The sequence below is a fragment of the Chlamydotis macqueenii genome, chromosome 23 (assembly GCF_036417535.1).
Source record: "Chlamydotis macqueenii isolate bChlMac1 chromosome 23, bChlMac1.mat, whole genome shotgun sequence".
Taxonomy (NCBI): domain Eukaryota; kingdom Metazoa; phylum Chordata; class Aves; order Otidiformes; family Otididae; genus Chlamydotis; species Chlamydotis macqueenii.
In genome coordinates this window covers 1,471,897-1,541,437 of record NC_141578.1, presented here as the reverse complement: position 1 = coordinate 1,541,437, position 69,541 = coordinate 1,471,897, and the positions used below count along the sequence as shown (strand labels likewise).

The following is a 69,541-nucleotide window of genomic DNA, read 5'->3' as shown; positions in this document are numbered from 1 at the left end:
GGAGATGCTCAAACCCTTTTCCCATCCTCTTCCAGCCATCTGGCCGTGGTGTCCGCCTCCCTGAGGTCTTCTGCATCATCAGCTGCCTGGGCTGCTTTGGGCTCTTCTCCAAGGTAGGGATGTGGTGGCTCCGTCTGGCACAGTGGTGGCCCCGGGAGCCACCCCGTTGCCCACCGGCGTTTCACAGCTCGCTCTTTTTCTCACCCAGATCCTGGATGAGGTGGAGAAGAGGCGCCAGATCTCCATGGCAGTGATTTACCCCTTCATGCAGGGCCTTCGGGAATCGCTCTTCCCAGCTCCGGGGAAAACAGTCACCATTAAAAGCTTCATCCCAGAGTCAGGCACGGAGGTTGGTGGCGTCTCGGGGGCTCAGGGACATGGGGAGTCTGGGCTGCCTCTGGGAGCATCCTGCACACCTGCAGCACCCATAGGTGCTGGAGCAGTGGGTGGAGGGTCAGGCTGCCGGCGGCCTCACACCCTGGGAATATGGGTGCAGGAGGAGAGCAGCAAGCAGTGAGGACGAGGATGAGGATGAGGATGAGGATGAGGATGAGGATGAGGATGAGGATGAGGATGAGGATGAGGATGAGGATGGAACTCACCCACAGGTGATGCTGCCCCATCCTTGCAAAGCAGCATCTTCGCAGCTTCATCAGCCTGGAGCTGCAGCTGCCAGCACAAAACCTCCCCGGACGCCGTTTCTTAACACGTTGGCGCTTGCCCAGCCTTTACATCAGAGCGGCGCGTTACACCGGGGGCCGTGGAGCAGGGCCAGCCGCACCCAGCTCGTGAGCCCGCGTTCGCACCTCCAGGGCTGTTGGGGTGCGCAGCGGCGCTGGGGCCGTTGCGGGGTGTCGCGAGCTGCCATTTCCCCTCTGTGCCGTGGTGCTTGGCTCTCAGCCTCAACACCCGCCCCGGCTGAGCATCATGAGCAGGCAGGCAGCGTGGCGCAGGCGTGCGGCAAGCCCAACCTTTACCGGTGGAAAGGAGATCTGATGCGGGCACGGTGCCCGCGGGGCTCGTCTCGCCCACGCACAGCCCGAGCTTGCACAGGCAGAGCCTTTTACTTTGCTTTTTCTTTATCTTGTGGCAAGGCTGGGGTGGAAAAAGGGGGAGGATCTGCCCTGGCATCACGAAAAAGAACCTCAGCGCTGAGCATCCCAGGGATGTGTCCTGCCAGGGTGGGTGTGAGGGCAAGATCCCTGCTCTTCAGTGCAATTTAGCAGCTGGCTGTCAAATTGCAGGAGATTTCCTCATCCAGGAAGGCTTGTGCAAGGGCCGCGCGGGTTGCTCAACGCCCTGGCGCGGGTCAGGCTGCAGCGAGCGCGGCTGGGGGCGGCGGGGAGCGAGGATGCGCAAGGAGGTTCTTCGAAAGAGCCGCGCTTTGGGGGCCGCGGGCAGGGGCTGGAGCAAGCCGAAGAGATGAGCGAGAAAAAAGGGAAAGGGGTGAAAACAAATTCTGGGTGCTGCATGGGCGGGGATGGGGCAGGTTTTGTGCTGGAAGGAGGCTGCAGAGCCCAGCCAAGCCCCACGCTGCTGGCTGGGACGATGCTGCTTTGCTGGGAAGGTGCCTGGCAGATGGAGGAGGGGGATTTCCCCCCTGAAAAGCTGGGGAGAGGGGCCAGGACTGCTCAGGAGCTGCACGGTCCTGTTAACCCTTCAGTGCCCGCCGTCTCGGGGCTGCCCGCAGCCGGGAGAGGTATCAGTGGCTTTGGGAGATCCTTGCCTGGGGCAAAGCCAGCAGAATAGACAGGCCACCTCCAAACATCCATTAGATAATGCACTTTTGGGCCATCCTAGCTAGGACGAGGCAAGCTGGCCCTCCTGGATAGGCTTTTGAGGAAGTTTGTGTGGTTTTTATAGCAAAAGTCATGCCCTCATCCCTCCTCCCTTTCCTGGAAGCCGCTGCTCACAGAGGAGCTGTCAGATGCTGATACGGGGGCACGTCCCTGCGTCTCCTACCAGGGACTCATCAGCGCTGGAGAAAAGAGGCGTTTTGGTTAAAAATCCAGTGCCCCAGTAAATAAACCCCACAGCGTGCATCACCACGGGCTTCTCCTGCATCCTCAGCGCTGCACAGCCCAGATCTCCAGGCAGGGCAAGACGAGGTTTGTCCCTTGCAGAGGAACGTGATGGGGACGCTGCAAACTCCGAGTCGTTAATGGCTCCCAAATCACCTTCTTGAGGGGCCAGGGCGGGGCAGGGGGAGCTTGCACCCCCTAAGCTGGGGTTCGGTGGCTCTCCCTTGGCAGTTCATCGAGCTCACGCGGCCCGTGGATGCCCACCTGGAGCACGTGGAGTTTCAGGCTCTGCTCCAGCGGCTCAGCCCCCAGCTCATCCTGCACATCTTCGCCTCCGCTGTGTTGGAGCGACGGCTCATTTTCCTGGCAGAGGAGCTGAGGTAAGTCCTGGTCTGTTTATTTAAACTTCGAAAGAGCACAGGATGCAGCTCAGCTTGGGCTGGGATGTTCCCTCCAAGCCGTGACACCCTCTTGCCTCATGCAATGCCACCACGGTGGCTCCTTGTCCCGCAGCGTCCTGTCACAGTGCATCCACGCAGTGGCTGCTCTCCTCTACCCCTTCACCTGGGCTCACACCTACATCCCCGTGGTCCCCGAGTGCCTGCTCGACACCGTCTGCTGCCCCACACCCTTCATGGTCGGCATCCAGCTGCGGCACCTGGAGAAGGTCCTGGACCAGCCAATGGAGGAGGTATTTCATCTGGGTGGGGGAAAGCATCTGTATGGAGCCATTGGTCAGTTCGTGGTCCTGGGTTTGGGTTGGTTCTGGGGCTGAAGACTGCGGTTGTGCCCTTTTCCCATCCAGCAAGGCTGGAGGCGGGGTCTTCTTGCATGTCCCTTCCTGTTGGCACCTTGGCCAACACCTCCACGTCCCCTTGGATGCTGCCAGCCAGCCCAGGACCCGCAGCCCTCGCCCTGGGGGCTCGGGGAGCTGCTGTTGGCCGGGCCAACCGTTGGCATCATCCCAACCTTGCAGAAGTGGAGAAAAGCTGCACAGGGACAAGCCACCATGCCTGGGGCACACACTGTCCCTGGGGGGATGCCCAGGTCCCTCCAGCACAGGCGGACCAATCCTTTGCCTGCTGCCCTTGTGGGCTGTGGACACAGAGGTCCTAAAACGGGTGGGAGGAAGCCTGGCTGCCTTGGTAGGGCTAAACCTGGCCATTCTCTTCTCTCTTGCAGGCTCTGATAGTTGACCTCTGCAAAGGGAAGATCCTCCAGGCGGTAGGTCCCCCTGTGCAGGGCATGGGGCTGGGCTCAGCTGGCCTGGGTCACCCTGGGAAGGGCCCCTTCCGCCCTCGGTGCCAGCTACTTGGCAGCTTTCACATTTCGGGGCCAGAGACATCTCGGTGTCACCCATCCAGGGGCGGAATGTTCCGTGAAGGGTTGTCTGCATCTCCGTGCGTTGGACATCCCACTCCCTGCATCCCTGCAGCAGCCTGCAATGCGAATTAATTAATGAGCCCTGCAGAAAGCCCCACACTAATCACTGCCCGCGGTTATCCGAGCCGGGTTCCCACTGGAGCCGGGTGCTTCACGGCTCCGTTGCCTTCCAGGTCGGCGACGAGGAGGAGATCCTGCCCACCAAGCTGCAGAACGAGATGCTGGCGTCCCTGAACAGGCACAACAACAACAACAACGTACACAGTAAGGGCGTCACTACATACGGTAAAACACACGCAAGCGGCCTTGCGCAGGTGGCCGAGGCCTCAGCGAAATGATTTTCCTAAGGGGACGTGGAATGTCTGGGATGTTTCTGCCCCAGTTTGCAATAACATGCAGCCCCGGGAGAGAAATCCCTTGGCTCTCCCCTGTCCTGCGAGACAGGACAGCAGGATCAATTAATTCTGCTGAAAAAAAAGCAGGTTTTGCCAATATTTTCCCTGCAAAGATGCCATCACCCTGGAAAACAAACACAACCAGTGCTGCTTCAGCAAAATCAGTCTGATCTTGGTTTACTGGCAGAGGGAGGTTTTAAGCGAATACTTTCCCAGGACGCAGAGGATGTGAACCGGCCAGGTTAACGTAGACCCGGCCTTTCTGAGCTCAGAGGTCCCACCACACCTCTCGCGCTCTGTGTCCTCTTCCAGCACCCGAGCAGGTGAACGCCCTCGTCTCCGAAGCCTTCGTGCAGTTCTTTGTCCGGATGGTTGGTCACTACGCCTCGCACATCAAGTGGAGTAGAAATGGCTCGGGCATCTTCCAGGAGCGAGCTTTCTGCAAAGCCATCGCCTCCAAGACCAACCGCAAGTTTGTGAAGAAGTTTGTGAAGACGAACATGTTTTCCCTATTTATCGAGGAAGCGGAGAAGAGCAGGATCCCACAGGAAGGTAAACGGCTTCATTTCTCCTTCCCTCTCTGGCTGGGTGAGCTCTGCAAAGTCCTGGGCTACTTTTTTAAGGGAAAGAGATGCCCCGTGCCTGGAGAGGGATGCAGCTCGAGGCCGAGGATGCTCAGGGAAGTGAGCAGCAGCCGTTTGCTCTCAACAGCTGCATTTCTCTGTCTATCACGCAATCAAAAAAAATCCCTGGGCTCATTGTAGATCTTGTCGCTTGAGTGGGGATGAGGCCGGCTTGCTGAGAGCTCCGTGTTTAGGCAAACATGCCGGTAGCAGTGCAAATATTTGGCTTGGACGCAGGCAGCAGCTGGGAGTTGGCTCCTGCTGCGCTGCCTGCAAGCCCTGACTCATCTCTGCCACCGGCTCTGGCACGGACCCGTGGCGGCTGGGCTGGTCCTTTCCCCTTCCAGGGGATTTACAGGAGCCTCCAGGAGCCAGGAAGGAGGACAAACAGGAGCGACGGAGGTTGAGGAAACCTCTTGAAACATCTACTGGTGGCCAGAGCCATCCAGGCCTGGGACTCGCCACCCCCGAGGTCGTGCTGCACTCAGAGAGCGCAAGAGGCCGCAGCCGTTGTGATGTGCCAGCGGCTGCCGCGTCGCAGCACAGCAGACACCCCCTCGGACGGCCCCGTGCAGCGGACGGTGCCCGTGGCGGGCTGCCCGGGGCACTCGGGGCCCGGCCCTTTCTCTGCCCTTTTAGGTCAGAATTTACAGGGCAGGCGTGGGCCTGGGTCTGGCCAGGGCTGGGAGAGCGGGATGGCACAGTCCCAGCTTTCTCCTTATGTTCCCAGTCTATATCCCCTTTTTGGCTATGCACATTCCCACTTTCCTCTTCCTTGCTGGTTAGAGAGGAAACGCAAAAACCTGAACAGGAGTGAAGGCTCGGGTTAAAAATTTGAGCTAACCCAGCGTAATAAAGTCCATCTCGGGCAGGTGAGAGCGATGGGTGGAATTGCAGCAAGCCTGAATTCACCGGGGTCCTCACCTGGGTGCAGCTCTCCATAACCCAGCAGGTTTGGGTTTGGGTTTGGCTCTTGGGGTGCACACACACCCCCCGGGACTCGCGCCGTGCAGCCCCACACCCCCCCAGCCCCAGCGCTTGCCTTTCCCTGATGGCCTTTTCTCATCCACAGCGTATTTCCAGCAGAAAATAACAGAGTACCATGAGCAGAAGAAGCACCGGAGGGACTCCTGAAGCCCAGCCGGGGAACACGGGAGCAGGGCTGGGACCGAGCGGGTCCCCCGTTAGCACCCCACCGAGCCCCCTCCGAGGGCAGAGCGTGCCGGACCGCGCCGGATCCATCGCCCACGCCTGCCCGTCTGTGACTGATGAGATGCGTGGGCAGCACCCAACACCAGTTTCTACCCCTTACTTTTTTCCTCAGGGCGTCATTGCACTGGAAAACTCTTTCGCGCGGAGCTAGCGAGCAGGCTGGGATTTCTTTTCCGATCTTGGTAGCCGCGGGGACAAACGGCAACTCAGTGCCCGGCGCTGCGCGGTCTTTGGCCCCGTCAGGGCCTCGCGCAGCGAGGGAGGGAGGTCAGGGAGCTGGGTGCAGGACAGCAAAGGCTGTAGAGTAATTGTTAGAAAAAGAAAAAAAAAAAGGATGAGTAGGAAAGAGTGTTATTTCTAGTTAAAACAAACCTAGGTTTTGCAAATAATTAACATCCCATGGAATAAGTTTCCGGGGTTTCTATTACAAACGACTGTTTCGCTTGATGTTCTATCAAGACCGGCTCATTGTCCAACAGCAGCAGAACAGTCGCCGTGGATTCCAGCGGTTTTCTTTGCTTCGTCAGTACCACGTAGAGCCCCCTTTAGCTTTTTAAAGGAAGAAAAATATTCTTTCCCAACAGGTTATTTATTTGTGTTGCAAGCAAACTGTGAAGGCCACAGGGCCGTGTTTTGGGGCAGAGGGAAACGGCCGATGGAGAGCTTTGGGTGGGTAGGAAGTGTTTGTTAAATCCAGGAGTAAAACATGTCGACATCCTCCTCGTTTCTGGTTGTGATGCCAGCTCCTTTTAAAACTTTGCAGTTCATTGAAGCGCCGTCCCTGAAATGCGACGTCTGCAGCGGATTTAAGCTGAATTATGGTTCTCCCCCTTTCCTCATGCACTCATTCGGAGAATAAATATTTCAGCAGGGAAAGCTGGCGCTGGCTGTTCCTGCCCAGACAAACCAGGGCCAGACACTTCTCCCAGCAAGGGCTGGGGCGGAAGGCAGAGCTCCATCCTCCTCTCCGGGCTGTCACAGCCAAGCTGCTGCATCGCTCGGTACCCACTAGACCATTTTTGAGATGTTTTCAAAAATACAGTTTAACACAACTTTTGCAGTGGTATTGAACGGCACGGTGAGAGATTTTACATAAACACTAAAAAAAAAATGAGCAGGCTGCCTGCCAGACAGCTTTTGCATTCAGAGCCGTTGAACATTTAACAAAAATGAGACGGATGTCGAGGGCGTTTATTCTAGAGGTAACTGTTTGTGCAGTCGTGCACAACCGGGAGTGACAGAAACACGGCCGGGCAGAGGGCACAAACTGAACAGCAGTGAACCGCTCTGGCCCCGCTGAAAGAAAAACTGTGGATTTTTATTCAGGCCCCACGCGTGTTTGGAGGGGGGAATAAGAATTATTTGTTAGGAAAAAAAAAGAAAAAGGGGGGGGGGGATTTTTGGCACTGTGGCTCCGCAAGTTCCCCCTCACGGGTAGAGAGTGTTACAGGTTTAACTACAGGAAATTAAAGCTTAGGGGGTTGTCTTCTGTGGGTTTTTTTGCATTTAAAAAAGTTCACTTGCCAGCAGAAATTTGCGCGTGTGGAAAATCAAGGGTATCTATCAAGAACTGTCCCTTCTGAAAAGACCACCTGCCTCCCCCGTTCTCCCGCTTGTTCATTGCCAGCCTGGGAAGATGCCAGCCTTCTCAGCTGTGAGGCATAACGGTCTCACTGAAAAAAATGGGAAGTGGTTCGTGCTTTGGCGGTAGCTCTTTAGAAAAGAAGAATTAGAAATCACCTCAGGGACTGGAGTGTGTGGTTGCTTAATTCCTGCCAGAGAAGAATGTAACAGAAGGTTGCTCCTTAGCCGCTGCAAACGGATACATAAAAATTGATCCTTAAATTTAAAAACAAATGTACAAAGGCAGCCAACACTGCAGCTGTCAGCAAGGGTTAACTCCAGCCAGTTACCAGGGCTGGTGCTGCCTTGTGTGACTGCTGATCAAAGAACTGGCTGGAACAGGTTAAGCCCCTGAAAGCACTTTCCCTTTCAGTATTGTTGTGGAAAAAGGGACACAGACCCATTCCCGGTGACCCGCCCAGGAAAGCATCCCTTGGGACCCACATCTCGGTTGGCTACAGGAAGACAAAAGGGGCCAGCAGGAAGGGGTACGGAGGAACAGCAGCAGCCAGGCACTTTTCTGGCACTAACTTCTCTTCCCACCCTCCAGCAGCAGCTCCAGAGCAGTGGCAGTTGAAGATGCTGGAAAGAAAGAAGAAAACCCCAGATCTCCCCCCCCGCCTCCTCCCATCTTTTCCCTTCAGTACACTGTTACTCTTCCCGATGGCTCTGTTCTTGTTCCCTAAGCCTGCCTGACGTCATTCTGGATCAGCAGGTTTTAAGGGTTTCTTGAGTTGGATTGGCCTGAACATTGAACAGCAGCTTGATATCATGGTGCTTGCTCACCTGACTGGTGCAGTCTGGCAGGAGCTTTAATGGCCTGCCTTTAACGCCCAGAGGGTGGGCAGACTGCAGATCGCAAGCAGTATGCACATCCCTACGATCCATCGAGGCTGGCAAAGACAGACAACACCGCGCTGAAAGGGCAGATGCTGAATAAAATTCCCCATTTATTTCTTTGAACTCAGTCTGCCTCTCTTAACCCACCTGCTTGTAGGTGAGGGCACTGTTTGCTGCTGGAGACGCCGGGGTGAACCGGGCTGCTGCGTGCCAGGAGCGCAGACACAGCCAGCTGGGCTCCGCTCACATCGCAGCACATCAGCAAAAGTCGCGGCGTATTTTTAAATCCTTCTTCCTGCTCAAGACTTGCCTAACACTTGAGCTAAGTCTACAGCAGCAAATAAAACAGCGCCAAGACATGTTTTCCCTGAACTGGAAAGCGCTCATTTATTCTGCTAAATTGTTGACATAGTTCCCAGCACAGGATTAGCTAACTCGCACAAACAACTCCCAGGCATGGCTTGCGAGTCGGCACGGGAATCGCTCCCGATCTGCGGTTCAGTTCCTGCTACGCAGCTGCCCTGCTTGGAAGATAAGTTTCGCGTTGTGGTGCGTGTCACCCTCTGCCAGCTGGCCTGAGCGCCAGCAAACAGTCCTGGGCGTATTTAACTCCCAGAGTCAAGGCAGTGATGATTGCTAAGTGCTTTCAGATCACCCCAGAACAAAACCAGACACAGCTCCTCCCTCAGATCACTTCGCACCTGACCATAGCCTCTGAAAAATCACTGCAGTCTTCCTCTCCTACGCTCCGGGAATGATTACACTGCTCTGCAGCTCCGTTCCAAACGCAAAGATGGGGCCTAGCAGCACAGGACGTGCTTGGTGCATGCAGGGTAGGAAGGAAAGAACAGGAAAATAAGAGCGTGAAACAGAACTGACACTCGGAGGAAACAAACAGGCCCTGAGGTATCCTGACCTGTCTTTTTCCTGCTAAACTCCTTGCCAAATCAAGGGAACTCCTTTCTTACAAAGCAACACTCCAGCACCCAGTGGAAGTTTTCAGCTTGCCTTTACGGTTCTGTGGGAGAACTCACTTAACAGAGCGGCTGCGTTTGCTCTGAAGGGAGTATACTCGGACACGGGAGCGCCAGGAGGCTCGGCAGGCTGCTGTTGCAGTCGCTAAGCGTTTTCTGAATGCAGCAGCAGGTGAACGATCACGTTGTAAGATGGGGACAAGGCCCCAGAAACTCTGTTCTGCTCCTCTACTCAAGCAGAGCATAAACTGAATAACCTACGATCAGAAACAAGACAGTGCTGTCATGCGCAAGTGCCAGGGGTAAAGTTCATTTATGCCATTATTTATTACAGGAATTTCTATGATAGCTATGTCCATACCAGCACTTTATATGGCTTGGATTACCAGCAGTGCCCATTCCCCGATAACACAGATTTTATCAGGACAGGTTTTTTTCCGTCCTGATGGGATTTTTTTCTTGGCTGGCTGAACACAGAGGGCATTCAAACTTCCAGGTAGGAAAAAGCTCGGGAAGAGGTGCCCTGTTGCACTACCTGAACATCAACAGGGTTTAGCTTATACGTGTTTTGTAAGTGAGAGTTTGGCCCCAGACAACCCTTTAAAGACTTCAGTTCTTCACCAGTCTCAAGTATCGGTGACAAACTATTTGGAGCAGCTTCATCTTAAAACCCTGACGACTGTGAGCACGATTCTCCTTGTTTGCATCTCTAGAAAACCACTTACACTCCAGGTAGAGACTTTCCAAGCCACCAAGTTTTGCACCCACTTCACGCTGATGAAAAGAAACACATGGTTCATCAAAGGGAGACAGGCCCTCAGCACCTTAAAGTCCTTCCTGTCTTCTGCCTTGCTGAGCTTGTCTTGCTCCCCACTTGAAGGGCAGCAGGAGGCTGGACTATTGTCGTAGTTCAGCCCCAACGGGGACCAGACTACGCAGTCTCTCTCTCACTCCCCCGACTCTCCGAGAGAATAGGAGGAGATTTGACAAACAAAAGAAAACCAGGAAAAAAAAAAAAAAAACCAAACACGCGGGTTGAGATTGAACAAAAAGTAAATTTAACAGTAATGACAGAAGAAAACAAGACAGTGATGGAACACAAATACAGTACAATAGCTCACAACAGATCTCCACATCCAGTCTCTTCCAACTAGCAGGGGCCTCCCTTCAGCACCCTCCTCACTTATATACTGAGCATGATGTCAGATGGGATGGAATAGCCCTTTGGCTAATTTGGGTAAATTAACCCCAGCTGTTAGCTAATTAGTTAACTATCCCAGCCATAGGGGCTACCAGCTTCAGTTCTCCACCCAGCTCAGGTGAATATTAACTCTATCCTGGCCAGAACCAGGACAACTATCTAGACCAAACCCTCATCCAGCTGAATGCAGTTACAATTAATAAACTCATTATCTAAATGCCAGTTGTATCTCCAACTGTGACACTGAAGTGACAGCTACCACCTCACACACTGGAGATGCTCCCAGTATCAAGGCACTCAGACCGTAACACTTGCAGGACTCTTAAGAGTTGTGCCCCAGGTATGTGGTCAGCATGCAGGAACCAAACTCTCCCTCAGGCTTCAGCCTGGCAGGGACCCTTTGGGGACCCCAAATACAAACCCACAGGGCCAGGTCCCCCAAGGAGCCCTCAGCTGCGCTTGCCATAGAATAGCTGCTCACAAGCATGCAGCTGCCTGGGAGTTCACACAAAGTGAGGAAGCCTACATTAGTTTCCTCTTTGTCTGGAAGATGTTCCTCCTCTCCCAGCGCCCCAATCCCAAGGCAAAACCTCCAACTCACTTGTTGAAACAATATTGCTCCACACAAAGGAACCAAAACTCTTCCAGAGAAAACACAAGACAGAGCGCATCCACACACTAAATGCTCAGCTGGAGAAGTCAGCACCTCAGTTCCACTTCCTGCAACATCTCAAACAGGGGACAGCTCCAGTTCTTTCCTCACAAACACTTCAGCAACTAAACTGGAGCCACGCTCCTCCCATGCTCTCTCCAGCCCCAGCAGTCCTATGTGCCTGCAAGGACACAGCTTGGAAAAACCTGACCTCTCTGTCCATGACAGCCTGACACTGGGTGCTGTCCCAGGGAGGTGGAAGAAGGGGTTTAAGAGCTCCCCAGTCACTGAAGGAACTGAATTTTCTCTCCACTTCCTGAGCACGTTTTCTTACTGCTTGGGTGTCCTGGTTCTGGCCAGGATAGAGTTAATATTTACCTGAGCTGGGTGGAGAACTGAAGCTGGTAGCCCCTATGGCTGGGATAGTTAACTAATTAGCTAACAGCTGGGGTTAATTTACCCAAATTAGCCAAAGGGCTATTCCATCCCATCTGACATCATGCTCAGTATGTAAGTGAGGAGGGTGCTGAAGGGAGGCCCCTGCTAGTTGGAAGAGACTGGATGTGGAGTTCTGTTGTGAGTTATTGTACTGTATTTGTGTTCCATCACTCTATTGTTTTCTTGTCATTACTGTTAAATTTACTTTTTGTTTAATCTCAACCCGCGTGTTTGTTTTTTTTTTTTCCCTGGTTTTCTTTTGTTTGTCAAATCTCCTCCTATTCTCTCGGAGAGTGGGGGGAGTGAGAGAGAGACTGCGTAGTCTGGTCCCCGTTGGGGCTGAACTACGACATTGGGTATCACAGGAAATACATGCCACCACTTCCCGTGGCCAAGTGGGGCTTTGATTTATTCTTGTTTATCTTAAGTGAGCTGTGCTCAATTCCTTCAAAGAAGGGACACGTGCAGCTGTCCTCAGGTACTGCTGTGGCTCTGGGTTCCCAGCAGAGATGCATTTTCCCACCATCCTGAGATGCTCCATGGTCACAGGGCTGAGATTTCAGCCACCAGGTTCCTAGCACTCCCCACCAACCACGCCCCAAGCAGCTCCCACAGCCACAGCAGATCCTGCTCTGGAGACACTCCCTTTGCTCTCTGCCTCTGCCCAGGCACTCTGCTCAGGCTCTGACGTCCCCCTCAGTGCCAGGGCCTGGGGCACACATTGCACCGCTTCCCTATTGTGCGATTAAACCCTCCGTTCAATCTGACTTAGCCTCCCTGAGGCAGTTCACCACATTTAAAGTGGTATTAAAACAACAACAAAAACCACCACCCCCAACTTACCACGTTACGCAGCAGAGAAAGCGCTTGGAGATCCTGAAATGACAACGTCGTACACGTAAAAGCGTTAGAAACCAGCTTTCTAAATAGCAGGCAAGATCGTGCTTCGTAAGTCTAGGCAGGACAGAGCAACACACACATCCGACGACAACTGTTGCTCTCAGAATTCTTGTTTATTAAGAGCAGAAAGGAAATTTTGCTTAAGTTTTATACATAAAAAAAGTAAACAGTAAAATTTTCTTTTTATAGTCTTTCCACTGAAGAAAATTGAGGAAATAAGTTGTCTTTTTAGATAATGTTTATTTAAAAAAATAAAATTAATTGACAAAGATACCACACTATTTTGCATGCCAGTCATCCCTTCTGCTTGCAGAACTCAGTTCAGCGCATTATTCTTTAGCAAGGAACCGCTTTATCAGCCACGCGTAAGCAAAAGAACCACGCCAGTCTGGCCTCAGACCTTGACAGCTGCGTCAGCTACACAAGCTAGTGCGATATCTCTGTTTTACCAGCTCAGGTCTTTAGTAAATAAATTCCAAGTGGACACTAAACAAGTATTTCACTAAGAGATGATGAAATATTAAAATTAAAAGCAAGTCGTATTGCAGCTGTAATTATACTACATTAGAAACTTCAGTTGTTGGGGCTCCATTCACCATGTATAGATGATTTTGTAATCAAGGTACAGAGACAGAGCGTTACTCCCTGCATGCTTTCCCAGGCTTTGAACCCACGGAGCTGACTACATGTAGAGCTGACTAAGGTGTACTTGGAATTCACTCTCTCAGGCAGGAGACTAGTTAAGGAGTGTCAACAAAGAATAAAAGTTATACAACACTGATTATTATAAATTACTTTGTTCTTATCTGCTTTTTGCCTTAGTCTCCTACATATCCTCACATCTGTTCATGTAGAAAACCAACTCTTTCTGGTTTCTCCTTATGGTGACTCCCCGTTTACTAATGGTGATTAGAATGCGTGGAGAAGGATTTGATTCGGAACACGTGGATGTGCAGATGGGCAGCAATCTGATTGCACACACTAACACAGTATCGCAGCAAATCAAAGAGAGAAAAGATCTGCCAAGAGAAAAAAAATTACATGCATTTAGATCTATGTTTATTAAAACAGAGTACAGGAGTATAACACCACCTGCATACTGTTCAGCATAAATGCTGGGGTCTTCCTTTCAAGAACTACAGCTCCAGCTGTGCAGGAATAACCACTCAGTGAAGAAGAACATAGACAAGCTGGAATTTTTCCAGCTTTGTAAGAATGCAGACTCTTAATTCTAGAGTCACAGAGAGGAAACTGTTACAGTAGCTATCCAGATCCTGTGAAATGCCCCATTAGCTCTGAATGGTGGCAACCATAAAGCAAATATCAATTTTATTAAAAGGTCACCACTGCATTTTGGTAGACTGGTTGCTTGAGTGCTCGATAAGCGCAGATGAGTTTAACTTCAGATATTATTTCCCAATGGGTGCTGCCAGTAGTGACAGACACACATTCTTTCAAGAGCTTAAGGCATTCTGCGCTTGCACCGTGCATAATAGATTCCCTTTCTAACAAGACACCAACACACATCTTCAAAATATTCTATTCTAAGCTTTGAATATTTGCTACATTGCTTTAAAACTGTTTAAACTCTGCACCAAGAGATCCATGTTTACCCCTGTTTGCATGAGCTCTATTTAAAAATCAACTGGGTGAGGTAGGTTCCCAGTTCCATCACCCCCAGGTGAGCCAGCTGGGCTCAACCAACGCAAACAGGACTGGTGAAAAAGCCTTCAGATGCTCGCAGTGATTGCTGACAGGCAAAGTGAGCCCATACTCACCAGGGCAATCCAGAGTACAATGTACTCATCGATAAAGCTGTTAAAATACTGGTCCAGAAACAACAGCGCCGGGCCTATGAATGCTGTGTCGTGCAGGTGCATTTCGCTTTTCGTCATGTGTGCAACCTACATTAAAAAAAAAAAAAAAAAGGAAGTTTAAGAAACAAACATATGCCAGCCAAGGTAGAGTGATTTCAGAACACACAAAGTCAAAAAAGTTACAGCTGAAGTCACATTACTGTAAGATACACTGAGTACTCAAGTAGCAGCAGCAATTCTGTTCTAGCCATGAAAGTCTACAGCTACGAGATGCAAGATTTGCAGAGAAGTATCTTATTAGAAAAAAAGAACGTAGCTACAGGAAAAAACAGAACACATTTTCTAGCCCACACACTTTTCCTCTTGCCAGAAACAAAACAGCAAAATAGAAGTAGATGGGTAAACTTAAGCCTGGAAACAAAAATTCACAGCTGCTGGATCTTAAAAGAAAAAAAAAAACAAAAAAAAAAAACAACAAAACCCAACACACACATATACACAAAAAGAACCCTGGAGCCACTTGGTGTTTCTCTCACTGCAGCTACTGGTTCCCATCCCATAAGGATCACCGTCTCTGGTTACAGTTTGATGTTTCTGTCTGTCCATGCCCATGGGTGACCTTCCCACCCTCCTCCACGCGCACAGAGCCTGTCCTACAACACATCCTCGCCTCTACCAGCACAACCGCTGATGTGACTACGTCGTAAACTGGTCTTGGTAAGAAACGGCCTTCTCTTGGGTTGCGAGTTACATCCCACACCGACCCAGTTCATCTGGCAACACAACATACGCCTGCAGAACAGAGGTGGTGTGGAGCGGTTGTTTAATCCCTCGTTCATTCTCTGTTCAACAGGGGCTCCTCTCTCCTGACAGCATTACCAGCTGTTCCCTGGAACAAACCTGTTCATAATTTTAACAACTACTTCTCTCCAATTGTTTAAGTTGAACACAGAGCAACTGTTCCAAACCTCGGCAGCTCTGTCACCTTCTCTCCCTCCTTCTCCCAAGCGTCCCTTCCCTCTGCACCTGCATCTGAGGGGGTTCCAGTCACCTCTGCTCCAGCCCAGCTCATCACCCACGTGCAAAAATACGCTGCAGAAGTGTGAGTGAACAGCTGGGAAAGGCAGAAAAACAGAACTTGGGCAACTGTAAGCTATACTGGCACTGACTGTGTAACTATGGCACCAGCTTGAGGCTTACCATTCCCCTTCCAAACAGGGGAAAGAATCCCCTGCACCTCCAGGCTGCCGAAAAGAAGTAAAGCACAAGTTATCACTGCAGCACACAGACAGTTAGTGGATGGAATAAAAAAGAACTTTAAAACCTACAAGAAGTTTTGCTGTGATGACAAGAGACTCTAAGGTTCTGGCACACTTACCACTAGTTTATTTGTTATCTTAGCAGATACAAAACCAAAAGTAAGTATATATAAGCAAGGATGCCTTTCAAAGAGCTGCACAGCAGATTTCTTGTAGATCATTGCAGCTAATGTGATCACCGACCCAATATGAAGAAAAGGTGAAAGGACGCTCGTTCCCTAGGGCGAGATAAAGTTACAGCGTTAGGTTAACAAAACGTGCATGTTGCAAAGGAACCTCAATAAGCCAACACTCCTGTGGTACGCAACGGGTGGTTTCTAACTAAAATCACATGAAAAACACGGCTTTCTGAACACTGCTACTAACAGGAACAAAGTGTGGTGACACGTGAGTGAGCAGCAGCTGAGAATGTGGTTCTCCCTTCTTGTACCGGGGAGAAAAACAAGGTTTTAGGCTGCAGGAAGTGCAGTTCTGACGCCCGTCACACAGGCGGCGGCTGACACTGTTAGCAAGTGACAGGAGACGATACTTCTATCACTTCTTCTGTGCCAGCTAGAAAGCAACTAAAACAGCCTTCTAGATAGCAAATAATTATTAGGCCTGTATAGAATTGCTTTTTGGAAAACCCCCAGGGCTCCAGAATCAATCACCACCTTCCCTGAAGCAGAAGGCTCTTCGCAGATACCTCCACCTGTACTTTTGCACTGCTATTATGAATAATTTGGATCTTTTAGGACCAAAACCATAACCAATCTTCCTGACAAAGTTCCTCCTGACTGCATTTTTGCGCTGAATGTTTCCATGAACTCTGAGGGTGTGTGTATTTGTACAACCTGTTTTAGATGATTAATTCAAAAGCAAATATCAAAGTGCCACGAGCACTTTTAATCACTCAAAAATTAAGTCTATTGACTCCTAAAGCTACTATCCTTATGCAGACAATATTAGTTTTTCCCAAGCCAGCAAGGAACTGAAATGAAAGTGTTTCACATGTAGGAAGCATTATGCTAAATAAAAATCAAAGGCATGGCTGAAAAGCCACAGAGTGCTGAAGAGTAACTAGCAGAGCAAAGTACTTACTGCTATAGTGGATCCATTCTTGCCAACTCCACCTGTGAAGATCACACCAAAGTAGTTTGTACAGGAGAATATGGTTCCTGCGACAGTACACAGGGCCGGGAATATTTTCATCTGAATATTCAGTATTGGAATCTTGATGGAAGAGAGACAAGAAGTTAAAATAGGCACAAGCAAACTAAAATTGGGCTTAATACCTCTGGCGCACTCAAGCACTCCACTTTCCAACACCACGTTTGCTTTTCTTTCTCTGCTATACAGAGATGTAAATTTCTACAAGGCACAGAGAAATATGTATTTTTCCAATAATCCTTCCATCAAGCTTCTCATAAAGCCGGAGTTATCTTCAGTTACCTGAAAAGAGCCATCAAAAGCAAAGAAGTGGACAGAAACCAAGAATTTGCTAGCTACATCACCCAGCTACCACATGGAAGAGAAGTGCACAAGTTATTTTCTGAAGCTGGTTGTAAAACTCGCAGCTGCAGCCCAAGACCAAACTGGGCAAAGCAAGAGACACTGGAGACGATGAAACAAAGCCCTTCAAGAAACTGGATACTACCTTATGGGCAGCAAACAGATCAGACAAGTTAGGTCAGAGTCAGGGCGCCTGCAGCAAGCGATGAGTTGCTGAAGAAGTGGAAAATGAGCACAAGCAGCTTCAAAGAAAGGCAGCAGTTTTCATTTTCTAACAGCAGTGTTTCAAGCAGAACAGGAGAAACTAGAAGTGAAGAAGGAGTTCGAAATAAACCACAGCAAATGTTTCGGAAGCAAGTGTGTAGAGAGAACTACCCAAAGCTTCCCACAACCTGATCTGTACAACTAGAAAAAGTCTTCACCTGGTTTTAATTCAGAACTGCAGGCACAGCACTCAACTGCACAAACATACCTGGCTCCCAACAAGGAGTCCAGCTACACAGAAGCCCAAATCAGGGCAAGTTGTTTCTATTTTTCTTCAATTGCACTCTCGGTGTAGCTTTCAGCATTTCCTGTCGGCTTCAATAACGTCATCTCTCCATCTTTTCAGGGCACATTAAGCGGCACAGCCAGCTTTAACTCCTCATGCCCTGCTCTCAGGCAGCCCACGGATGAGCACCCCATCACCTCTCCAAATCACCGCCCCGCAGGCTTCTGGCCAGCTGGCAGTTTCCTGACATTTGAACAGATATCTCCCTTGCCTCAGCTGCGCTGTTAAGTCAAAAAACATCTTCTGGAAGATAGCAAAGAGAGTAATGACAAGTAAACAAAAGGCACACATTGCCACAGACTGGAGTGCTAACTGGAATCGTTCGTTAACGTAGGAGGCACAGGACTTCTGAAGGTCTCCCAAAGGAAGGTACCTGTGCTGCCCTCTGCTCCAGCAACAGCACTTCGGTATTTAAAGAATGGGGTGAATTTGCTTTTCTACAGGAAAAAATAACAATGGCCAGCTTCATACAGGAGTCAAAAGCCATTAGGCTTGACATTTTCCAAAGATAAGAGGAGCCTGCTGGGAAAAACACCCCATGAACTCCGATCTACTCCCAACACATCCGAGAAGGATGCTCAGGAAAGGCAGAAGGATGAGATCACACTGTTATAACATCCAGTTTGGCTAGTTATGCTTCATTAACACTCTCCTTTTTGCTTCCACTATCCATCAGTGATAGGTATTAGATTGCACATATCTGGCACAAATAATTAATGGGAAACAAATGCACATACAGAAATTTGGCAGAGGGGAGTTGAAGGAGAGGTATAGAAAGGCAGCGGCTGCTCAACTGCCTTGCACATAAAATGGAAGCAGCAAGGCCAAAAATTGGAAGCAAAGGCAAACAAATAGCACGGAGAAAAAAGAAAATAGGTCTGAGTAATGGGAGAGAGGGAGTTATACTCCGCATTCTTCCTACTAAATGGCACTGCAGCCCCTGCCTTTTTAAATAAGGGGACACTACAAGGCGAGCCACAAGACCTCCTTGTCTGGTAGTCCATGTATCACCACAGCCCGTGCAATTATCCCCACCTTGCTGGTAACTGCACGGGTTTCACCGAAGCCAGGTGCATGCAGAACTTCACAAGACTACGTCAGTAACGCAGAGGAGTATCACAAGCCAAATCGTTTGCAGACAGATTATGTTCTCTGTCAGACCCTTTGAAGTTGCTTACAAGAGAAAGGCTACGCTGCACAGAAAGCTTCTGAATACAGAAACGTCCTGGCAAAGGAAGCATTCCGAGCTCTGTCTGTGAGAAAACACACATGCATGTTAACAAAAACAAGTGGCAGCAGGCAAAGAATGAATTAACGAGCGCTCGGCAGAGCCTGGATTAAAGCAAGTCCAGAATCATTCGCCAGAAAATTAACGTCAGGCCTCCAGCCTAGATGCCATGGGAATTCTGTGCAGCATGAAGTGAGATTAAAAATAAAATAATTAGGAAACAATCAGGAAAAGAGCACAGGTAAGAGTGTGAGAGACCACGCGTCCCGAGGGGGATAGAGGCACTCCCCGCAGGAACTGTGCCTGGCTGGCTCCCAGTCCCAAATACCGCAGGCACTGCGCAGCTGGGCGCGCTGGGAGTCCTCCTCGCAGGGCTGGGTCCCAGCTGCGGCTCAGAGCCGTGCGTACGCACGCTTCGTCACATCTGCAAGAGGATTAACAGCTCATAGCGGGTCAAACCCAAGCTTGCTTTATATTCACAAAGTGGTTATGCTTTAAAGATTGCATTGTGGAATAAAACTCAATCAGTTGCAGCACTTTTCTCACTTCTAACAGAAAAAGCTCCCTGTATAACCAGCGCAGCAGACAAGGTGCACCTGAGCTCGCTCCCTTCACTCACACTTTCCAGGCGAGGGCTTCAGCTCCAGTCATACTCACCGTCCACCAGAAATCACCGAGCCGCAGAGCCTGGCAGAGCGGCGTCTTAACCTGCTTGAAAGAGAACTGACGCTGACAGAAAGAGGGAAGCCAGCACAGGGACGCAGAGCTTCACAGAGAAAAGCAAGCTCATGAAAGCAACAATGGACAAAATACACAGTTCTACAGTTAGCCTATCCAGATTGTTTTGGTTTTTGCATGTTAGCGTAAGAAAGTGGAATGTTTGAGTACACAACCACATTTTATTCCATTATTCCCCCCCCCCCCCCCCCCCCCACCGATAAAAACAAACCAGAAATACCAAACCACCAATTTTACCGTCCCGTTAAATATTAAAGGATGGGGGAAGGGGGTGAGGTAAGAGGGGCTGTGCGATATATTTTGCTCCGCAAGTAGTAAATAACATTTATCTCCAAATCAACACAAAATCTGACACGTTGAATGAAACAGGAAGATTCCTAATTGTCAGGGGAAACCTGATCAAGTTTGTTCTCTGGAGAAACACCTCCATTAATCCAACACCAGACTTCACAAGGGTTTCATCTTTTGGGAGCTGACTTTGTCAAACGCTGCCGCAACCCAGAACTTCAGAACAGATTTCAAGATTTTGCTGAAAAGGGTTATTTAATAGGTTCTTTTAAAAGGTTACTTATTTAAGTTATTAAATAACCCAAGAGAACAATTTCTAAGCTCACGTCAACATCACCTTGCACCGAATTGTGCCAGAGGCTGCCGTGGCAGCACTTTCTCCCTTTTTTATACACGGAAAAAGGAAACGAATAACATGAATGGTGAAATCCCTACTTGTAACAGGGAGCAATAGCTGCTCGGGGGTGCTGGCCACACTGATGTCTCTGGAAAGGTTTGGCACCGATAAACTGACTTATAGACTTTTTTTTTTCCAGTTAGTTCTATCCACACTCGTTCTCTTCAGATGGTATTTACTCTGCAGTTTTCATAATTAATTATGGGGGCCGGTGTTTTTTAAAGCCTGAAAGCATGGGTAGCAGAATCAGGGTAGCCAAAGTTAGCTCCTTTTTCTACATGTTTTCTACAACGTTAGAGGGATCATTTCTAGTTATATAAAGCAGATCAGAAATTCAATTTGGGGTGACACGTTTCAGTAATTTTTGACCATCTCTCGGTTTTATTGCAAATCAAGATTTCCTGAGAACCCACCTTGGGAATTGCAGTTATCAAGTACACAATCAAGATCAATGCTCAGGAAGGAAAACCTTCCAGGAAATCAATGCTTGCGATGCTATTTCCAGAAATTTGCTGTATTTATGTATGCATATACATGCTTTTCTCTGGGCATTTCTATTTCAACAGCCCAACGTGGCCTCAGTAATGCAAACAGAGTCAGCTTAATGCCACCCCATAACCTGCCAGCATAGTGAGCCTACATCCTAATCAGCTTTCTGAATTAGGATGCTCACCGTCAAAAATAAAAAAGTAGAAAAAACCTCATTGCATTCCCCCCCCCCGATACAGGGGGGAAATGTCAGCCACATTCAGGCCAAATTATCTGACGGTTACCAGCCGCTCTCCAAAAACTGCCCCCGTATGCTCAATCCAATTTAACACTCCTCCGCTGCTGATCTAGGTTGGGGCACGGAATTCATTCACGTTTTGTCAGCTCTCAAAGGAAGCTGGACTTCAGTGAAGCTACATTTAGTTTGTGCAATACCTGATAACCTTCTACCCGCAAACACAAGATATAAAATAATAATTTGTTTTAATAGCTCTGGTAAAACCAGAATGCAGAGTTATTGCCATGTGACCTACACTCAAGAATATATATTTCCATGTATAAGGAAAAGTGAGACCTTCCCCTCACAAACTAAACCGTGCTGCTACAGGCAGGTGGTTCTTCCAGGTGTCTACGAGATTATTAAAGAGGAGCAAACAAGAACATGAACAGAATTACCAGAGATTGCCAAAAAGGTGGTCCTCCAATCACTGCCAGTAAATGCATGATTATTATGAAGATTTGCACTTCAGTCACATCAATTCTGATTAGGTACAAAAAGCCAAAAGAAGCAAAATTATTCAAAGCAATTTCAAGTCAATTATTTGCAAGCGCAGCAGCTCTCCTCTATCATGCACAGTATAAGAACTCCAAAATACTGATGGAAACAAGAGGGAAACTTTATAAGCAATTTAGAAAGCAAAAATATATTTTCATTTTCTTGTTAAAATTAAGGGTCATGCTGTGCTATACTTTTTGTTTTATTTCACAGTGCAATTAAAATCCATTTTGTCACAAGGAACGGTTGGAACTCTTTAACTGACCACTGCCAGTTGCAGAAATATTCAGTTTTCACCTTACCCACCAAAAAAAAAAAGAATTTTTTAGATTATAAAATTCAGGAAGGACACTTTCAATCCCTATTCTAGTCCGTATTCTATTTTCCCATATGAGTGTTCTCTGCCTAGCAGAATAGCTTTAAGAAACACAAATCCCTGAGGAGCTTCTGCAGGTGTAAACGGTACGGGCAGCCGAAAAAGAGAAGTCACTTTGTGTCTAGCACAGCCGGCACGTTCTGCAGAAGGGCGAGACGGAAAGGCTTATGGAAAACATCGAGTTTAGGACTCTGTTTAAAAGAGCATGCAAAAGTCTTGGAGCTAGCAAGAAAACGGCGCTACAAATCCATTCCAGAAAGAGATGTAAAGAAAGACAAGTGAAATACAAAGCGGAGGGACTTGCTGGTGTACAACGTCTCACACTGGAGTACTGTATCAAAAATAATCCTTTGAGACAGTGAAATATTTACATATGCCCTATCTCTAATAATACAGTTCTACCTAAAAGACTCCAAATCACCTCCTGCAAATACATCCTTTGCTGTTACAAACATACTGTTGATGTTGTCTGCTGCACAGGCATCAGGGAATAATGGTGCAGGGCTTTTTTTTTTTTTGCCTCTCTGCCTTAAATGAGCTAGAAAACCAGATAATTAAGTTTGGTATCAGATCAGCGTGCCACCAAGTTCTCTCTACAGCCTTTGTTTCAGTTCTGGAGCGGATCCTCTCATTTCAGTATCTCCCATCTGGCCAAAATCTAGTTTTGTTTCAGCAGCAGATTAATGTGCACAGGGGATAATCAGGAGGCTGCATCCAATTCCCACGCAGAGTATCCCCCAAGATGAGAAAGCAGAAGGGCAATGGTTCAACGCAATCTCTTCTCTTACTGTGGATTCTCTAAATGCTGGCTGCTGCACTCAGCGGGCTGTAACACCGCATCCACCTCCTGCTATGCAACTCCAGCTTTCCATCAGCCAAGAGATTTTCTGCACAGCTCCCTAGGAGCAGGACACTCACCTACGGAGCAAACAGCAGAACCAGCACGCTGCGGCACCGCTGACAGCAGGCAAACGGGACAGGAGGCACCCAGCCCCTGGCTATCGCTGTTATGAACTACCGCTGCTCCCTCCCTAAATCGGCAAGAAAATAAGCCGTGATTCTGCTCCCTTCTGCTGCAAGAATAACGAACACAGAGAGCAGCAATACCCATGGAGTAGCCAGACTCTTGCAATATAATAGGAAAGTTCAGCCAAAGCTGTTGGAGGAAATCTAGAGAAGATCCCAATAAAAGACAGTTTCCTTCAGAGGCCTTTGCTTTGTTAGTTTTCACTACACAAAGCATAGAGATAGGAGATACACAGGAAATAACCTCCTGTGTTCTGGTTTGTTCAATAACCATCCTGTAAGGCAATCAGAACTGGCCTGGGGGAAAAAAAAAATTAATTTCCACAAAGAGGAAAGAATGTTCTGAAATTCTGTATCTTCAGTCCTCATATAAACAAATGAAGCCATTGAGCTACCTTGCAAAAAAAAAAAAAAAAAAAAAAAAAAAACCAATTTAAAAAAAAGTAAAAGTGCTCAGCCATGCAAGAAGAGAGGTACACAAAACACCTGATTTAAATGCAAATTGCTTCCTCCTAGCTTTTGGAATCAGCATGGAAATGTGTTTTCAGTGCGTCCAACGAGGAAGGGCTGAGGCAGCTCCGTGAACCCGCACAGGTTAAACAGGAACGCGTTTGAGCCGATTTGACTACTTCTGTCAGTGACCTTTAAAGAATACAAAGCAAGAGGGAAAGTTCACAGCAACAGTGACTAGTAACTAACATACATAACTCAAGCTTACAGCTTTCTTTGGACAGTAAAAGAGGTTTCTTTTGACAGTAGTAATCTTAATGCAAACTAAAGTAAGCTCATATACTTTTAAAAAAATTCAGGTCGTGAAAGACAAGCTCTTACACAAAACTGGAAGCCCAACCAAAGCCACGGAGGCAGTGCCTGGTTTCAGGTTCAGGAGACAGCATTACCTTCTTTACACAGCCACGGGACAGCCTCTGCTCCGCTGCCTGGAGTTCTGCCCTCCGCAACTCAAACAGAAATGGCATCGGGCAGCTGGAAAGGGTTCAGCAACAAACTGCAGGTATATTTGGTTAAAAACTCCTCCCTGACTTCAGAGCCTTATATTGCAGGACAAATACGAGTCTTAGCTTCAATTCTACATAAAGAGATTTTCAACACTACAGGGCTCCTTAAGACAGAGGACAAAGACGTCAAGACCAACTAAGAAGAAACTAAACACCTAAACTATCACCTAAGCAAAGCCTAAGTTCTGAACACCAAGGATGAAAAAGGCCTGGGAACACCTTACCTACAGGACATCCTGCCACTGCTGGATGACTTTTTAAAAGACATGCTCCATAACTGCAGAATACCTGCCTGATGGAATCACTCAGTGATTTTCTTTTTTCCAGAATGTAAAATGGCCACAATTTAGAATGAGAACACAGGCAGCGGCCCGAAGCTAGACCGCAAAAGAGACCAACATTTGGAAACAGCTGCTGGGTGAAAGGAAGAGGAGGCACACTGTTCCTCTGTTCACTCAGCTTCAATTTGAAATGGCTGTGCAACTAGAGCATAAACTGGAGTAAATCCATGCTGCTGCTAAAAGGAGCAGTCATTCTGGCTTCTCTAATGATCAACCCCTTTCTTCCCCAAAAGCCACCTGCCCAGTCCCACTCTGTCCCTTGTGCCAGCACTACAGCCCTGTGCCATCACCTGGACCGGGAAATCGGCTTAGCTAAAGTGACCCAACCAAAATAAAAGAAGAAAAAGAAAGGTTCCTGGCCCAATTTCTAGTGTATCAGCTTTCCTCAGCCATCCTGCGTGGCCTCATGAACGATGCAGGCCAGAGGAGAGGGCAGCGAAGGGCCGCGCCGCCTCTTTGGCTGCCGAACAAAACTGTGCTGAGTCAAACTGACCGTGCAGCTACGGACTGGGACAACTGGGGGGTAAAAGGAGGAATAAACGGGAAAGAGTTAAGGCTTCTGAATGCGACACAAGTGGACTGCTAGCAGCACTCACAGAAGTCCTGAAGAGCCTTTAAAATGTAACACTGTAAAATAAGAGAAAGAAGGCAGCGGGAAAACAAAGCAAGGGTGGTTTGGTCAGAAAGACACCGAGCCGAGGTAACGCGCGGCACCACCTGGAACACGTGAACGCTGCGGGAGACCTAGAGGACATTCATTCCTCACTTTAATGATTAACTTGTATTTGTGAATCGTTTCAAGATAAAATGTGATAGAAAGACCCAGAAATTGCCTCAGTTGCCATATTGTTTTTAAATTCGGATGGAACTGGGAAGTACCTAATAAAATAACAGGACAAAAGCAGGGCTGCAGGGAAGTCGTTTGCTCAGTGTGGATGCAGACTGACTGAAGCCTTTCTGGCTACCCACACTGGCCTTGTGAGGAAAAATCCATACAGCCTGCCGCAGTGGCTAGGGAGGTTATTTGCAAAGCAGGAGGATAAACATTCCTGCTGAAATATCCCATAAATAGTACTATATTTTTTGCATGCAAAGTTCTGTTGCACATTGGAGTGCCTCTTCCTATGACGAGGGCTGTAGAAAACACAGACTGGAGTAGTGGATCGTTTATCGATTAATAGTAAAAAGATATTTTTGGTTCAATGCAAAAAGATAAGTACCACAAGAAGGAAAACATCCCACAGCATTAGGAAATCCAAAGTGGGGAAAGGCCTTTAGTGCTGCAGAGCCCCCACCGTCGTTCCTGCGGCCTCGCACAGCTAACAGCCTGGCACCGCAGGCAGGCCTGCGAGAGAGCAGAAACATTTCAAAGCAAGAAGGGAATCAACCCGTTCAAAGCTTGATTCTATTTTCTCCTTCTGTTTATATTTATTTACTTGTTTAAATGCTACAGTGGACATCGTAGAGAAAACAAGTGGAAAGAGCTAGCAGCATGAGTCTCTTAGTGCCTCTCAACTGAGATATTTTCAGCAATCACTTGAGCCACACTTCCCCTACACACAGTTTTTTGCCTGGTGTTTCCTGACAAATTGAGTCACGTCAGCATTGCCCAAACAGTTTACATTGCTAGGATGATGCAGAGACCTAGCACACAATATGTTGTGGATCCCTAATACCTACAAAATGAAGAAAAAGCAACAAACCATCCCCCTAAGACATGCCCACTCTGCAACAGATGGACATAAAGCCATTGTAACGGTTCCTCAGGCATCAAGCAGTCTGGTTCTAAAGATCACTTCTTCAAATAAACCAGGGGCTTTTCCATCGTCTAAAGAATAAAGAGAAGACCTCAAACCAGGTTTTTAAGATCATCAGGAACATATAGGCAAAGAACCAAAGAACAAAGATCAGACACTGAAGACAAATCAAAGAACCTAGACTCAATAGTTTAACAAACTGAAAAGGCCAAGACAGAACATCCGATTGCAAGGCTGGGAAAAACACTGGATTTGACCCTGAAAAATACTGATTCTGCAGCAAAGTGGTGTTAGGAAAGAAAAACAGCAGCTCTGCAGAAGCGAGGCTGGCAAGCAGGGACCAGGTCAAACAATGTCAACACCGCACCAGCTCCCTCTGTGAACTGAAGGCTGTAAACAAGAATACCTGCATGTTTTAATTCAGATAAAGTCAGGGAAGCATAAAAGCTGTGAGGTTTTAAATGCACGTCTCATGCCTCGCTCCCTGTCTGCCTAAATTCAGAGGACAGCAAACGCCCACAGAGCTTCACAGGGCATTCCCCAATTATTGCAGAGACTGCAATGGCTTCTACGGCACGCCCTGCACCACACCTTGTTCTGCTAACCCACCCTTCCTTGGCACGACAAACCTGACTGCAGATCACGCGCTCGTTTTCAAACCAGTGTTCAGTCTTCTGACATAACAGAAGATTACCAGGAACATTATTACTTTAACATTTTTTCCCTATAAAAGCCTGAGTATTCTCCTGATTCAGTCATCTTAAACATCTTTATTTGCAGTGCCTCTGTAGGGTTGTGCTAAACTGTATTAAAATGCCCAGTTGTGATCTTTAAAAAAAAAACAAAAATGTGAGGTAAAAGACAACAGCAGGCAAAAGTCACATTCCAGCAGCACGAGGACTGGAGGGTGACACTGCAGGGCTGCAGACGATGGATGCAGGGCTGCAGCTCTCTAGAATTCCGCACATTTACACGTCCAGTTAGAGTAAACCTGTTCTAACTCAATTCCCAAAATCTTTTTGTTTTCCATTGTTTAAAGCCTTCAGGTTCTTTTAACTAGTTTCTCCAAAGGCATAAGCAAACACCATTAACAATTTAAGAATTTTTTTCCCCTCCTTGATGAATAAAGCGCCTCACTGCCCAGCGTGTGCAAGTACAAGGCTTATCTGCGTTGCGGGAATTGCAAGCTATGACTTCGTATTTCCCCAGATCACGTCACATTTTCAAGCCACGGCTATATTATCATACCTTCTCATCACAAAAGTTTGTCACGTGAAACAGCTATCAGATGAAAGACAATTGCCTGAACATGTATTTCCTGTAGCTCGCCCATCTCAGAGATGGTGCAATACTGAGAGGAAGGTCCGTACCACCCGACCTCAGACTGTGCAAAATAAGCGCGGCGCTTTGCTTGTTCGGCGTAAACGACTTTGAAGCAGCAGCATCTTTACTTGCTAGTTAAGACTGAAAATAAAGATGCTAGAAGACATCTGAAACTACACACGTAAGACTTTAAGAAGATAAACTAAGCCTATTCTGAAATTTAGTACGCCTGAAAACTGGTTAAAGTCAGCGTGCACGAGGGGACTTGTCAGAAGCAAACACTTGGCATTCTGCTACTGGAGCAAACGTGACAAAACGCTCTGCCTGGCTCCTCTGCTGCACACACCAGTCCTATCACCCACTGTGACTATTTGTACAGCAAATCTCTCCTCCAGCGGCAAAGGCGTCCTTTCCAAGGGTGGAGGCCACAGCTGGGCTCTACAGACTGACATCTCACCTCTGCAGAGAAGCAGATCTCCTCTCTTCTCCATGAGACAGCAATTCGTCCTCATCCATTTTAAACAACTCATTTTCATTACAGAATTTGAGTTGCTTCCTCTCACAGAGCTATCATACCAATGGGTGACTTCGGGAATCTCTGAATGTTTCATTACCAAGGGATTTTTTAATTTTTTTTTTTTCCTTCCTAAGTGACTTCTTGGGCAGAGTCATAATGCTGTTATCTCAACAGGCTAAAACCTTGATGAAGCTCTTCCTTCAAGTTATTGCTTGCTCCGTTACCATTTCCTGAGACTAATTACTTCCAGCCTTTCATGGCTTGTCAACAAAGTATTTAAAAATTATGTCATCTCACTAACTTTGCAGCATGCCTGACGGGCGCTTGGCTGCAACTGTCAGATGCAGCCAGCAGATATGACAGACACCATGACTTACCAGATTGCTGATATTGTTAGATCTAAAGTAGAGGTGGGAATTACAGACTCTTTCTAATTACAGACTCTTTCTAATAGCCTCATGAAAGCAGAAGTTGTGCTGCACCCATTATATAAGAAAAAAAAAAAAAACAACCACAAAACGAAAAGAGAATAGCATAATTTTTGTCAATGCAAGTTTGACAAAGGGTATGTAAACAAGTCACCAAAAAAAAAAAAAATCTTAGTTTTACTTAGAATCTGATGCAGTTCCAAGGAGGCTGTCAAAAAGCTGTTCTTGCATCCTCAAATATTTAAAGGGAAACTCCTGGCTAATAATGCAGCAGCTATGAGAGACTTGTGATGCTATCATTTTACTGGGGGGCAGGGAGAAGCCATCCATATACACTGTACTAGAAGAGCTGAAATAAGGACGACAAAGTCCTTCCTAAAGAGTGGTAAGCAAGAGGGGAAAAGGATATATTTAGCACAGACACAAGGAGAAGTATTTTGAGAATAAAGACAACCAGGAAATGAAGCTAGTTAACGATGAAGCCACAAGCACAGTTAAGCAGCTAGCCTGCATGGAAGAAGTAGTAGGGTTCAAACCAGTCATTTCAGCCAGTAACTGGTGACCTTTTAAGCTATGGCACAGATCTCTGAACTAGCCAAGCAATTCTTTTTTTTCTGGTGGAAAGGTATTTAAACAGCAACAGCAAAAAAAAAAAAAATTCTACAACTTTAAAAAGCAGTTCCAACAAAATTATTCTATGCCCACACTTACAGAGCTGCTTCCACAACCCTGGTTATCTTTTAGGTGAAGCCAGAACTGTGACAAAATAAAAAGAAATGTTTAAAGCAAACTTTTCTGTGTAACGGGCAGGTTTTTGTTTTGTTTTCAAGTAAAATACGGTGCTTTCAAAAATTTTATTTCCAGTTAGATCGGATTTTTACGCTCATTCATACTTGGCAAACATGTTTTCCCCTCGGATTAAAGCACTTGTGAAACACCTTAGAAGATGCTCCCCGTACACCGGTCACTTTGTGCATGACACAGGCGCTGTCTCTGTTTAGTCCATGCCATCACTTGCCAGGCAGCGTTAACATCGCGTTACCGTGTAGTTCCAGAACCAGGGCCCCAGAGTTCCTGTGAGGAGCTGGATTGCTACGGTACAGAGCACAGACTCCGTAACATCAAATCTACGCGCGAGGGAAAGAAACATTTCAGAACGTTTCGCTGAGCACTTCAGTTAAGTGGAACCATTAACGTGGATCTTCGGTCACGGCATAAAGAACCAATTCCAGACAGCTACTGTGCAGCATTGCGATGATGTAAAGGGTAGGTCAGAGGAAGGGAATTAGTGACCACAAAAAATGAGTATTAATGGATTAACCAAAATATTGTAACCCACATAGTGTTTTACACATTCAAACTCCATTCAGAGCTTCTACAATTTACACTGCAACACATGGGCAAACAATCATCAGTGTGTGCATGAGTGAACAAAATTACAAGTCCTTGCTCCAAGTCACAGCAAATAAAATTCATAATCAAACACAATGCAGAACATCTCATCTCCCTACCCCACTCTCATCTCTCCAAGTGACGCTGAATATATAAGTTCTTCACCTGAAGATGCTCCTGCATGTTTTTTTTGTAGAGCAGAAGCGCCGACTGCATCCTCAGTCTGCCACCTCTAAGGGAAAGCAAGGAGTAACGCCTCCCTGCTCAGGCAACTCCTTGGCTTCCTGGTAAATAATGCTACAAGAGGTCAAGTGAGCGCTAGACCCCTATTAGGTGGCAGCCAAACCTCTTCTGTTTACATTTATTTTTCACCCGTGTCAAAGGGATGAAAAAATATCCTGTGGCAAACAGACCCCAACCACCATACACACTCATTACGGTAAAATGCAGACCGATAGCATTTTGTAACTAAAATATTTTATAATGTGATCAAACTGAAATTACAAACCATCTAGTTAAAAAAAAGCCTTCAGCCATAACAGATTTTCATTTACGGCAGTGCTTATCAAAGTATGCTTGGAATAGAAGCATGCAGGCTGCCGTCCAGTAACACGGCAACTGATTAGAAAGGAACATCAAAGACAAAGTTCATCGTGATGGCACTGACAGCTTAAGTGTGGTAACGATGTGCAGTCCCACCCCTGCTGAGAGGGTACAGCGCATTTCAGCCCGATAAGCGTTCTCAGTTTCATAATCCCAGCGCATAATGCGGTATATAGTTAGAAAAGGTAACACTGGGTATTTTGGGAATGCAGGAACATAAAGTTGCATATGTAAGTGTGTACATTTGGACAGCTGCAGTTTCTTTTCTTTTTTTTTTTCCTATATTACTCTAAGTGCTATTTGTAACTCAGACATGGATTCATTTTTATAAACATTATCTGGGAAAGCTTACAAGGGGACCATCGACCTCGGCATGTGCTTAACTCCACTTGGATGCTGGCAGTGACAGGTCTTATTTTGCACGCTGTCTGCTCTGCTGGGTTCCCCAGCCACGCTGGTAAGAGTCCGGAGCCAATTAACACACAATTGATTAGTCATGCATCCAGAATATACTTGTCAGTGCTAATTTATCGAGCATATTCCATAAGCAATTCTTAAAAGGCCCTGCTTGATTAAACAAGCCATTAGACTTTACAAGGGCCACCACTGAATCAAGTTTCAGAGTTTGGAGACAGCTGCAGTTGGTTCCTCCCTTGTCTGGAACGGTGAACCAAAAGGATTTAATTTGTAGTTGAGATATTTCCTGAGAAAGTGAACCAACCAAGAACAACAGGAAACGGACACTTAGACTGGAGACTGCTCTGAAATCACGTCAATCACTATCAGTACACTGCTCTAACACAGCTTCTCTTTAATACAGCGTGAAACCAGGGGGGCGTTACGTGCCATCCTCCCAACACACAGAATTCCCTGCAGCAGTCCTGCGCAGCACAACACTGCAGACAAGAAAAGCACTCTTGCCTCATCCGAAGTTCGGAGGCTGGGGAAGCTCACGGGGATGTGTCCACTGTTCAACACTCTGCGCAGCAGCACTCCGGCCCGAGAGCTGGCGAGCCTTCCACCTGCCTTACCCCTGTCTACCAAGCGTGCTAGCGGGATTACTCAGGCTGGGCAGCGAACTGCGAGTCCGAGCACGAGACAAAGGAGTGTTTTCTTAAGGGAACCACTGCAGCATGAAAAGAATGTTCATCATCACAACGCAAGAGAAAAAAGGCTAAAAGTCACGTGCTAGAGGTCTAAACGCTCAGCTTTAAAGGTTATTATGGAGTTTAACCTTAACTCATTCCGACCCAACATTTTACTTGGACGTAATGAAATACAAGTAGCATACAATAGCAAACCATACAGAAGAAAAAAAAGCGCTCCCAGCTACAGGAAATTCATCTTGAAGTAAAAAAAAAAAAAAAATAATAAAAAATAAGATGCCTGCATATATGCAAGTTCATCTAACATTACAAGGTCAGATGATAAGCTTTATAATAAGGTCAAATAATAAGCTTTTCTCCTTTCCTTGTTGTAATATACTTAAGACACCATGCAATTTTTTCCTTTTGCTGCTCATTAACACAGATTAAAAGTCAGATAATAGCAGGTAAAGCACGTGGCTATCATGTTGAAGCTCACAGTTTCACAGAGCAGTAAGATCTTTCAACGATAAATGCAGAAAAATCAGCAGCAGCATCTCTGCATGCGACTGCTTGGTTCCTGCTTTAAAACCCTGCTAAGGGACTTGCGAGGGGGAAAGGAAGAGGACAACTGTGATGTGGAAAACCCCCCTTATCACTGACGTCAGCCCTCGGCAGTTTCAGCTGTACGTACCACGCTGCAGCAAGGCACTTACACCTATTTCTGTGACACGTATTTCTATGACACATGCAGAAGGCAGCAGGTTGCAAGCAGCAAGCTTAGCACCTACCACAACAACACCTCAACACAGAGGTTCTCTGCGTTTGCACCAAGTAAGTCCCTTCCTGACATCAAGAGAGACTCAGCTGAACTCCAAACCTCCCTCTGCAAATACCCAAGGTGTTAAAGTTCTTCAAGAAGTGTTGGAAAAACTCATAAAATGGAAAGTTTCAAGGCCTATAATCATGGAGATTACTGCCTGATCTCCTACCATAGTCCCGAGATCCTGACGCTGTTCCAAGAGCAAGAACTCAGTGTGCTGAACTTTGACTTGGAAGGCTTCCATCTCTGTATTTTGATATTTGGTGTGAATTTTCTATCCAAGACAACACGCGTACTCCTGTTCTGCTACCTGCTAAAGAAGAAGGCTTCAATTTAGCTGCTTTCTGGAATACAGCTTCATTTCCTAATCTCTCCTTTACACCTCCACGGTAGTACTGGCAAGAGGGCTCCGAAGGCAGGTTAACCAAATTAACCTTCCCTGCCCAAACCAACCCGTTAGCAAGCGGGCTCTTGCTTACATACAACTGCTACAGTGTCACTGAACAAGAATGTTCCCCCAAGTTCTCCAACATTCCTCAGTAACGGCTGTTTTGTTAGACAGCCTGAATGCTTTTGCTTTCTCTAGGGACTGTTACTCGAACAGTGAAGTAACATTTTTAACTTTTCAGTTTTATGAAAGCTGCTAAGAACTGATTGTTCCTCTCAGCGTTTACCGAAGTGCCTTTATGAAGCATCCTTCGAAACTAATTTCTATCTCATTGTCTGTGTATAGTAACACATACATATACACAAACCCCCTCATGATTTCTGCTATCGCCAACTTTCCATATTTCAATGCAGAAAGGTTGGGATAAACCAGACAATGCAATAACTCATAGGAGAAACACTGGAGGCCATGGTGCAGCAGCATCCTCATGTCTCTGGGTGGACCCTTGATGAGTGCCCACTGGGTTTTTAAAATATGATTTAACACTTCCCCCAGTCCAGCACGGCCAAGCGTGCAAGGTCTTTACCCGTGCAGTGCTGCGTCTCACGTCTCTTAACACAACACTCACTCCGCAACGCGGAGCCCAGGTCGGATCTGACAGGGACTAACAGCTCCAGCTCCACTGCTATCTGTCCTGGATTTGAGACAGCTCCTGCAGCCAGGCTGGCTGTGCGCTGCCCTTGTGAGGTCAGATACAGCACTGAACCTGCATAAACACAGACCTCTCCTGATACACTTCTGGAAGCCAGAGCAGGGAGCAGATGCGGTGTGGAATCCAAGGGGAATAATTTTGGATCTGGAAGAACCAGAGCTAGTAATCACAATTGCGCTCCAGCTACTGGCAGGCAGATTCCCTTCAGGGTTTGTGCACCATATTCCCTAGTGATCCCAGTTCTGCACTGTGTTCCTAAAATACCAGATCTCCTTCCACATGGACGTGTGGAAGTCCACTGGGCCTTGCCAGTCTGATTTCTGTGATATGCAGAAGAAAATGCACTTTTCCCAAACCAGAGATGCTCCAGTTCTGGCACAGCTGCACCCATACGAGACTAAGCCTGAAACAAAGCTCGTTCTGTCCTGCAGCCCAGCAAGTCCACAATCCAGATAAACCAGTTACTGTGCTGAAAAGAGACCAGAACGAAGTATTTGGACTGCTTTAATATTGGATCTTCTCCTGCAATTCAGAATCACCTTTTTGTTTCTTCAGACGTGCAGGATATCCCTGCTCTTTCACAAGCCCGTTCCCAGGTCAGCTGTTTGTTCTTAAATGAAACTTCCGCACACAACTCCAGCCCTGCTGCTCCCTGCTGCCTTCGCACTGCTGATGTTACCTACGGCGACTTCCCCACAGCCCGTCTAACCTGCTCCGAGACACTTCCTGCTTCCTCAGGGGGAATTTTTAGGCAATACTGACCTCTAGCTATTTTTTTAGCTATTTAACTAACTCTATTGCTTTTTGAAAAATCGGCATCAGCTGCCAAGGTCTGATAAAATTAGATGGTCATTTAAAGATGGAGACAGATCACTGGGACCTTACAGTCTCAAGTGATTACAATCCTGGAGTAGTGCAGGGCAGGTCCTCACAGCTGTCAGTGGGAAGAAAGAGAACCAGCGCAGTTGATGTATTCAGTAATTGGGCACAATTAAGCTAATGGTTTTCCTGCTCCACCTGTAACACTCCATAGGAGTTTAGCAGAAGCGATCTTATTGCCTCCTCCCTCAGGGTGAAGGCTCCTGCTCTGCAGTCTGCCACAAAACGCACCGCTTCGGCGAGTTGCCCGTGCTGGTACGGCAACAGCGCATACAAATCAGACGTCCTGTTCTGCAAGCGTACGCTCACTTTGACACACTAATCTGTCTTTTTTCTTTTTGAAGACAATGGACTCTGTCAGCAAGCCAAGCTGATGACACATTTAACTGTTTGAGTTTGAGCTGTGTGTAAGCAGTACAATATTAATCTCTCCCTTTAGCCATCTGCTGCTCTTCTGAGCCATCTCCACTTTGCTTATTGAGTTGATCTCTAATGAAATATAATTTCTTGGACATAATCTCATGACAGAAACACAATAAGTTTTCAGTTTTATGACTGGTGAAATGAAAGCTTCAGAAAAAAGCAGTATCAAACAGGGAGAATCAATTAACTGGATAAATAATCTCTGAGTTTTTGCCATAGAAATGAACGTCAGCTTACGGCGGTCTATTAACCTTGCGGCACGGGGCAAACGAAGAAAAAAATGTGTTTACTACACAGAGCTGTCTGTTATCTAAAATAATGATACGCACATTTGTGTGCTTATTGCCTTCTCTAAATTAGCTACATATTGATGGATCATCAAGTTCCCCATAATAAGGCCATGCATAACAACAGTATCTCCTACAAAACACTGTCTCCAAAATATAAAGACTCCTCACAAAAGCAAGCACTGAGCACCAGGAGTAACGTACACATTTGTCTGCAGCACAAACTGGGTAGGTTTGATACCTGCATCTGTAAAGTCAAGCACATGCCAAGGTCGGGGGGTTTCGTGTTCTTTGATCGATAACAGGAAAACTTTAACTATCAGGGTCCTGTAAAGTTCAAAGGGAGCTAAAAGCATTCAGTATTGAGACCTTTGGTACAGCATCAGAGTCAGAAGCCTAAAACAGTACAAGATTGAGCCAGATGTCTCACTTGAAAGATTTAAATATCAGAGAACTGACTGAAACGATTCTATGTGCTTTGGTGTGGGCAGGATTACAACAGGGGTCTAGATTTTCCTTCTTCCTTCCTCCAACAGACATCAAAAATTGCTCCAACGTCTTACATTTTTGAGCAGAAACACAGAAGTTTGTCAAGAGAATCTGCATTAGTATTCTGTCAGTAAGAGCTGTTATAGACAAGAGGTCCATAATTGTACTGTTTTAGCAGTATCTGGGGATCCACAAATCAATAACAGACTGTAAATAAATAGTGCATGTTGCAGCATTGTTTCAAAATCCCATACAAACTAAGGGCAAATTTCAGGGGTTTCCAGGTACAAAAATCATTCTGTAGTGTATTTACCTGAAATATATTTGTTAGATCTATGAATGCAAACATCGAATAAATGGGCATTTCCCCATCAAAGCTAGTGAATCCTGCAGCTCACCGGGTCCTCGTGTTCGGTTTCCCCAGCCACCCTCACCCACCAGTAAATGGGATTTCAGCTGTTGACTTTTTTGGCATTGCCATTTTGAACCCGTTATTGACAGGACCGCAGTCTACACTAACAGGAATTCAGAACTTGACATTGTAGGCACAGTGTCAATCAATACACGATATTGTAAGAGTTACACTTAATAGTAAAGGTTAACTACATGGCATCATAAGTCCAGCAAGATCAAGAGACAGGTAGCTAACTGAAAACTAAAGCCAGACTGCCACCACCTGACAAAAACATTTCATTCTTGGGCACAAAACATCAGGTACTTTCCCTTATTGCCTTAGGTTTAAATCACATCAGAAGCTCCCAATTAACTAACAGGAACTCCTCAAACAAGACAAGTAACATTCAGTATTAATTGCGGATCCAACAGGTAATAGCTGCCACAAGCTCTAAGTGTATATATAAAAATATAAACAATTTACTACTGCTCTAAGTGCCTGAACTACAATCACATAAAGTGCAGCTAGACAGGAAAGCAGCCTAACTTTCACTTTTATTTTCAGCCAAGGTACTTACATGCCAAAGCGCAACGTTCCAGAGACGTACGTCTGCCAATGCGCGCAGTAAAACATGAATGTTCCAGCAAAACAACAAAAGAACATCCAGTCAGGGTTCGTTCCCAGCTGCACAGCAATACAAGTTCCCAAAACCACAAAGACTGCAGAAGAAAATCAGTCACATAGTAAAAAGATAAAGTGTGTATGTGTGTAAAGATCCTTACCAGAAACAACTCTAACAAAAGGACCCGGAGAAGTAGAGACCGTGTGAAGGCATCCTGACGTCTTTTATTTCACAGACATAAGAGATTAACGCTTCCGTTTTTAAAATTACAGACTGTAAAATGTGTATGTAAAATTTTAAATTTGTATCAGTTATCAGAAGTCCTCAGTACTGAGGGTTTCTTAGTCTCCTACATTTTTATTGAATTTAATGGGATTAGACATCAAGGGACGGGAGTGATTTATGCAATTGGAGCCTGCAGCCAGAGTTTTGGGGTCTTTGTGTGTATCCAAGATTTGCTAGACATCTTCCCCTCATCTTCTGAATTTGGATTATGTCATTAAGAAAACCCAAGGCCTCTCACTCAAGATTCACAAGATGTGGCTATGCTTCTCCTCCCTTAAAATACACAACTCTGATCGAGTAGTCGCAAATATGTAAAGCATAAGAGCCTTAGAGTTTAAGTAACCAACAGCATCTAATCGTTCTTTTGCAATGGGGTTAAACTTCATGCTGGCCCAATGACCTCTACCTACCTAGGAACTGATCCTAATCTTAAACTCAGGCTTCTACTGTCCCATTCTTTAGGCGCCATACCTGTCTTGCAATTGCTCTATATAGATTCAATCTAAAATAATATAGAAAAGCATTTTGACAACTCCTTACAGAAATTTATTTTAGAACCAAGATTCTGATAAGGCATACACAGAAGACTGCTGGCTCAGACTGAATTTTTTTTCTGACATAATACAAAAGAAGACATTCAGTTGATCAAGAGTACTGTCTGTGGAAAGAAGGTTGACTGAAAAGCTATACATTCCACGGTATCAGTTGTCCTCTTCTTCAGTAAAGAAGCACTTTTCTGTATTCCAGATCTGATCCCCAAAACACTCATTTAATCCCCATACTTCAATTAAAAATGACGATACCTGTGGAAAGCGAATCACAGCCATGATCAAAAAGCTCTCCTAACGGAGTACTGCTATTTGTCCTCCTTGCTTGTTTTCCATCTATAGCGTCCAGAGACTGGTAGATGAAAAGGCCACACGCACAAGCAATGTACGCCCAGGGAGGTGCCTAAGAAAGAAACGGTCAGTGAGAGTAAAAAAATTATTTTTTAACCTTAAAAAAAACCCTGAAGTTAAACTATCTTACACTCTTCTACAGTACTTTTTCATTTGCACACACTTCATCACATGCCTGGACCTTTCAGTAGCTGGCCCTTGCCAGGACTGGCAGAGGGGGTTATGACATACGAAATGCAAGTAAAAAAAATGCGACAAGAATTCCTAGCTTAGATTACTAGGTACAGCACACTTTCTGAAGCTGAAAGCTGCACTGTACATCTGGGGGGGGGGGGGGGAATAGTCCTACATCTGCAAAATTGATCTTTTGTCTTACTTCTCTTTCCTGTGCAGGTATTTCTAAGTTGTCCGAGCGCTTTAGAAACTGGGAAACTTTCTTAGCCCCCAAACGTGCAGCTGCGTCACAACCACCGAGCTCATCTTCACCAGCCCTCAGTGAGGCGCCACGCACCCAGACGCTGCCACGCACGGGCTATGACCAGGCTGCGGCAGCGTTTGAGAACTGCCACGGCAGGGCACACGCGCTTTCAGAGCTCGCGCTTGGCCGTGCCATTTCCTGAGCTCTGTAAAGCTGCCGTGCTTTGCAGGACGGCAGCTCCACCACTAACTGGTTTATTTTCCATTACCGGGTAACAGCAGCTTTGCCAAACCTACATTAATAATTCTTAATATTCACATCCTGTAGAGCAATTCTTTTCCTCCCTACAAAAATAAGAGTGATACCAAATCCTTGCTAAATCAGAGACTACAACTCAAGCTTTTTTTAGCATTTGAAGCATAAACCATTAGGACCACAAAAGCCGGAGGGCTGCCATTAGTCTGTCTCAGTTTACGCAGCCATAAACCAGCTATTGGATATTTTGCAAAGTTCACATTTGACACGCTTTATAAAAGGGAGCATTTGTGAGCAGCTCTGTTTTACAGACCATGCCAATAAAGTCCAAATGCAGCTAAGCAGCTTAATCAACCTGAGTTGCCTCTCAAAGCTCTGGAGTCCAGCTTCATTTGGTCTACAAAACCAGGACTCAAAGCTGGCACCATGCTCTGCTTTCAGCGGTGCATCTGTACAAACCAGCACAGGACAGAGGCGAGGGAGAAACGTGTCACCCAAAGGCAGAGGATCACATTTAGACGAGGTTGTGATGCTACAGAACTCCATCCCAGGATGGTATTTCCATTGCTCATGGATAGATTTTATAGACAAAGTGTAAGTTCTCTTTCAGTGTCATGCAATTTTTCCCTCTATAAACTTAGAGGAAAAAAAAAAAAAAAAAGAAATCAGACTGTTGGCTCTTTTCTTAAATACTGCTTTCATTACCAGCATAGGCATTTCCACTTAGATATTATTTCTATCTCCGTAAGATTTCACAGCTTACTCTTGTATCCAAATATTTTATTAAATAAACAACAAAAGTTCAGGTAACCTTTCCGCTGCTCCACGCTTTGCTAGCTGGGGTCCCCCAAACCAAGCAGACAGCAGAACTACTTGTACCTCATTTTCCCTCTGCTGCCAGTGAGGCTGTAAGCGACAGCTACATTCCCTTGGCTCCACCTTTCATCAACAGGAAGAGACAAGTCTCTTCTGAAAAAAGCGGAACTAAGACCAAGCTACAAGGAAGAGACAATTTACATCTGAAAGCAACAGTGCTTTCAGGGAAAAAAAAAATAAAATTCTATTTCTGGAATTTCAAAGCCCCATCTTCTTCCCAGACATCTACTTGACACTCAAAAAGCACAAGCTTACAGCTCCACCGAGACGGCATCCTCGCTGCCGGGCCAGCACACAGGGCTGCAGTGCCATATGGCAAATCAGAGCAGGCCGGAAGCCGCCTCAGCAGAAAGTTATTTTTCAGTGAAAGGGAGAAGACAACCTCATCCACCTGGCACAGAGTAACTCTCAAACTACTGAGCACAGAACAGTGATTTAACACAGCACACTGCAGCTCACACGACAGCTTCCTGACACTCCGAGTGCAGCTCAGCGCTTACTTCACAAGTTTAATTTCCAGCCAAAGCACAACTGTACTCTGAATTCCAAATTACGCTCTGGTTCAGCGGCCCACACCAGCTGCTAACTGGCTGAAGCGGAGGCAGGTGGAAGTCTCTCTGCCGAACTGCATTTCAGGCTCAGCTCCCATCCAATACGGATACCGGAGCAAACGGCAAGTCAAAACCAAGTCGTGCAACAACGCCACAGTCTCAAAAAGCAAGGAGCTGCTCTAACTACTCACCGTTCAAACTTAATACTTTTTATCTTACACCTGCCAAACTCCACAAGTTATTGTGAAACTATCTGTTCCAACAGATCTCTAGAAGAGGCAAACATCCCTTTACTACGTCATATGTGGAACGGGGATGTGGGGTGTTGAACGCACCAACGTCTGTGGGTTTTTTCAGAGTCTGGCTGGAAAGGAACTGGTGCCGCTTGACTCTGAAGCGTTCTCCCAACCTCAGCTGGGAGACTTGGTTACAAAGGAGTCCAGCAGTACAATACTGACATTTTAAAAGCTAGAACTCGTGAGACATGCTCCAGCTATTTGATAGCTAATACATTTTCTGTACCAAATTATCCCCTTTTTCAGTGCTTATACAGGAGCAGTTTTTAAGATTCAACATTCAAGCGAAGATTTTTATTTTTATGGAGAAGTTTTGACAAGTTTCTTAGGAGGTACCTCTAGTGAGAGAGAAAAGCCTTTGAAACCAGTAACTTGAAATGCCGTGTAAAGACTTTTGTGCCCCTGAAAGCAGGAATTACAGGAAGTTAAGGCAGTTCTCCTGAGGACAGGTCAGGAGATTTAGCTCACTCAGAACAAAGAATAAAACTACTGACGTTTATCCAGCCTCCCCGGGCAGCCTGCTGCTGGAGAAGACACCTTTGTGTTCCCTCAGCTCCTCACACACTGTACCCAAGGTGCTGATCTGAGCTCCCTGGCAACAGGAGCCACAGGGCCCAGACGCGATGAAGAAAGGTGTTCCTTCCCTTCAGTGAGCTGGGTTTAGTCCCGGCAGCCACAGAGGAAGCAGCCGGCCTCGATCTCTCAGGCTGCACCGCTCTGGAGCTCAGTCCCTCGTCTGAGCTCGAGTTCCTCACAGTGTTGCAACTCTGGCTGGGCTTGCAGGCAGACCCAGTTCGCTGCCAATCGACTCACTTTGCACTTCTGTGGTGCGGCAACTCTAGGTCAGAAAGCTGAAGGTGACTAACGCAGTCACAGGCAGAGAAGGTAAACAGGCAAAAACCCCACACGCCACGCAAGCCAGCTGCGAGTCCATTTCTTAAGTGTCTGCATGTGCACTCAGGCCTTGCGGGGCTGCAGCTTTCATGCATCACAGTGCAACCAGAGCAGCTATTTTGGCTTTAGATCCTGTTTCACACAGGGCACGCTGGCCAGAGGAACTGCTGTCGGACGCAGCAGGCAGCACGCTGACCCCAAAACCCACGGGTGTTCTTTTCGCATGCAGGGACTCACACAGACACAGCCATTACAGAAGTGCCAGCTGCTGCCAGATAACAGAAAATACAAACAGCGATTGTCAGAGCTCTGTAACTCACCTGTTCTGTAGCTGTTGGACAGTAATATACTAATAGCAGAGTTGTACATATATTTATTAACAGTCCAATGATGGTGATCAGATTTGGGGCGATCCAGGCTGGAACTCTCCCAACTAACCATTCCCAGTAACCTTGCATGAGGGGTTCAAGCAGGGATCGTCCGGCACTCTGATATTTGTGTTCTTCTAACCGCTTCAGCTGGTGCTTTGACAAGGGAGGCGTGGGCAACTGAACCAGCTTGCTTAACACGCATCCAGCGGCGGGGCCGTGGCCGCAGCCCGCGGGGGATTCCAGGTGCGACTCCCCGCATCGCCTCTTTATGTTTCGATGCCCGCTCATGGATTGGGCGGCCTCAGGATTTCTATTTGGCAGGTAGCAGCTGTTACGGAGAATCATAAGATCCTGCAACAGAAAGGGTTGAGACACGCTGAAGGTGAAGAGCACAAATGAGATTTTAAGATATCAGAAGCTTCTAGGCACTGCTCTAAGGAGCGTTTCATTTGCCAACAGCAAACTAAGAGGACTTTACAACAGTTCTCCCTGAGAAAAGAAAGGCATTTGGAGAATTGCTGAGGGAAAGACAGGAAGCAAGTGCTGTCAGTGCAGTTATAAAACAGTAAGTTGCACTTGTTTACCTTCTTTGCTGCCTACTGAAGCAAACATCCTGCAGCCACCAGACTAAATTTCATCAGCAGTAGAAACTTACACCACACCACTTACGTTACAGACTAAGGCACAGGCAGTCCCCTCGCATCTCTCGCAGGAGAGCTAGCTGCACACAACAGACACCCACCACTCTAGCTTATCAATTGACAGCACTAAGGATTTCTCTCTGTTTGTAGTGGTTTAACTGGTTGGAAGCAGCTTTGCCTCTTTGGTGAAGCTGAACAGCCCCCTAAAGGCAGTTACAAGCACTTTTTTTAATCAGTTCCTTATTTCAGTTTTGCTGTGGCTTTTTTCTTCTCCAAATTTAACCCAGTTCAGGTGAAAGCTCATTGCCTATTCAACTTTTAAGATAGGCGAGAGTGACGCAGGAGCTAGAGGGCTTAGCTGGTCACAGACAGCCTACAGACACCAGCATGAGGCGGCTGCGAAAAGAAAACACAAGGTCAGGAACAGCATTCCCAGTGCGAACGAGGACCCTCGCGGTGCTCCGTGTCCCTTGGAGGCCGGTGACCAGAAACACACAACTCTCCACAGAAACTAGAGGAGAAGCAGCAGAGAAGGGAGACTAAAAATAAAAGTTTGCTCTTTATCTACCATAGACAACCAGGAAAAAGGAAAAGAGAAAAGAAACCCCAGTTGTGACATCTAGCAGAATGAACCCTGAGAGGGAAGATGACAGCTCTCTCTAAAGCCACCAGCCAGGCACAAACCAAGCAGGCAGAACAAGCTATGCAAATCAAAGGTCGATACTGGCACAACCGCTGTCATTTCCACTCGCCACAGCTTAATTAAGGCCATTTCCGAGAGTGAAAAGCCAGCCTCAGAAAGCCCTGTCAGTGGGAGGAGACAGCAAGCAAACAGGGCCTGGCTGATGGAGGAACCCGGGCAGTTTGGGAGCAGGCGGCCTCGCACCCATTCATTTATCAGGAAATCAGACGCCGTCACCTGGGAGGCCCCTGTGGGTGCTGTCCCGGATGACCAGAAAAATTAGTTCCAATGCAGAAAACCACACACTTTTCCCCCCTTCCTGAGGGGTTGCCCCCCCCAAAGAGAGAAAACAAACAAAGACCACCTCATCCCCCAAAACAAACAACCGCACACGGCCCGGCTTCCGCAGGACTTTCACCCGGGCCCGGCTGCTCGCTGGCAAACACCCGCGGGAGGGGAGGGAGGACAAGGGCACCTCTCGGCCCAGCCAGCCGCTTCGCCCCCAGCCCGAAGGGGGCAGCCCCCGGGGCGGCCAGAGCCCACCCGCACCCAGGCCGGGCCGGGCCGGGGTACCCCAGCCCCCGGCCCAGCCCGCAGCACAGGCCCAGGCCCGACCTCAGGGACCTTCCCCTCCACCCGCACGGGGCCTCTGCCCCTCAGGGACCCCGTCCCACCCGGGGAGGAGCGCACAGAACCGGGAGACCGGACCCCGTCCCCTCTCCCCCCTCCCACCACCGAGAGAAACCCGGCATTTACCTCAGCCTCCCCGCACTGGGCGACGCTTTTACGCCCCTTTTGCGACGGCCGGAAAGAAGGTGGGCGGCGGCAGCGGGGCGGGGAGGGGCGGGGCCGCGCGAGGGCACGGCGCGGAGCGGCGGAGGTAACGGGGCGGGGGGGAACCGGACAGCGGGCACCGGGCACTCCCAGCGCGGCCCCTCCCCGCCCCCGGGCCCCGCACCTCCCCCTGCCTCGCTGTCACCCCCGCAGGGACCCTCCGGTGTCACCGGCTCCCCCCACCCCCCCCTCTGCCGACCCGCCGGGAGCCCCTGCAGACCCCCGGTCACCTCGGGTGCCCCCGCTCCCGCCCCTGACAAATCCTCCGTGACCCCCCTCACTGTCCCTGCTGCCCCGGTGACCCCCCGACCGCCACCCCCCATCGCTCCCAGTGACCCCCCGGCCCCTCTGTCCCTCGCCTGGCTGCCCCCAGCCCCCCCCCCCCTTTCCCCCCAGCCCCCCCCCCCTTCCTGCCCCGCTGCTCTCCCCAATCTCCTCTCCATCTGCTCCCCTTTCCCTGGCTCCGACCGCTCAGAGCTGCCCCTCACACACCGCGCACCTCCGGCCCCTCGCCGTGACCTTGCGGTCCCTTCGCGTCCCCAACCGCCACCCACCAAAACCTGTCCCCCGTGCTCTCAGCGAGCACTCACCTGTTCCTAGCTGCTGTTCTCTGCTTAGACAGGTTGGACTGACAGGGAGCGCCTGCTCATCCCGGACACGGAGCTCCTGGCTCAGCTGCAGCGACCGGTGGGTACGGTGGGACGCGGGGTTCCTAAACCAGGCGCTGTTGTGTCCTGCTGTCCTGTGCCTGGCTCTGTTGTGTCCTGGTGTCCTCTGCCTGGCTCTGTTGTGTCCTGGTGTCCTGTGCCTGTTTCTGTTGTGTCCTGCTGTCCTGTGCCTGGCTCTGTTGTGTCCTGGAGTCCTGTGCCTGGCTCTGTTGTGTCCTGGAGTCCTGTGCCTGGCTCTGTTTGCCTTGGCGCCGCGCCGTGCTGCTGCTTCGCCAGCGGGGACCGGGGGCTTAGCCGGGACGTAAAGATCCTCAGCTCTCTGGGAGCTGCCCCCCATACCCAAAAGATTTCATAGCAACTTTTTCGGTGTCTGTACCGAGAAAACACTCAAAGTGACTCATCCATCATTACCCTTCAAAGGTGACACATTTCCTACCTTCTCAATTCTGCTGTTTTGAGGATTAGCAACCTTTAACCGTTGTTATCAGTTTGACCCTGACAATGAGTTGCGTAAACGAACATGTTCAGTGCCTTTCTGACTGATCCCCGTCCAACCTTTGTAAAGTAAACACTGATGAGTGCGCACGGCAGATTGCTTTGTCTTTCCTCCTTCAACGCAGCGGCTCTTGGAGTGTCTTGTTCGAGAGAAAAAGGAGCATCTGTATCTCTGCCGGCCCTGCTGACAGGGCCGGGAAGAGGCAGGTTGACCGTCAGGGTATCAGCGTTAATTTAGAAACTTCCCTTTCCTCCAGCTGCTTTCTGCCATCTCCGCAGCTTTATCATTCTAGGTAACGTTAACGTCCTGCCGTTAATGGTCTTGCCCACCTTTTATTTTCATTTCTAGTTTCTGTTCTTTGTGCTCAAGCATGTGCAGAATGTGCACACTTCCTGTGTTTAAAGGAAAACCTCAGAGATGGTTCAAATCTCATTTGTTATCGAAACACTTCCTTGACCTGCCCTTGATAGTGATTTGAGAATGTCTGCTGCAGGAAAGGTCTGTGATACTCAATCTGGGGCTTAAAAACCACTTAAGATGAGGAAGTGCCTACAGATCAGGATAAATGTTTAAGAAAACCATACTTCGGTTGAACAGAGAGGCCGGCCTTTGCCGTTGTATAATCACTTGGCAAAGGGCTTTGTGGGAAAAAAAAAAAAAAGGAGCTTGAGTGTGTTTTCTTTCTCACTGTTGAAAACAATGGGACAAGATGAGATGTTAATAATAATTTATTTCAGGACCTTCCAGCTGGCAAACGCCAAGGCAATTCCATCCTGCCTCCCAGGGATGTGAGGTGCCTCGTTACGCGCCCGTGCTCGCCCTGACGCCCCGTGCTCAGAGCCCTGTGAGCTGGCAGTGACACGGTGTATCTGCAGCCGGGCAAAGTTTGGACGGCGTCAAGCAGGCGGTGCCATAAATGTACACAGCGCTTTGCACGGAACAGAGCCTGTGTTTGGTAGATACCATCTGCCCACATAAGAGCGTGAAAAAAGATTTACTTTCACTGGAAAACTTTTTCTTTTTCCTGGGGAAAAAAAGTTTTGTTTTTTTTTTTTTTTTTCCTCTGGAAAACAGGAAGGAAGATAAAGTGAGAGGATAAGAATTGAAGGAAGATCTTGACAGAGCTAAGAAAGAGAATTTACTGTGGAAAAAAAAAATTACAAACCAGTTTTAAGCGTAGAGTTTGTCAGGGCTCTACGTCTGTGAAAGAGGTGCAGAGCTACAGTTTTCTGGCAGAGCCCAAACCAGCTGTGGTCCTCCTGCCGTGGGGAGGTACCAGCCGGCAGCTTACTCACAGTGGGGAGCTGTGCCCGCCAGAGCTCTCAGGTTGCAACTGAAGCTGCCGCACCGCTCGTTATGCCTGACATGAAAACAGCGACAGTTTGTGTCCAGCCTTCGCTTTGGGCTGAGTGACAGCACAGGTTGCAGAGCTGCCCAGTCCTGACTGGTTGAGGGCTTCTCTGCGCAGGGGGAAACTGGGAAACGATCGCCAGCTAACGGGAGCGCAGCACAGTATCTCCTCTCTGATGGCTCCTCCGGGGTGTGAAAACGGCAGCTGCTCATGCAAAGAGAAGGCAGGAGTTATGGGATGTCTGCTTACATTCACCGGCACCCACTCTGACGCGTATTTAGCGCAGCACCAGCATCACACCGGGGTGCCCACGCCCAGTGAAACGGGAAGCTCTGTTCTGTCCCGTTCCTTATTTGAAAGCAATGATCCCAGGCGCTGGTTCTAATTGCATTAAAACAGTTGCATTCATTTTTTTTTTCTCGAAAGCTTCTCATTTCAAGTTAAATCCTTGTGTAGACAAGTAACGTAAGTTAAAAAGTCAAACACCTGTTTTTTGGCATTTCTACCATCCCACCATGCACAAGCTGCGCTCCTTAAACCACCCGGAACATAGGAGAGACATACCGTGTCAGGCCAACAGCGCATCTAGTCCGGTGTCCAAGCAGCAGCACTAACAGAAGGTGCCAAGAAGGAGAATAAATAAATAAGAGGTACAGAAGTAACTCACATCTTCATTATTTTCCTTTATATCTCAAAGATTGAGAAAAAAAATGAAGCGAATGTGGAACTTCACCGGAAAGATGACTTTGGATTCCCCTTGAGGTGCCATTTCTTTTGATGCCCGTGTTCTCAGGTATGTGGCATACTGATTGTTTGTTTTCAGGCAAAAATCTGTTCGTTCAGAAATAAAGCTAAGGCACTAGTAACACTTAAATGCTAAAGGAAAAGTAAGTCTAAGCATCAGACTGGCTGCTTGAAGTTTTGAATTTCATGCCCAGGCACATAACATCTGTAACAGAGCACGCTGTGCAGAATGTGCATTTCTCTTTCATACAAATTCCCAGTTTACTCATACGACTGATGGGATTGTCAAGTTATATTAATTACAGGCTGAGAGAGCTGGGGCTGTTCAGCCTGGAGAAGAGGAGGCTCCGGGGAGACCTGAGAGCGGCTCCCAGTGCCCAAAGGGGGCTCAGGAAAGGTGGGGAGAGACTCTTCAGCAGGGCCTGCTGTGACAGGACGAGGGGTGATGGGTTCAAAATAGAGGGAGGCAGATTCAGATTAGATATTAGGAAGACATTTTTTCACACTGAGGTGGTGGAGCACTGGCCCCGGTCACCCAGAGAGGCGATGGATGCCCCATCCCTGGAAACGTTCCAGGCCAGGTTGGCCGGGGCTCTGAGCAACCTGATCTGGTTGGAGATGTCCCTGCTCTGTGCAGGGGGGTTGGACTGGGTGGGCTTTGAAGGTCCCTTCCCACCCAAACCACTCTGTGATTCTATTACTAGTTTTACTGCATGACAGTCTTAAAATGAAAGTCAACATCAGAGAGCAAATGTTACACTGAGCTTACAGGTAAGGAAGCAAGCAACTTTAATTCTATCACTCTCTTCTTATTCACTACGTCTCCTGTTAGACACCTTTATCTGCTACCTAACACCTTCCATCCAAGCAGCTGAACCTTCAATTTTAGGAGGATGTAACATTCTTTTCAAGAGTTATCAGTTAGAGTTGGCTTTTGTTGCCTCCCAGGAGCACGCCAGAGCTCATTTGTTCTTGTTGGAAGCACTGATATTCCAGAGTGACCGGTTTCTGGTACATGAGCAATTCTCATTACGCATTGTTATGCATTACGTGATGAATCTGTCAGCCTGGCTCTCCGCAAGCTCTCCTAGACACGCGTGCTGGCAAAGGTCAGCAGAGAGACGTGCCATGGAATGACAGAGGTCTGCCTGGGACCAAATACCTGCTGTGTGCAGTAACCCACATCAGGAGAGTGCTGAGGTCTCCTGAGGGAGATGCAAAGGAGCTGATCAGCTCTGATCTGTTGCAAGATTCACCCACTTTTGTTTCAACTTCTTTTTTCCTCCCCTGAGATTTCCTAGTCTTGATGCTTCCTCTCTCTTTCTTCCTTTTCTTTTTCTCCTTTACTTCAGTCTCTCACACTCCAGGCAGTGCCCACCTCCTAAAACCTCTCAGTGCTGCACTCCCTCCTATTTTGTCTCAACGTTATTTTGCCTTTCTCACATCCTTTTTGCTCTTTGCCTGGATGCCCTTGGATCTGTACTCATTACTTGCTCTTCACTTTTGTCCTGTTTCATATTCCATTTACCGTCTCCAGTTTCAACTGTGCTTAAACAGTTTCGTACTCTCTCACCGGTGTAAATGTCAGGGAGTGCCATCGGTAAAACGGCATAAAACGCAGGGCCAAGATTAGCCTAGCGAAGAGAAGGCTCAGGTGGGATCTCATCTCCCTGCCTGAAGGGAGGGTGCAAAAAGGACGGAGCCGGGCTTTTTTCAGTAGTGCCAAGTGATGGGACCAGGAGCAGTGGGCACAAACTGAAACACAGGAGGTTCTGTCTCAACATCAGGAAACAGTTTTTCACTGTGAGGATGACAGAGCACTGGCACAGGTTGCCCAGAGGTGGTAGTGTCTCCATGTCTGGAGACACTCAAAAGCTGTCCTGCACAACTGGCTCTGGGTGGCCCTGCTTGAGCAGGGGGTTGGGCAAGTTGGCCTCCAGAGGTCCCTCCCCACCTCAGCCATTCTGGGTTCCAAAATCAGCTCTGTGTAACTTGTATTTGAAGCCGATAGAAAATTACTTCCTTCTAGCAGCAGGAGTAGAGAGGAGTCACAGTTCTTTCTGCGTGAGCTCACCAGGGTGGCCCAGCCGCACATCATTGCTCTTGGAGAAGTGGAGGCAGAGACACAGATGTGCTGTCAGGCGGGGACTGACAGAACTGGATAGCCTGGGTACAGAGTTGGCCGTTTCACTCCCCTGTAACTGCACCTTTGCCTCCCACCTGTAAAAACACGGTAGCTGCTCTGCTGCCACCAGGAATAAGGAGCACTTGAGTTTGAATTTGTGGCTGGTGGCAGTCAGCTCCTGCTCAGAGGTGTCTGTCAGCTTATTGAAGTGATGCTCGTAACAGACGTTGACTCACACAGCGTGACAGGTAGCAAACGAGTGCAGGTGTTAAAGTAGCTTTAGGTCATTTCCTCCCGTCTGCCCAGTTGGTTGTTAATGGAAGTTGGAGGCTCTACAACAGCCGCTATCAGTTAAACTGTCGCTAGTGCGACACATTCTCTGTCAGCCTCACTGATTCTAACATGGTGTTGCGACGCAAGGGTAAGAAGGAAATAGAGTCAGTTATTCCTAGCGACCCCCTTGACCTTGTTCTGGCAGCAACAAATGCTGAGGCATGTAGTAAAGCGACACTACTGGTTTCTTTTCTCATAATCTTCAAAGAATTTCAGAATTAACATTTCCAGATGTTATTTCTGCTTATTTATGATTGCTTCTCTGCCGTGAAGTCAAATGTTCACTGTGGGTTTGCCAGACAGGACTGAGAGCAATATCAAATGGCTGCGCGTGAAGCAGCTTGCCTCAAGAGAAGCAAAACCTTTGTGAAATCTCAGTAAACCTTTGTGTTTGATTCCTCCCAGTGTTTGGAGTTAGAAGTCCGCACTGAAATGTGGTGGTTCCAGCAAGGCCTCTCTGTCTTGCCCGCGGCTTTGGTTGTTTGGTCAGCTGCATCTTTTGTGTTTTCATACATTACTGCAATCGTCCTGCACCATGTGGACCCTCTGGTGCCCTACATCAGGTCGGTACCGTTCATACCGCGTCACAGCACTGAACTGGCCTCTCCTGTCAGTTCTTTCCCAGCTCCAGACTTTAAACAGCAGTTCTTAAACAGCTCCAGTTGTAAAGTCACTAGCTGTTTGTACTATTTGTGCGTAATTCTGTGTAAAGCTGTCTGGTTTTGTGCAAAAGTCTAACTGTTGAGCTGTGGCTCTGTGAACATATCCTTAAAATGATGAACGAGAAAACTGGGGGTGCATCCCCAACCCTCTGTTTGGACTAAAGCGTCTGGCTGTCACCAGGTCTGGCTGCCCCAGTAAATCCACACTATAATTTATATTCCCAACTGTATTGCATCCAGGCTGTACCTATGACCTTGGGTTTGGTCCTTCAGTTTTCCAGGTTCTTCATTTTTGCAGTTTTAATACTCTTCATTCCTTTTATGGAATCAAGAGCGATATAAAAGTACGTTCATTCCTTGTCCCAAGGGTAGCATGTCTTTACCGGGCTTATTTCCACCGCTCTGGAAACTAGCACAGCATAGTTTGAGTAATGAAAAATTCAGGGAGAAGTATCTGGGAGGGCTTTTCCACAAACCTGTTCTTCTTATGGTTCCTTTGTAGACTGAAATAAGTAAGGTTGTGTTGCAAGTATTTTAGTATAGATAGATACGTATCACTCCATTTGTCTCTTCCAGTGACACAGGGACAATACCACCTGAAAGATGCTTATTTGGGATCATGTTAAATATTTCGGCTTTCTTGGGTGAGTATAGAAACTGCAGGCAGTTCTGGAATGCACACAGCTTTAAACAATTTAATTTTCTTATTCAGATTATGATTCTCTGTCAAAAACTAAATTCTAAGCAATCAATTCTCTTAAGCAATTCAGAGGAAAGTGTATGTCAGGGATGTTATCCACAAAGCCAGCATGACAGTTGCAGATTCCAGAAGGCCAAAAATGCGTTTTAAAAAAAACAACAGACTAGTAAAAGAAATAGAAATGCCAATTCAAGGCAGTCACCTTAGTTGTGCTGCCGTTACGGAGAGACGGAAAAGCAATCTAGTATGTCTTTAAAATGAGAGAGTCTTGAACAATCCAGTGAGTTGGCTTGTTTGCCATTCCGTTATTTCAGTTTTGACTCCCAGATTTGAGCTTTCCTATTTCAGTGTACCATAAGAGAGTTTTTGTATTTTAAAGAGTTGTTTCTGTCGCTCAGCATCTTCCCAGTTACTAAAGGACAGTCTGCTCAGCAGCTGAACACCTTACTGGGTTTGGGTTCTCCATTCACAGGGGTGGCTACCATGTACGTCCGCTATAAGCAAGTTCACGCTTTGAATCCAGAAAAATCCAAGATCATCAAGCTTAATAAGATTGGCCTTACTCTGGGATTGATGAGCTGTTTTGGACTTTGCGTTATTGCAAATTTCCAGGTTTGTGCTTTGTTTGCAGTGTCCTGAAGCTGGCCAGAGTCGTGTGTGTGTTTGTTTACTGAGATATCTGATGAAATGGGGGGTTGAATGAAAGCAAAACTTTTTAGGGCAAACCTGTTTTTTTCAAATTCCCTACAGAAAACCATTTAAAAAAATAAGTTTTGGTTTAAAATTTCTTACTCATTTCTCATTTGCTTTATCCACTGGGACTTGTGAGCAGCCACTCATGAAATTCCAAAACATTAAGAAACCCATAAGTTTTGCAGAAAGCAAATGCATCTTTGATCTCCTTATAGGAGATTTGAAAGTCTTAGCTCCAGACCACAACTATATTGTATTTTGACTCAAAAGAATCAAGCGTCAAATAGTCAAAAATTGTTAGAACTAGAAGTAAAGCCAGCAAAAATAACCCCACAAGAAGTCCAGCTCTGAAAAATCTGCCCTCTTAGGTATATTCCCCTTCAAACCCGCCCAGTTCTTGACTGCAGTGTTGACCAGCTTTTGAATTTCTCCCTCCCAGTGTCTCTATTTTTTTTCCCCTCCTCAATACTTTTTCCAAAATCTGATGTTCTCACATACCGCACCATCAGCAGGGCCGCGTTCTACATCCTTGGCTGTTACGTGCCAGCCAGTTGTACAATTGCCAGCCTCATGGCATTAATGACCAGCTGGATTTTGGGGGGTCTGCAGTGATGCCTTTAGCCACTAGAGGCTGCAGCGTCACCTTGGTCTCCTGCCCGGGAAAAGCAAAGAAAAGCTCCTGGAAAGCTCCACCTTTTTCCCTTCTCCTTTTCCCTATCGCAGCTCTCCAAGTGCTTCAGCACCCCATCGTAGAAACCTCAGCAGACTCATTTGGGTTTTTTTGGGAGGGAGGTGTCAATCTGTTGACTTTTTCTAGAGCCCTAGCTGTACCCAGAGGTCACAGCCTGCCCTACCACACCCACCAAGCGAAAGCCCCCACCTTTGTTCAGCTCCATGATTTCCTTCCACCGCTGGCCAGGAGGGGACATGTCTACTTCCTGTATATGTCAAGATAATCAAAATACAGAAGGTGCTTTTTAATTTGTTAACTAGTTTGTGTAATGTTTAATCTTGAGCAAGACAAAAATTGGAAGTGATGTGCCTGCATATCCAAGCGACGCTGAGGGCTGGCTGAGGAGCACCCCAGAGGCAAAAGGAGCTAAAGCCCCCTGGAATCCACTAGTTACCGAAGACAACTGACGTGTGAAAATACACAGAGATGAACAAAGAGGATACAGGAACAGCCAGCACGCAGAGAGCTCCAGACAGCTCTCGTTGCTGGGAGTCAAAGCGATAGCACAGGGCTCATCCTCGTGGGAGCTTTAACTCCTGCTGTTCAGCCAGTACTACGGCTTTACTCCAGCTGTGGCTATCGATTTCCTCCTACAGGGCAAAGATTTTGCGTCACTGAACAGCACGTGGTTTTGGAGCACGCGGCTTTGCAACTTGGTTATTCGCTATTTAAACATAAATTCCCACCTCTGTTACAGTGTGCCTGCCGCACTTCAGATTCACGCGTGCGCGTAAGGTGCAGATGGAGATTGTGAGGAAAGGGTGACTCCAGTTCCTTATCTCAGTAGTTATTCAGTGAAATACACAGCCAGTCTGGTGCTTTAGGGCATAAAAAGATCAGCTGCACGATTGGCGTGCGGGGAGGCTGCCAGGCCTTGCGTTGCACAACTGGCAAGAGAAGACTTGTCAGATCCTGGCACTGGGTCTTGTGCTGAGCCAGGATGAGAGGAAGGACTGGACACAACATGATTTTTCAGTACATAAATTTTAAGTTGGGTTGTTTTTCTTGGAATAACTTCCAGTTCAAATGATTTTTACGATTTGACAGCTCATTCTCCTGTCGTGTTTTTAGGTTAAGCAATATTACTGTTTGGTTGAACCTTGTTCCCTCTGGGTATTCAAAGATACTAATTTGACAAACAGGGCTTATCCAAACTAGAGTAATTCAGAGAAGTGCTAAACCTCATTATTTTAATCCCATTTTGTGTACTAGGTCTGTGTTGTATTTATCCTGCATTTCATTACATTTCATAGACGTACAGATTCCTGGGATTAAGTGCGCGGTAGATAGCCTGTGGTCACCCTCGTTACCAGCCCAGCTGCAGGGGTTCCTTCATCCAGTTTCTGTGTTGCTGTCCACTATCGCCAACGAGAACAGCGCGTAGAAATTCCTGTAGTTAAGACATGGCTGTGACCTGTAACTTAGGCACAGAACTTAACAAAAGCAGCAACACAGAGGGCTGGCAGGTGCTGGCTTCCAGCTAACTCTGTGTGGGGTTTCCACGAAAAATCTCCTAAGTGCTAGCATGTTCCTGAACTGCCGACCTTGGGATGTGGGAAGGTAATTGCGTGGGAGGAGTGCCAGAGGTTTACAGGAGAATATTGTTCTCGGAGCTTAAAATGAAGCCAGGTTCTGTACAAGCAACGCTTTCTTTCCCTAGAAATGTATTCTGTACTACATACACGTGGTTGGAGCCTGCCTGACGTTCGGAGTAGGGGCCATTTATATGCTGGTTCAGACCGTCCTGTCCTACCTGATGCAGCCAGAAGTTCACAGCAAAGATGTCTTTTGGATCCGGCTGACTGTGTTACTCTGGTGCTTTTCGAGCATTGTGAGCAGTATCCTTCTGCTGTGCAGGGTCGCCATAAAACAGAGCAGCCTTCACAGGTGACAGCATTTGCATCTACATTAAATTAAGCCACGAGCGTGAACGGCTGTGCCACGGGTGGCCTGTCCTTACACACAGCTTGAATTGTGCGATCTGTTCACGTTCTGTGTCACAGCCTGGGAGCTTTAAGAAAAAGGGAGACGTCGGGTTAAGCGCACAAGTGAGTCACTGGGTAATAAAACAAGGTAAGAGGGATGGTTACCACCCTTTCTCCTCTCCTTTCCCTCTGCATGCCAGAGACTGAAAATAGGAAAATAAGAGTTTATGAGAGGTCTGGCTGCAGATTATGAAAGACAGGGAGAAACGGAAGCGTACTTTAGAAATGGGGGGTTTTGATGGGGGGAAAAAAGCCAGGTAAGAAAGAAATGTCCGTTCCGTGTTACAGGAATGCTGCAGCAAGTTTTACAGTTGGATACAACTAAAAGACAAGTACAGAATGTAGCAGAAGAGAAAATACTACTAACCTAACCGTGCAGAGCAGTGCTGCGCTGTGCCAGCTGGCTCCCAGGGCACGTTTAAACCGCTGGCATTTGTCAGAGAGACAGCTCTGGAGCATATTGCCAAGGCTGAGTCAGGAGAGACATCTGACCTCTCATCTCCCCCCCGCCCATCCTACCGTTCAAAATACAAGACGTTTCTGACCTCTCTCCCTACAACCTCCCCTCGGCTCTGGAATCCATCAGCTCCCTTAACTTTGGATTCTGAGTGCTGGAAGCTGCTGTGGGTTTTACAGAAAGAAGAGCAAACCCATCCAGAGAGAGAGGCCTTTTCCCTGTCCAGAGTCATTTAACAGTCGGGAAACTGAACCAGAGCAGTTCCTCTGCTCTCCCCGATGAACCTAAACATTGTATTTTGAAAATTGTGACTCTGTTTTGTGTCAAACAGGACAACAACACTAAAGGTTTTGAATTTACATTCCCAAGACACGAATGCAAAAATCATTGCTTACCTGGTGTCCCTCTGCAGCTGAATCAAGGCCGCCGATTCAATCCCCACCAATTTCACTCCTTTCCAGGCTGGCTGCCAAAACCAACGCTACACCATTCGCCCCATTTCCCAGTGAGAGAGCAGCGCACTGAGCTCCCATTCATTATATCACCCGTCCTAGTCAGACTAGAAGCGGTAGTCGGAGCACAGGCTGGTTACCTCTAAAGAAGCGAGAGGGCCCCGAAACTGCTGAGGAGGCTTGATACAGAGTGAGGAGGTCATCTGTGAGACTTGGAGAATTGCCGACCCTAGCAGAAAGTTTTGGGGCTAGCAAAGAACAGGATTTTCATCTTTGAACAGTTAGGGGCCAAATATAATTGGGGAAGACTAAGATGGAACAGTGTGATCTGCTGCAAGTCAGGAGCCTTTTACGGATGCCAAAACCCCAAAAACCCCAAATCTGTAGAGGTTTTTGGACCAGTGTGGTCTAACCAAAATTAGAGGGAAGTAAAGCTGTAGAAACAATGATATATACATACACAAGTACGGAAGGGGAAGAAAAGGGCATTTTTCAGGGTGGTTTCTAAATTGACAGCTCATAATGTAATAAAAGAAAGATGGTAACAGGGAAAGTCGGTGGCCAGACGTGAAATGGCTGGAGCACAGAAGGAAACGTACATTTTGCATCAGAAATAGCGTGGCCAGCAGGACTTGGGGAAGTTATCATCCCCCTGGAGTTGGCACTGGTACGACTGCACCCCGAATGCCGTGTTCAGTTTTGGGCCCCTCGCTACGAGACAGACATTGAGGTGCTGGATCGCATCCAGAGAAGAGCAACAGAGCTGGTGAAAGGTCTAGAGAACAAGACCTGTGAGGAGCAACTGAGGGAACTGGGGTTGTTTAGCCTGGGAAAGAGGAGGCTCAGAGGAGACATTACCATTCTCTACAACTGCCTGAAAGGAGGGTGCAGTGAGGTGGGTGTCGATCTCTTTCCCCAAGTAATCAGTGACAGGACAAGAGGAAACAGCCTCAAGTTGCACCAGGGGACATTTAGATTGGGTATTAGGAAAAATTTCTTCACTGAAAGGGTTGTTAAGCACTGGAACAGGCTGCCCAGGGAAGTGGTGGAGCCACCATCCCTGGAGGGGTTTAAAAGACATGTAGACATGCCTAGGGATGTGGTTTGGTAGAGGACTGGTCAGTGTTTATGGTTGGACTCAATGATCTTGTCCTTTCCAACCTCAATGATTCCAGTAAAATACTCCTGCTCCTCTGCTGGAGTGGAATAGCAGAACTGCCAACACAGAAGGAGCAATGAAGTTAATTACCCGTCTGTAGCAAGGGGAGGACAGGAGCCAGTTATTTTTGTATCCCGATGATTAAATTCCTTCCATTGCAGTAACGCATGCAGGTAACTAACGGCTGCTAAAGCTGTACATTTTAATTAGCAGAGAATGGGGTATCTTGCATGCAGATCAGTAACCAGAGCTCCCTGGATCATTCACATCAATTTTTTAATAAGCTCTGATGTCTGGGTTTTCAGACATGCTTGTGCCAGTAAGTTCAGCCTCGCTCACCACCAAAATTAAATCTTTCACATCAGGAGGCTCTTGAAGTTTAATCTCATTAACGATTGAGGAAGTTAATATCTTAATCCTGGGAAAATCAGATCTATAACTCAATGATCCAGGTTTCCTTTATGAAGGCAGTAGCGCCGGTGTAGCATACCTTCCCGCTGTGAGGTGCTGACAAGTGACATCGCAGTCACTCCAGAGAGAGCCCAGGTCTCTGATCACATGAGGAATCATTGTCACGCAGAGGCTTTGCCGTGGCCGCTGTACCAATGCAGTTATCAAACCTCGAGTGAACTAAGGGAAACAGAAAAGCCAATAACCCTCTCCGCTGCAAATTATACAGCATTCCAACTTGTAACCCACATATCAAGAATTCAAAGTGGCTGAGAAGTTGAAAAGCAATCAGAGAAAGAGCTCCAGACACTGGAAAGTACCACCAAAAATTCCACAAGCTAAGTAAGCATTCGCATTTGATCACAGTTTAAATGCTTTCATAAGCAGGCCATGTTTGATCAAGGAGATGTAACAAGATGCAGCAACCAGAGAACAAAGATAATCAGTTTAGATCAGAATTAGCCTTTTCAGGTGACAGTAACTGGCCAGCTGGAACAGCCTACGAGTTGAAGGGAACGATGTGAACAGGCCACGTCACCATTACTGCTCGTTGTGCTGAGGAGAAAACACGCTGAGATCTCCTTACCCCCTCAGCTTGACACAATCCAGAGCTGAGGCAGAAATTCTCAAGCTGCTCCTTCTTGGTCTTGAATCTTCCTTAACACTTTTCTTAACAGTGTTTGTTTCCTCAGTTGTCTTGTACAGTGGCCTGTATGGAACAAATCTAGTGCAGAAGTTGCACTGGGAGCCACAGGAAAAAGTAAGTGATTGAGGGGAGAAAATAAACAGAACAAAAGGCAGCTACGCTATTTGCAGTGACAGATGCTCCTAGGAACTGGCTGCGGTTGTGTACACGCACTCGGGATGGGAGAGGACAAGTGAGCTCTACCAGCTGGGCCAGTATGCAGCTACTTGCTGAAGTACTGCTTGGAGCAAAACAATTGCAGCTTCGAGCGTTATTTTAAATTAATCTTGCTCATAGGCAGTAACTGAACTGCCTCAGCAGTGAGTTGTCCAGCTACCAGCTTGTCTGGTCTGTGCTGGTCAGCGGTTCCCCATCACCATTAGACAATAACGGTAAATAATCTCACATGCCAGCGGGTTGCCGTGAAGCAGAGTTCCTGACCACTGCCAGGTGGAGCCAGGAGAAGGCAGCCCAGGAATACAAGTGGCAGAGCTGCCGTTGAGGTGACAAGTGCTGGGCAGTGAGGGATCCCAGGTGGGACACAGAAAGGGCACCTAGGTCTTAAGAGCTCTGCCCATCTCCCTGGCCCTCCCCATCCTCTCCAGGCACTGCTGGAGGTGTGGCACTTCCTGGAGGAAACATATGCAGACTGGTTTTGAGGGCTTTTCCCACCTCTCCCTGTATTTAAGGCATGAGGAGCCCCTCCAAAGTCTGGTTACATCCAAAGGAGGGCCTTCAACCTTTGCTTTTGTAAAGAGGGTTTGCTGTCAGTCATGCCAAGCTCTTGATTGAGCCTTCAAGTTTTGCAAGTGGATATTAAATTCCCAGTGGGCGTCAGTCCAGTTGTGTGGGGCAGGTGTTTCCTGGTCATTCTCACCCTTTGCCAAGTTCAGCACTTCATTCCCAGAGACGGCAGATAGGCTAAGAAGTTTTGCTCTCCGAAGGAAAGAGTTGTGGATGCAGGATGTCAGATGTGCAAGCCATCTTTGTGCCATTGCAGGTCAAAGAGGAGCAGCTCACGTTTTTTTTCCCCCCCTTCCTCTCTTACACAGGGCTACACAGCTCACCTCATCAGTACCGTCTCTGAGTGGTCGTTAGCATTCTCCTTCCTCAGCTTTTTCCTCACCTACATCCGTGACTTTCAGGTAAAATGAAGTTCAGTGCTCTGCTCTGAATACCCTGACGTGGTGCAAGCTGGGCTGCCTCGCTACCAGCCATCAAGGGTGGGAGTCCTGTGGCGTGCAGAGCATTAAGCAATGCTCTTCCTCTGTAGCGTCTGCCCCTGCTGCGTTCACACACAGGCTCCAGCATCAGGCTGGCTTTAGGCAGCTTCACTTGCGAGGTCTGTCACAGTCACAGGGGCTGTTTGCTGTAGAACTGCAAGGCAAACGATGGAGTCGGTCCAGGAGAACAGCTTGGGAGTCAGGCGCGTGGTTCTGGAGCCGGTCTGCATTTTAGCGTTTCATCTGACTACTGAAATTGCCCGTGCTGAGACTGCGACACGCCTGCTAACGTGAATTTTCTTTCCTTTTTCCTATTTAGAAAATTTCCCTGCGTGCGGTTGTCAGCTTGCACGGGCAAACCCTTTACAACACGCCGCAGAGCCTTCTGACTGAGGAGCAGGCACTGCTGATAGCGGGGAGCATCTAATGCAGGGGGAGAGAACAAGTTCTCAGTGTAACTCAGGAATTTATTAGCAATAACAGTTGATATTTCTAAGCATTTATTTTATATTAAAAAAATATACAACTTCATTGTATTGTACCTGACATAAAGGGCTTTGCTATTGACCCGCACAGCGATGCAAGTGTAACCAGTGTTGTAAACAAGCCTGTAACATTTCTGCACATGCCAATGTCATGAAAAATTAAATGAAGGTTGTTAAAGAGTCGTGTCTCCTCATCACTTCCACCACGCCCAATTTCAGCTCCCTCATTCCCTTGCCCTGCTCTCCCCGGTGTTCCTCAGACCAAGCTCTTTCGGATTCACAGACCTCCAGCCTAGAGCTGGGCTTCAGCCACATCCTTCCACAGCTGCGGTTCCCTCACTGGGGCGGCTGGGGCTGACCCATGATCATAGAATCATAGAATCATAGAATGGTTAGGGTTGGAAGGGACCTTCAAAGGTCATCTAGTCCAACCCCCCTGCCAGGAGCAGGGACATCCCCAACTAGATCAGGTTGCTCAGAGCCTCATCCAGCCTGGCCTTGAATACTTCCAGGAACGGGGCCTCCACCACCTCTCTGGGCAACCTGTTCCAGTGTTCTACAACTCACATTGTAAAAAAATTTTTCCTAATTTCCAATCTAAATCTACCCCCCTCTATTTTAAAACCATTACCCCTCATCCTATTGCAACAGGCCCTACTAAACAGCCTTTCCCCATCTTTCTTGTAGGCCCCCTTGAGGTACTGGAGGACCGCTATCAGGTCTCCCCGGAGCCTCCTCTTCTCCAGGATAATCTCCATGCCACGCCAGAGAGGAAGGACCCCAAAGCCACCTCATCCTCTGAGCAACCCACAAGGAAAGCCCTGTTTACACCACAGCTTCCTCCAGAGGACAGGAGATGCCGACAGCTCAACCAGCTCCCCTCCTGCTGCAAGGGCAGCCGTGTGCCTGCTCCTGGAGAGCAGTGCCAAGGAGCAGCAGCGGGAACAGCGACCCACGCAGGCTGCTGTGAGGTCAAACCACTCCGCTCTGAATTTCTTCTTCCTTCCCTCCCTCCCTCTGCCTAGCAGTTGTTTGAGCTGATGGACAGGTTCACCCAAGGGTCCACGTGCGGTGTCCCTATTGCACCAGCTTAGGAGGAGTCAGACTACGCAGCTGTGTCCTGCTCGCTTGAGGGGGAAGCGCTGACCCCTAAACGAGCGCAGAGCGCGACACATGTCCTCGTAGCCTTGATGTCCCTAGCGCTCCCCTGGCACAGCCTCCAACCCACGAGCCGGCTGCTCATTCCTCCTGCCGCTTCCCAAACTGTCACGCGGTGCTGCCAGCCCTTCGCCTGACCTTGCAGCTCGGCTGGGTCCTCCAGAGGTTGAGCTCCACGAGGCTGTCAGTGCTACGACACCCCAGACGCATGCCAGGGTGTTTATACCGAGTGTTTTCATAGGGAACGACCTCCCACACACAGTAGTCGCATCCAGACCAAGCCAGAAGCCTTAAAAATACACATTTGCTCTAGTTCTGCCGAAGTAAAGGGATGTTTGATTCCAGACAGACCTACAGAACCCACCACCAACCTTGGAGCTCCATCCAGCAGGAATAGCTCAGCTTCCTTCCTAAATCATTGCTCAACTCTACAGCTACATCAGCTCTAGCGCGCGTTTCCTCCCACACCAAAATAGCTTATGCTGGCGTCTTCCCTTCCCTGGAGGGGCAGGTAAAGGACCTGGAGAGGAATTTAAGCTGGAGGCCTCCTGGGAATTCCAGCAGCCGCCCTGGGCAACTTCATTCTCACGGACTAAAATAGGATGTCTCCATCACAGCTGTGCTTTATTTGCACTTGCAGCCTGGCTCAGCTCAGGGTTCAAACCGTTCACGTGGTGAAAACAAGCACCGGAGCCAGAAATCTGCCGAACTACTGACGCCAGTGGAGTAGGAGGACAAGCAGATGTGGTTAACATGGAGTCACAGAGACCTCAAGGGCTCTACAGCTTGGGGAGGATTTCCCCAAGTATTTTATTTTAGCTGCTGATAAATCCCTAGGGCTCAGGGCCTCCCTGGAGAGTTGCAAACTTGGCTACACGCTCTCTAATGAGGCAACATGCAAACCCCAGTTTCTGGGTAACTGCTACACCTAGAAAACATGTTGTTTCAGCCAGCAGAAACCTCTTTTCCATGCCTCGCTCACGTCTCAGTAGGCAAATAGCTTAACCAGGAGATTGTCGTGACAGCGACGTACTGCCCTGGCTTTGCAGAGCCCTGATCCCGCCAGAAAGGAGGGAGCGCACCCTTTTCCTGGTACAAAAGGGGGAAAACCAAAAGCCTCAGTCATTCATTCATGCAGCTTCTCAGGAAGGCTCAGCAGAACCATGCCTGCTCACAGGACTTTTCTCTCCTTCCCCGTGATGTCCAGCATCACCTTCCCTTCCTCTCCCATGGTTCACGACCAAGCACAGAGAGGTTGTTCCTGACAACAAGTGTCATTCAGGCCGCCCGTGGGAGCAATACTCGCTCCAGAGAGCCCCGAATTTCTCTGTAGCAGCAGCAGCACTCCGACAAGCCAGCCAAGACAGACCAACATGCGAGCAATCAGCAGCCTGAGCTCTGGGAAAACTTTTGAGTTCTACCAAAACCAGCACATTCCTGAGTTTGCAGTTAAAAACCCACCGCCCCCCTCCCCACCCCCCCAAACCACCCCAGGGCTCCCCCAGCTGCTCAGCACCACCTGTTGGGTTTCCTACTCACTTACAGACCCACAGGAGTTCAACTTCAAAGCATCAAACTCTTCTCTGTTTAACAATCTCCCCAGCACAAGGAAAACCCTCTTCCTCCTCTCTCATCCTTTTCCAAAGGGACAGGGACGAGCAGCACCCAGGAACAGCTCCATACTCCTGAGGGACTGCTCCAGAGATACACGACCCCACGGCATCACTGCCCCTTCCTCACCCTCCCCTGCAGTCCCACCAACACAGAAGAGCGCTCCTGAGGGCCAGGCTAGGTCCCACCTCTCCTACCAAAGACTTCTGACAGCCAGCCCCTTGCAGGAAGTTAGGCACAGTCAGACTGTGCTGAGGAAAGGCTGAAGACTCAAGCAGTCAACCCAAGGATCTGCTTTCCTCACTGCTACAGGACTTACAAAGCCCTGAAGGTGTTAATACACATTAATTGCCCTGATCAGCCTCACCTGGCACCTCCTCCCACACTCTCTGCCCACGGCCCAGGAGCTCCATTTGAGCCCAGGCTTGAGCACCCAGTCTGGGCGGAGCTACGTTGTAGGCAGATGTGCCTTCAGTTCTGTCCCTGGCTTTATTTTGGGGATGGACTTCAGACCTAGCTAGTAGGTAACTGTCCTCCAACCTGAGCTCCTCCATGGACCTCAAATGTGCAGTCAGTCCTGTCGCTGGTCCCATCTCTCCCATCTGCTGCTCCCGACTGAACACTGGACAGATCCAGAACCTCGTTCATCACCTCACCTTGCCTGGGGCTGTCCATGGACCCTCTTATCACCATGCTGCTCTGCTACCTGGCCCAGCTCCTTGGTTGTTGAGGACACTCCCATGCCCAAGCAACCCCCAGCTCATACCTCTGTGGGGAGAAGCCCCACTGCTGCTGCTCCCTGAGAAGGTGAGATGTTTCAGTCAACTCCCATTGAGTTCATCAGCATTGCCTCATTTAGGGGTGGCTGCATTCATGCTTCTTGTCCTTGCCACTTCCTATGAACTTGTTCTTCCTCTACTCCTGGCTGACTCCAGTAAAATTCCAGGCTTGGGCTAGAGAAACTGCCGCCAGTGTCTTCTTGTGAGACCATAACTGAAAACAGGACTGCCTTCTTACCTGCCTGGTGTGCAAGGTCACTCTCGAAGCGAGCCCCACACCCTGCTGCAAGGGCTGCGAGGATGGAGGCACCAGTCAGCAGCTGAACACTGGAGATGAAGCATGCCAAGGAGTCACAGCCCTCTTGGTAAGACACACAGGAATGCAGGAATCTATTAAAAATGGCGAAAAACCTGCTACAATGGCAACATCCAACAGCCACTCAAGTTCTCGGTGAATCCTCGTCCCACCACCCAGACAGCTCAGGTCTGTCAGGTTGCATTAAGCTTAAACACCACTTGTCAGGTGTGAGAGGTGAACCTCAGAAATAAAACATGTATTTCCACCCACAGCCACATGGGAGGCTGCCAGCCTGGGGAGGCAGCTTTGGTGAACGTCCAAGAAAACGCAAAGAAAAAAAAACAACAGAGAACGTAGAATCATAGAATGGTTAGGGTTGGAAGGGACCTTCAAAGGTCATCTAGTCCAACCCCCCTGCAAGGAGCAGGGACATCCCCGACTAGATCAGGTTGCTCAGAGCCTCATCCAGCCTGGCCTTGAACGTTTCCAGGGATGGGGCCTCCACAACCTTTCTGGACAACCTGTTCCAGTGCTCTATAACTCGCATTGTGAAAAATTTTTTCCTAATTTCCAATCTAAATCTACCCCCACTGTTTTAAAACCATTACTCCTTGTCCTATCGCAACAGGCCCTACTAAACAGCCTTTCCCCATCTTTCTTGTAGGCCCCCTTGAGGTACTGGAAGACTGCTATCAGGTCTCCCCGGAGCCTCCTTTTCTCCAGGCTGAACAGCCCCAACTCTCTCAGCCTGGCCTCACAGCAGAGCTGCTCCAGCCCTTTTATCATCTTCGTGGCCTCCTCTGGACCCTCTCCAACTGGTCCATGTCCTTCTTGTGTTGGGGGCTCCAGAACTGGACGCAGTACTCCAGGTGGGGTCTCACCAGAGCAGAGTAGAGGGGCACAATCACCTCCCTCGACCTGCTGGCCACGCTCCTCTTGATGCACCCCAGGATGCGGTTGGGTTTCTGGGCTGCAAGGGCGCATTGCCTGCTCATGTTGAGCTTCTCGTCCACCAGCACTCCCAAGTCCTTCTCCTCAGGGCTGCTCTCCATCCATTCCCCGCCCAGCCTGGATTTGTGCCTGGGATTGCCCTGATTGGGTCAGGGCAACCTTGCACTTGGCCTGGTTGAACTTCATGAGGTTGGCACTTCATGAGGCCCACCTCTCCAGCCTGTCAAGGTCCCTCTGGATGGCATCCCTCCCTTCCAGCGTGTCGACCGCACCACACAGCTTGGTGTCATCGGCGAACTTGCTGAGGGTGCATTCTATCCCACTGTCCATGTCGCCGACAAAGATGTTGAACAGGGCTGGGCCCAACACAGACCCCTGAGGGACGCCACTCGTGACCGGTCTCCACATGGACATTGAGCCGTTGACCACCACTCTCTGAGTGCGGCCATCCAGCCAACTCAGTGGTCCGTCCATCAAACCCATGTCTCTCCAGTTTAGAGAGAAGGATGTCGTGCGGGACAGTGTCAAAAGCTTTGCACAAGTCCAGGCAGATGATATCCGTTGCTCGTCCCTTGTCCACCGATGCCGTCACCCCATGGCAAGGTGTCAGAGTTTAGCCCCAGTCAGGACCTAGCTACGCAGTCTCTCACTCACTCCCCCCACCCTCCAGTGGGACAGGGAGAGAACTGGTAAAGAAAAGAAGGCAAATCTCATGGGTTGAGATGAAAAAAAACCCAAAACAATTAAGAGAATAACAGAAGAAAACAATTCCAGTACAACAGCTCACAGCAAATCCCAATGCCCGGTTTCCTCCCAAGCAGCAGGAGGCTCCCCTCAGCACCCTCCTCACTGGCACTGAGCATGGTATCCCATGGTATGGACCAGCCCTTGGGCTAATTTGGGTAAACTTACCCCAGCTGTTGGCTAATTAGTGACCTATCCCACACCTAATCAGTGACCTGCCCAGCCACAGGGGCCACCAGCTCCAGCTGCCCTCCCAGCTCAGGTGAATGTTAACTCCATCCCAGCCAGAACCAGGACACAAGGATTAGCATCAGAGAAGCACGAGGAGCTGGGACAGGAGCTAGCTAGGAGCGTACAGTGTTATGGAAGGAAACTCTTCCAGCTGACTGTCCTGATTTTGGCAGGGATGGAGTTAATTTTTCCTCTCGGTAGCTGGTATGTTTTGGATTTTGTGCGTGAAGAATGTTCATAAACACCCTGATGATACCAGTTGTTGTGAATGAGACCGAGGACACCGCCTGCTTTCCAAGTCTCGCTAATTTGCAGATGCGGGAAGCTGGGAGAAAGATAGACAGAATAATTGACCCAAACTGGCCAAAGAGAGTATTCCATGCCATAAACATCATGCTCAGTATATAAGTGGGGGCAGGCGAGGGTGGGTATCTGCCTTCCTGGCATCCATCTTTCCTGCTCGTTTTGCTGGCATCGTTCCCTCTCCCTTGCTGGCTCCCTTTTGTTCCTTTGCTTGCTGCTCGGTTTTGTTTCCGTGATCGCCGCTCGGGACGGGCTGTATCGGTCATTGGGACATCGGGTCGTGAGAAAACACATATTGTTCACTTTGTATATTTTTGATATCCTTATATTCTGTTATTATTGTAGTTTTCCCTTTTATTTTAGTAAATTGTCTTCATCTCAACCCACGAGTTCTCCTTCCTTCCCAATTCTCTCCCCCATCCCCCTGGGGAGGGGGAGCAAGAAACTGTGTGGTGATTCGGGCTAAACCATCACACTGACTCATCCTTTGTGCACTGAAACAACGTCTTCATGGTTTTATTCTATTTATTATTATTTAAAGAAAAATAATTAGCAAGTGATGCCATAATCAATTAAAAAAAAAAAAGAGAGATAAATAAAAGCGGTAGCCCAAAGGGAAAACCTATGCAATTGCTGGAGACTGTTTCGAGAGCAAACATGTACCACCTAGCCCAAAAACACTTGGAGAGGGAGGGGGACAGCCAGCACGGCGGAAATGGGTTAAGGCAGCCATTAGAGGTCAGAAAAAAAGTCTTGGATAAATTGAACTCGCATCCAAATAAGCAGGGGACTTAAGGGACAAGAAGTGTGTTTTCAAACATCAGGAGGAAGTTGGTCAGAAGGTTTTTAAGATCAAGGTATAAAATGAGTCTTCAAAGAAAAATCTATGAGAAAAAATCAAGACATTGGTATCTATGACCACCGTAGAAGAGCCCAGGAACACTCCCACCCTTTCATCACAGGGAACTGATGGATCTCTCTGAAACGGAATCCCTCTGATATGGAGAAGTTTCAAACCAAACTGAAGAACAGAAATGAGTTTATGAACAGGATTATGCTCCCATGTTTGAACAAGAACCCTGAAGGAACAAAAGATAAAACAGCTGAAATAAGTTCTCCTTGAGAACTGCTCCAGTACTGGAGGACAGGAGAGCGGCAAACACAACACCAGCTTTTTGAGGTGTTCCAAGGGATGCCTACGGAGCCGTAAGAGCAGCACTGTCTTGTCCATACCAATAAAGCAGGTAGAAATGATAACAAAAATAGAATGGAATAGCAACGCTAGACCATGTAGGAAAATGTTGTGACACTGCAGAACAACGTCGTAGATTTCGATGGTTGATCTTATCAGGGAAAGAGATTTTATTTTAAATCAAAACCCTCTCTCATGCTCATAACCACAGGGAGGTACCAAGGCAGGTGTCCACGTGGTCTGGCCAGTAGTTCGGTGCCAGGACACCTGTACGCAGGCGGCCTGTCCAGTGTTGCTGGCTGTGACATGGGGGATGACAGCAGCTTCCAAATCCTCCTCGCATCTCCTGGGCGGTTCTGACTTGGTAACCACCCACTGGTGTTAACAGTACCTTTTCATACCAATTAGGAGCTGACAGATTGATCTTTTTGCCTGTCCATCTTTCCGCACTTGTGTGAATCTGGATCTACTTACTACCCCTTCCCTTCCTGTCTGGCCGTCTTGTGACTCCTATCCTATCTTCCCACCATCATCTCTTAAAGGCTTGAGTCTTCATTTGAAGTTGTTGCCTTTTTTTTTACGACTGTCATTAGTTTCCTGAGCTAGAAGTCCTCAGCAGCTGCAAACAGATGTGCTGGGATCTCGACCTGCCAGTCCCAGTGCCATTAACCCCTGCCATTCTCACAGCCCTCCTGCCACTTGTTTCTTCTGCTGCTGCCATGTCTGTTCATTCTCTCTCCAGACTGCGTTTCTCTTTTCTGTTACCATTCTCTGCAACTGAAGAAAAGTCTCTGCAGGTTCAGTCAAGACAAGACCTGTCCCAAATCCAGTATCATTTATCAAAGGAATTGGTGTCCCTATAAACAAGGATCTATGGTCAACCATCTACCAGGACATCCTTCACCATAGTTTTACAGAAACCAGGCTGCTACGGTGTCCTGGTTTCAGCTGGGATGGAGCTGATTTTCTTCCCAGTAGCTGCTGTGTTTTGGATTTGGTATGCGATTTGGAATGTGAAGAATGCTGATAATACATTGATGTTACGAGTTGTTACTAAAGAGACCAAGGACTTTTTCAGCTTCCCAGGTTTTGCTAAAGTGCAGGTGCAAGACGTTGGGAGGGGTACGGCCAGTACAGTTGACCCAAACTGGCCAAAGAGAGTATTCCATTCCATTCCACAGATGTCGTGCTCAGTATGTAAGGGGGGTTCGCCAGTGGGCAACTCTCACCCTCTCCCTTTCTGCTCAGGATCATTCCAAGATCATGCTTGGTTCTGTTCCACTGCTCAGGGTGGGCTGTACTGGTCGTCAGGTCATCAGGTGGTGAGAAACTGTGCATTGTTCATTTTGTATATTCCATTATTATTGTTATTATTATTATACTATCATTGCGTGTACACAGTAGTAGTAGTATCTCTTCCTTTGCTGTCCTAGTAAACTGCCTTTATCTCCACCCACGAGTTTTCCTTTCTTTCCAATTCTCTTCCCCATCCCCCTCAAAGAGGGGGAGGGTGAGCAAGTGGCTGCGTGGAACTTCGTTGCTGACTGGGGTTAAACCACGACATATGGCAAAAGCAGGCTCATCCTCAGCTCTATCAATAGCTGGTTTAAAGAGAAAGAAGGCTATTCAACAGTCGGTTTCTCAATGAAAGGAAGAAGTCCCAGATACTCCCGTTGGAGCTTGTACTCTTCAATATTCACAAATTTAGAAAAGTGAGTGAAGAGCAAGATGTCAAAGTTTGTCAGTGGCATAGCTCTGAAGAAAACTGAAAAATGCTTCAGAAGGTTCTCATAACACCAAGTAACTGAGCAATAAAACTAATTCAGCGTAGATGAACGAAAACCCTTGTATTTCCATCCACAATGAGCTCTGAATGAGCTGTTATGTTCAGAGATCAGCAAATTTAGTAGATGAGACTACAAAAGTATCAGCTCAATAGTAAAGAGCTCTGGAGTATAATAAATTATTGGGGAGGTATAAAGAGCAAAACAAAAACCATCAAAATGCCGCTGTGACTCCATGATGCTGACGTTTTAATGAGTAGAGTGGTTCTGGTCCATCCATCTGAAAAAGATTACGGTGGATCTGGAAAGCTATGGAGAAGGGTAAGAAAAACGGTCCAAAGTCTGGGATAGTTTCTGTTTAGAGGATGCCTACACTGAATTTCCCAGTCTAGAAAAAGTAAGACTGAAGAGCAAGATGAAAAAAAAAGTCTACAAAATAATTTTTTGCTTGGACATGGCGACTTGAGGACTGGTTACACTCACTTCTAATAGAGAAATATAACAGATAAAGAAAAAAAAACCCCATGAGGTATTAAACATAAATATACCGTGTCTTTTTCAGAGCTACTGTAGCTGTAAAATGAAAAGCACCAGTGAAGCCTTGCGTATAATCATTGTTCCTAGGCATCCACTGTTGGTCTCCATTCCGATTTCCTTCCCCATGCTGGTCTCTGCTGGAGCCACAATGAGGAACTGGATGGATCTTCAGATTAATCCAGCTCTAACGACTTCTGCTTTTATGTCTTGCTTTTGGAAGCCATGCCATCTCCCTTCCCTTCTGCCAGAAGCTCTCTTCAGACTGCACTGTAACTGCTCTACGCCTGCCACATCCACAAGAGGAGGACAGGCAGGGCTTTGCCGAATTCACCCTCCCACTGCTGACTGTGGAAACCAGTCACAATTTGTCCACTGAAATCACACAACTGTAGGAAATTCAGGGTCGTTTCCACACTGTCCTAAGCGGTTTGAAAGCTGAATCTGCACACCCCTCACTACGAGTATCTGCAGACAAACTGATTTTCCATTATTTCTGCACACCTCTACTCCCAGCAGCTGACTGATGGCTTGCCAGGAAGAAACTGGACCTGACGGACTCCAGGGTGCCCGGCTTCCAGGTGGCTTCTCAGGCTAAATGTCTGGGACAGACCTCTGTGAAGATCTGTGTCATCATACAGAAATGCCAGTGCTGTGGTGGGTTGTCCTCTAGCTGAAAAGTAACACTTTTGCACGTGGTCAGCTTGGTCCAGATACTCCAGGTCACCCCGTTAGGTTGATATTGGCAACTGGCCCAGTGTTGTCTTTGGTTCCCAATCTGTTTTGTCCAGCTCTCATTGCCACCATTGTTTGGACCCAGAATTTCCTAAAAGGTCTTCCACTCACTCTTCCCAGATATTTGCTTGAAAGTAATAGTTTTAATTCATAGCCTTAATTCATCATTTTCATATTGCTATGTACGTAACAGGCAAGCACCGCGTGTAACTCCAACGCCTTCTGCCATCCGAGGCTGCACACGGGGATGGCTGCCAATAACTTTCACTCCTGGGGCCCCAGTCAGCCTTCCCAGGACTCTGGTTTTTCTGTCTCAAATAAATTCTTAACAGATCGTAGGAGTTCAAGGATGAACAGTGCAGAAAAACAGAATCTGTGCTACAGATAATGTGTCTGGATGAGGAGCAGTTCCAACAACCTGCAAGGTCCTTGGCTGTTGGCACAACTATCCTACAGCAGCATACCAAGTGGCTTCTCTTGGCTCTCAGTGATCCTTTCAACTTTGCGCTGATGTTGTTCCAAGAAAGACCTCTCTTTCTCTTCCATAGATGGCTTGGGTTTGTCTTTCTGAATTGCACCAAGC

General features: G+C 47.8%; 3 protein-coding genes across 8 annotated transcripts in view; 2 read left to right on the top strand and 1 right to left on the bottom strand.

Annotated features, from left to right (window-relative positions):
- DENND2D (DENN domain containing 2D) overlaps window positions 1-6,955 on the top strand; it is a 12,621-nt gene extending 5,666 nt beyond the window's left edge. The window contains exons 5-12 of the mRNA XM_086765449.1: window positions 36-113; window positions 209-349; window positions 2,253-2,401; window positions 2,535-2,712; window positions 3,204-3,245; window positions 3,578-3,668; window positions 4,112-4,351; window positions 5,495-6,955. Coding sequence (XP_086621575.1) covers window positions 36-113; window positions 209-349; window positions 2,253-2,401; window positions 2,535-2,712; window positions 3,204-3,245; window positions 3,578-3,668; window positions 4,112-4,351; window positions 5,495-5,556 — 981 coding nt within the window. The 3' untranslated portion in view covers window positions 5,557-6,955. The remainder of the gene's footprint in view (window positions 1-35; window positions 114-208; window positions 350-2,252; window positions 2,402-2,534; window positions 2,713-3,203; window positions 3,246-3,577; window positions 3,669-4,111; window positions 4,352-5,494) is intronic.
- A 5,401-nt stretch (window positions 6,956-12,356) lies between these two features.
- CEPT1 (choline/ethanolamine phosphotransferase 1) lies at window positions 12,357-43,950 on the bottom strand. Of its 5 annotated transcripts, none has more exons than XM_086765452.1 (9): window positions 43,828-43,950; window positions 41,030-41,431; window positions 37,324-37,471; window positions 36,191-36,332; window positions 21,255-21,339; window positions 16,479-16,610; window positions 15,458-15,616; window positions 14,041-14,166; window positions 12,357-13,281 (listed from the first exon to the last, which is right to left on the bottom strand). In XM_086765452.1, exons 2-9 carry the CDS (start codon window positions 41,423-41,425, stop codon window positions 13,162-13,164), a joined length of 1,308 nt encoding a protein of 435 aa, XP_086621578.1. In that variant the 5' UTR covers window positions 41,426-41,431; window positions 43,828-43,950; the 3' UTR covers window positions 12,357-13,161. The 5 variants fall into 5 exon arrangements, with proteins under 5 accessions (XP_086621578.1, XP_086621580.1, XP_086621577.1 ...); XM_086765454.1 differs by lacking the exon at window positions 43,828-43,950 and adding an exon at window positions 43,160-43,250; XM_086765451.1 differs by lacking the exons at window positions 21,255-21,339; window positions 43,828-43,950 and adding exons at window positions 29,181-29,265; window positions 42,446-42,558.
- On the top strand, window positions 43,854-58,818 carry DRAM2 (DNA damage regulated autophagy modulator 2). 2 transcript variants are annotated; one of them, XM_086765456.1, is made up of 9 exons: window positions 43,854-43,924; window positions 46,450-46,545; window positions 49,360-49,517; window positions 50,193-50,260; window positions 50,789-50,928; window positions 53,403-53,580; window positions 56,923-57,005; window positions 57,983-58,075; window positions 58,473-58,818. In XM_086765456.1, the coding sequence occupies exons 3-9, from the start codon at window positions 49,387-49,389 to the stop codon at window positions 58,578-58,580; spliced, it is 801 nt and encodes a 266-aa protein (XP_086621582.1). In that variant the 5' UTR covers window positions 43,854-43,924; window positions 46,450-46,545; window positions 49,360-49,386; the 3' UTR covers window positions 58,581-58,818. The 2 variants fall into 2 exon arrangements, with proteins under 2 accessions (XP_086621582.1, XP_086621583.1); XM_086765457.1 differs by lacking the exons at window positions 56,923-57,005; window positions 57,983-58,075; window positions 58,473-58,818 and adding exons at window positions 53,709-53,815; window positions 54,016-54,579 and having other exon boundaries at window positions 53,403-53,629.
- The last annotated feature ends 10,723 nt before the right edge of the window (window positions 58,819-69,541 follow it).

Excerpts from the sequence above, each read along its gene's own strand:
- DRAM2 (XM_086765456.1), top strand. The coding sequence starts at position 49,387 with ATGTGGTGGTTCCAGCAAGGCCTCTCTGTCTTGCCCGCGGCTTTGGTT. Across the intron at positions 49,518-50,192 it reads CCTCTGGTGCCCTACATCAG|TGACACAGGGACAATACCAC; the intron begins GTCGGTACCGTT and ends TGTCTCTTCCAG. Across the intron at positions 53,581-56,922 it reads CTTTTCGAGCATTGTGAGCA|TGTTTGTTTCCTCAGTTGTC; the intron begins GTATCCTTCTGC and ends TTTTCTTAACAG.
- CEPT1 (XM_086765451.1), bottom strand. The coding sequence starts at position 42,493 with ATGGCCTTAATTAAGCTGTGGCGAGTGGAAATGACAGCGGTTGTGCCA. Across the intron at positions 41,432-42,445 it reads AAATGACAGCGGTTGTGCCA|GATCTTATGATTCTCCGTAA; the intron begins GTATCGACCTTT and ends TTTCTGTTGCAG. Across the intron at positions 15,617-16,478 it reads AGAATGGATCCACTATAGCA|GGAACGAGCGTCCTTTCACC; the intron begins GTAAGTACTTTG and ends ATCTCGCCCTAG.